The 55,817-nt window shown below is 47.5% G+C and overlaps 1 protein-coding gene across 1 annotated transcript; it reads left to right on the forward strand.

The window, feature by feature from the left end:
* Nucleotides 1–18,864: 18,864 nt before the first annotated feature.
* NOD2 (nucleotide binding oligomerization domain containing 2) lies at nucleotides 18,865–54,092 on the forward strand (the record flags this gene model as incomplete). The annotated part of the gene is made up of 11 exons (XM_080937018.1): nucleotides 18,865–19,323; nucleotides 26,637–26,742; nucleotides 29,957–31,772; nucleotides 36,435–36,518; nucleotides 36,688–36,771; nucleotides 38,685–38,768; nucleotides 40,840–40,923; nucleotides 41,355–41,438; nucleotides 50,076–50,159; nucleotides 52,196–52,279; nucleotides 54,020–54,092. 11 exons carry the CDS (start codon nucleotides 18,865–18,867, stop codon nucleotides 54,090–54,092), a joined length of 3,042 nt encoding a protein of 1,013 aa, XP_080793144.1.
* Between the last annotated feature and the right edge of the window lie 1,725 nt (nucleotides 54,093–55,817).

Raw genomic sequence — 55,817 nt, forward strand, 5'->3', positions numbered from 1 at the left:
GAATGTCTGCCGCGATTCTGAGTTCTCCTTTTGAAAACAGGAAATAGGCTGAGTGATCTTCAGAGGCCCCAGCTTATTGGTTGCTGAAAGATGTCCATAGAACCCCAAAGACAGATGTTTTCAGTACACCCTGCAGGCCACGGGGTGCAAGGCCACCTACAGAAGTACAGTGTAAGCTCACCACACAGCAGCTTTTAGCAGCTTCAGTACCTATTAGACACACAAATAAATAACTGCTGGCGTTTGGAGGCTCGATCTCGAAGTGCTTTGTTTCAGTCCTGTTCTGAGGCAATGACAGAAGGCCATGGACTGAAAAGAGTCACACACGAAAGTTTATTCAGTTCATAGCTCTGGATGCAGAACATGTACAAGCACACTGGCGGTGTCTGTAAGGGCTGTCCTGCCACATGAGACATGCCATGGTAGGAAGCGGACAGGCAGGAGGCACCCCAGTTTCACAGTTACATGAATCCCTTTATGAAGACTGTCCTCATTACAGTCAACCCTCAGAGGACCCCACCTTCCAAATCTATAGTGTTGGGGATGAGCTAGGCATATTGGGGCCCTTCATGTTTTGTTGACGGGCTGGAGAACTGAGGTTTGGAACCCTGAGCTGGGATGTAGAGCCAGCGCCTAACACAAAATGGTATCAGGTGGCCTCCAGGTTTCCATTTGGAGATAAGCCATATCCATGCTTTGTGACAGAAAGTTCCAGGGAAGACAGACAGGGATGTTACTTACGGCTAGCACTGTGAGTACCCTTATGTACTGGCTGTTTTTGTGTGTCAGCTTGACACAAGCTGAAATTATCACAGAGAAAGGAGCCTCAGTTGAGGAAATGCCTCCATGAGATCCCACTATAAGGCATTTTCTCAATTAGTGATCAAGGAGGAATGGCCCAGCCCACTGTGGGTGGTGCCATCCCTGGGCTGGTAGAGCTGGGTTCTATAAGAAAGCAGGCTGAGCAAGCCAAGGGAAGCAAGCCAGTAAGTAACATCCCTCCATGGCCTCTGCATCAGCTCCTGCTTCCTGACCTGCTTGGGTTCCAGTTCTGACTTCCTTTGGTGATGAACAGCAATGTGGAAGTGTAAGCTGAATAAACCCTTTCCTCCCCAACTTGCTTCTTGGTCATGATGATTTGTGCAGGAATAAAAACCCTGACTAAGACACCTTAGGAGCAAGAGGCTCAAGAAGGACAAGTTTCAACCTTTCTGTCCAGTCCTGGAAGGCCTCTCATGTACCATTTTAGCTGTATTCCTCTCGCCTCAGCAGACGTGGTGGTGTCTGGGACTGTGAAAGGCAGCCTGTTTCTGGCCGAGCTAAGGCTAGAAATCCTGGATACCCTGAAGGAACAGTAGTAGTTTTACCTGTTCCTGGGTATCAGGCCCCTGTCACTAGCCACAGCCTCCATAGATTTGTGGCTATCAGTCACTTAAGGGTCCCAAGCCCCTCAACATGTAGAGGGCATGACCTGTGATCACATAGGCTCAAGACAGATCTCCATTTTAATGAGGTACCTAAAGGCCTGGAGGCTTAACCAATAAGCTTCCCTTCCCAGACACTCCTCCCTGCAAAAGGTATTTAACCCCAGGCCCTCCCTGAGAAGTGGGGTACGGTTTTACTCATCCACTTTCTGCCATGATAGTAAATGCCTTAAAACCGTGGGCTGCCTCTTTTCATCGGGATGCCCTGTGAGGAGCCGAAAGAAAGCCTTCGCCTACAGAGCGGCCATCTCATCCCCTTTAAAGGCCTCTCTGTGTGCCCAGGTATGACCACCAAACCCAAACTCAAGCCATTGAGCCAAAGACTCCCCACCCCGCAGAACCAGCCACTTCCCCCCCCCCCACAGCCCCAGGCTAGACCCAGCCTATGGGCTTCCACTCAGTTCTCAGCTCTTCCACAACACCCAGCATCTCCTGGATGTCCAAGAACCTGAGAACCAGACAACCCTGGCCTTGCTGCAGGTCTGGGGACCCTCGAGCCAGTGATGGATGTCCCATGTTTCAGACTGCAATTTCCCACCCCCAGAGCAGTGTCCCAGGGCTTCTTTACAGCCCAACACCTGCCCAGTCAACTCCTGGATTGGCCTGCAGCGGCTGTGCCCAGTGGCGGAGCAGACGAGGGACCCACAACCCTACAGCGGTGGTCCTTCATGTCAGACTTTCTCCATAAACCTGAGAACAGATCCCTGACACCTGACTGTTATTTTATTCACTTTTGAGTTTTAGACACATCAGTCCATGTACACTATTCAAGTCCTTTGGCATCTTGTTTCTCTCCTTCAGTTTTTATGTACGCAGGAGTTAATAGTACATATGTGCACGTGTGCATGTGTGTCGGTTGTTGACTTTTATATTTCCCTATTGTTTCATTGTTGCTTTGTTTGAGCATGTCTCTGCTCTTCCTTTCTGTAGCTGTGATGTCTGTTTGCACTGTTTCTAGAGTGTTAGAATGATCCCGGCTGCTGATTCAATTCTTAGGCATTTAGGCGAGTCTGTGTGACTGAGAGGACCCTGCTGGGTCTTTGAGGAAGAGAGTCTCTAACTACATGGGACTAGGCCAGAACACAGCCCGGGTGGACATCTTGTATTCCCCAGCTGTGAGTGAGCTAGGCTGCACCTTTTCTATTCTTGGCCAATACTCCTTGTGCCCATTCTACAATGAGGACAGGGGTGTCACCTCCTAGCTAAAACATTGTGTCCCACAAAGGATAATTATGGTAGACGTCTTCTTACAGGCTCATTCCCCACCTGTCTCTTCTCTGCTGGAGTCCATTGCTTTGTCTTTTATCGAATTACATTAATGGCCGCAGATAGGCCATGGCTGTTCCTTTGGGTACATGTGCTTCTTAATCTCTTTTTCCTCCCGAGGCTCACATTTGCACTTAACAGACCTTGTGATGAATAGATACTGTCTACCATGCTCAACTAAATCAATCCTGTTTTTCATTGTCACAGAGGTTTCGTCCTTATTTGCATCTGCCTCAACCCAACAGGCCCGCAGGAAGCTTAAGATGAGTCAAGGTGCACACGGAACAGTTGATGGTGTCATGCTGAGCGCGTGAGGGCTTTGAGGGCTGGTGACTGACGGCATACTAAAACCCTCATAGTTCGCCTTTCTTCTCGGGGCTCTGTGCTCCATCTGTTTGCCTATTGGTCTTGTTTATGAAGATGTCAGCCAATCCTGCCTTTTCTGCACCACATCACTGTCATGCCAAGAACATACTTATCCATAAAAATTTGCTTTTGGCAAGGGCTCAAGAGAACTACCATGCATGGTGTGCCTCTGGCCTGTTAGTCCTGGCAGCAAGGGATATACCTCAATTGCCTCTGCACCATGTTGCCTGGCAGAATGCCCGGTGTGGTAAGGAGACAAGAGGTTTCAGAGAGGTGCGGTCCTCTGCCCCTCCTCTTCTTACCATGCACTTTTCCAGTTTCTTTCCCTGCCTCTGCCCAGGCTTGAAATCTATGAGATGCCACAGCAGGCTCCGCAACCTTCCCCAAACCCTATGAGCTCATCACAGCAGTTAGCAACTGCAGGGGAATAGTGTGACAGCCACTGCTTCCTCTTTTGGGGCTGGGGCCCAGTTTTTGGAAACCACCTGACATGGAGGTGTGCCCAGATTCCTCTGTTGGATGAACACAACTGGGCCAGTATGACCAGGGGACTTTGTCATCTTCTGTTGGCATTTCTCTAAAGTCCAGAACCTGATAGGAAAGGGGAACAGGCAAGGGTTATGTCATATCCACTTGGGCTGCCATAAAGGGATGCCCTTATGCTATGTGGTTTAAACAACCAAGTTTGTGTCCTGACATTCTGGGAGCTGGGACATTTCAAGATCATGGTGACCACAGATTCAGTGTTTGGTGGGAGCCCATTTCCTGGCTTGTGGATGGTTATCTCTTTGTTATAACAGCCCATGGTTAGCAGAGAGTCTCCTTTTTAAGGGACATAAGGACTTCACATCATAATCTAGTCACTTCCTAAGCTCTCTAAGAGCCACCAGATTGTGTGTTAGGACTTTAACGCCAGAGTCTGAGAGAGCATATTCATTCTGTCATAGACAAGATCATGGTGGACCAGGAAAGAACAGTCGGTATCCCCGTCCACCATAGTGGCAATACTGAGGCCAGATGAGGAGAGATGAACTCCGTTAAGTCGAGAAGGGGAGACTCTGCTGTCTTATGTCAGATGTCCTCTCTGGGCTCCAAAGTCAGAGAGCATCTCTCCCGCTCTCATCTAGACACATGTGATGTCCTACCACATTTGGAGCCAACATGAACTCCACCCTCTCTTCTGCCACTTGTCTCCCCTCTTCCTGACTTCACAGCTCCCCTCCCAGCATCCCTTGCTCTACCCCTAGCGCAGCCATGCTGAAGTATGCTGGAACATGGTGGAGGTGGAAGACTTGCCGGTCTAGGAGTTTCCTTTCTGGAAATACCCTCTTTTAGGTTCTTTCCACGTGAGGTTTTCTTTCCCTTGGCTTGCAGCTTCCTGTCTGTCTTCCTGTTGCTTCTTCAGGAGGCCTGCCCTTGACTTCACGCCATCTATCACTGGTGGCCTGTCTGTTCACTTACTGTCTTAAACACCACAATGGCAGGGAGCTGTGTTCATATCGGTAGCCTGTCCCCAGCACTCATCCCAAAGCCCACACTTAGAGGGTGCTCAGTAGGTCACCGCTGTGTGACAGCACACGGGCAGGCCACTGAATAGTGAGGGGATGCAGAAAACGAATCAAACTTCGACTCCAGCACAGGCCTGACTCAGTGTCCCCTTGGGCCAGCCACCGCCCCTCTGACTGGCAAGGAGATTAAACCAGTCTTTTCATGTGCAAATACTCTGCATTGAGTAATAATGCAGCACAGAAATTACTGCTTATTCAATCCCTAGTGCCTCAAAAGCAATGAATGAATGAATGAATGAATGAATGAATAGCTGCTTAACACAACCTCAGATAGTGAGCATGCTCAAAGACTATAATCCTGAAACTCTCTTTTGGAAAAATTACAAGGACTTAATGACCCCTGAGGAGGACCTCTCCAGGTTTGCCAGAGAAACCTGAGCTGGTGAGATGTCTTGCAAAGTGACCCTGAACCTGGTAACGGTTGCTCTCATTTTCTTGCAGCTGTGCATGGACGATGAGCCTTTTTGAAGATTTCAAAGGTTATTAATACTGCAGGACTTTACACTGGGGCTGCAGAGCAAGTGTGCCGCTGACTGCTTTCATAGCTGCTCTGAGAGACAATAGGAAGGACTAGGTGCTGCCCTCGTTTCTGCACCACGGGCTTAAAGAGCCTGCTGCCGTGCTGAACCTCCTGGTCCCCCTGAAGCCCCGGATGGACAGACTTTCAGTCTATGTCAGGATTTGCTATGGAAACAACAGAGCTTCTCTCACCAGGCCTGTTGTGTGGTGGAGACCTGATGAACGCGTGGGAGCAGGCAGGAGTGGGCTGAGGTTGGGGTGTTCTGCTTTTCCAGGCCACGCAGATGCAGGGCCACCACCTCCTGAGGAAAGTTATTCAAGGTGGAGGCCAGGGAACTGGTTTTCTTTTTTTTCCTTTTGTCTTGTTTGGTGTTCTGAAACAGGGTCTCACTGTGTAGCCCTCTGGCTGTCTTGTAACTCACTCTGTAGACCAGGCTGGCCTTGAAGTCACAGAAATCCACCTGCCTCTGCATCCTGAGTGCTGGGATTAAAGTCATGGGTCACCATGCCTGAGAGAAACCATTTTCTCAAACACTCTGTTGGGTGATGGAATACTTATTTTGTCAACATGGAATGTGTAAATGAAGATGATTCTTGAAGCCCTGAGGGACAAGGGAGAAGGGGGGGGCCTCAGTGAGGAGTCAGGGGGGAAGCTTGGGCCGAAGAGCTGGCTTTTATTTGTCAGGGTCTGATGTTTCTAGGTTGTCCTTGTTGCTGTAACAATCTAACAGAGGCCATACGGCTTGTTAATGACAGGAATGTATCTCCTGTGGTTCTGGAGGCTGAGAAGTCTTAAGGTCAAGACTTCAGGTTGTCTGCCGAGGGCCCAGTATAGACAGCTGCGCTACATGGCTATCTGGCCATCATGGGAACCCCTGGAGTCTCCATTCTTGAGGCTCTGACCTCAAGACAGAATCATCTCCTCAGCCCCTCAGAGGTTAGAATTTCAATGTGCAAACCTGAGGGGGAAGGGCTGAAGAGATGGCTCGATGATTAAGAGCACTGGTTGCTCCTTTAGGGGACCTGGGCTCAATTCCCAGCAACCACATGGCAGCTCACAAATGTCTGTAACATGTGGCGCACATACAATACTCATACAGACAAAATAAAATAAATGCACCTTAAAACAAAGCAAGCAAGCAAGCAAGCAAGCAAGCAAACAGACAAACAAGAAAACTGAGGAGGATTTAGACATTCAGATCAGGTCACAGGCACACTGATGAGCTCAGGGGTGGGTTAGGAGAGAAGGCTGGGTGGGTGTTGCCAGGAGGCTGGTTCTGATTCTGGGGTGGGAATAGAGTGAGGACAGAGGCCATTCAGGACACACTGGGCTCTCTAGGTGTGAGGCAGCTCAACAGCAAGTGCCTGACTGAACTTGTTCACCTTTGTAAGACACTCAACAGCAAGCCATGGGTCATGCCTGTGCCAGAAGGCAGAGGTCAGCAATGGCCACAGGCTCCCTCGATCCTCCAGAACCCCGGGTCGGGAAGGAGAGAAGGACGTGCAGGGAACACGGTCTGGAATAGAAGGTAAGCTGATGGTGCACATAGCTTCTCACAACTTAGACCACAAGGAGAGCCCCACGGGGACTGTGGGGTATAGCCACTGAAGGATGGGTAGGGCCTCAGTAACAGGGCTAGGAGGATAGGAGTTCACTCCTGTTCTTAGTAGCTGACCCACTGGAGGAAGCCAGTAGACTCTGGGAACCTCTGCTTCTTTTATCTTAAGAGCGAGAGCCAGAACAAGAGGCCACAAAGGACTGCCTCCGCTGATCACCATTGTTCTGCCCTAGCAGACAACACTGCCCATATTTAGGGCAGGTCTTTCCCACTCAGTTCACCAAATCTTCTCTGGGAATATTCTTGCAGACAGTCAGAAATGTGCTATGTCTATTTTCTGGATGGTTTCAATCCAATCAAGTTTATCAGCATTAACCATCACAAGGGTGGGGAAGAGAGAGGGAGGTGATAGGAGGGAGGAGAGAGGGAGGGAGGATGATCGATCGATTGAGAGAGGAGGAGAGGGGAGAAGGGAAGGAGGGAGGGAGCACTAGGGGTCACACAACAGTTATAAGGACACTATACGTATGTTGGCTGCTACTTTGAGTGTGATAAACATCCTCATCTGAAGAGTGATTTGACTTTTTGAAAGAGACTCACTAGGTTTGCTTTATTAAGAAAATGCTGCTGGAGGCATGGAGAACAGCCAGCAGTGTTTCCATAGCCTGAATGAGTAGTGGAAATCTGGATCCCAGCAACGGTGACTCCCGTTGTGTAATGCTATTCTTGAGGAGACTGGATGAGCACCTCCTCACTCAGGCAACAGCTGACAGAGCAAAGTAAGGATACCACCTGTTTTAGGGTTTCCACTGCTGTGAACAGACACCATGATCAAGGCAACTCTTATAAAGGACATTTAATTTGGGCTGGCTTACAGGTTCTGAGGTTCAGTTCATTACCATCATGGTGGGAAGCATGGTAGCATCCACATAGACATGGTGCTGGAGTTGCTGAGAGTTCTACATCTTGCTCCAAAGGCCCCGCAGAGAAGACTAACTTCCAGGCAGCTAGGAGGAGGGTCTCTCAAAGTCTATCCCCACAGTGACAACTTCCTCTAACAAGGCCACACCTCCTAATAGTGTTACTCACTGGGGCCAAGGATATTCAAACCACCACATTCTCATCCCTGGTCCCCATAGAGTCTATGGTGGGGGGCATTCCTAGCCATAGCATAGTGTAAAATACATTTACTCCAGCTTCAAAAGTCTCATAGTCCACAACAGTCTCAACAATGTTAAAAGTCCAAAGTTCAAAGTCTCTTTGGAGATTCAATATCTCAATTGTAATCCCCTAAGAAATCACACACCTCCAACAACATAGGATATACATTACCATTCCAAAATGTCATAGTGAAGAAATACTGGACCAAAGCAAGACCAAAAGTCAGCAGGGCAAACTCCAGATTCTATATCCCATGGTCTAAGTGCTCTTCAGGACTCCAACTCTTCTGTTTTGTTGACTGCTTTGTTGCTCTGATATTTCTAATATCTTGGGGTATCCATGGCAACTCCAATTTAAAAGCTTCTTGTGCCAATGTCTGGGATCCACACATGATCTTCTGGGCTCCTCCAAAGGGCTTGGGTCATTTCTATAGCTCTGCCCTCTGTAGCACTCCAGGGTCTGGTTGACTCCATTCCACAGCCACTGCTATTCTTCGTGATCATCCCATGGCACTGGCATTGCTAATTCACTGAAGTCTTCTACTGTTTTTATAGGCTCTTTTCACGGTGCCAAGCCTCATCTTCTTTGCACACAGCTTCAGCCATGGCCTTCCCTGGCCTCACATTGTGCCAATCTTCAGCTGCTCTCCATGATTCCTTCATGCCTCCAAGACCAGTATCACTTGGGTGACTCTTACACATTTCCAAGTACAGCTGCAGCATGAGGTACAACCTTGGCTATCTCTGGAACACAGCTTCTTTGTGCTCACAGAAACCACTTCCCATAAGATTTCACCTCTGTGAGACTGGTCTCTTCTTAAACACCACTAACTTCTGAGCTCCAGCTGACCAGCATCTATTGTCCCAGTAGTCCTTTCTATTCTTGATTCTAAAGCCAGAGCCACACAGCCAAAGCTGCCAGAGTCCTGCTGCTTTTCGAGGCTGGAAAATGGCGCCTTTGTTCACTACATTATCACCAGTTTTCCGTTTTCCAACTTCTTCACTGACTAAGTTTGGCTGTTCTGGAACTTGCTCTTCAGACTGACCTCGAATTCAGAGATCTTCATGCCTCTGTCTCCTGAGTTCTGGGATTAAAGGTATGTACCACCATGCCTAAACTTAAGCTTTTCTCTACTTGGAACTTGCTTTGTCCCAGGATGGCCTTGAACTAAGAGATCTCCATGCTTCTGCTCCTGAGATTAAAAATGTGTCCCACTATGCCTGGGACTAAGCTTTTCATGCCCACTATTCCCAAGTCAGTTTTGTTTTGTTTCAAGACAGGTTTCACTGTGTAGCCCTGGCTGTCATAGAATTTGTTCTGTGGACCAGGCTCCCTGGAATTCAGAGATTCCTCCTTCTTCTGCCTCCTGAATGTTGGTGTGTGCCACCTGCAAGGTGTACTTCTTGAAAGAATGGAATGTTTGACTTCTCATTAGAGCATACTGAGTCTCAAGGAGTTTCTCTCCCAGTAGCTCTGGTAAGAAGTAGCTGTATTCTGAAGACACTTGGAGGATACATCCCTGTCTTAGTCAAGGTTACTATTGCTGTGATGAAATTCTATGAGCCAAAGCAACATTGTTTGGAAATGGTTTTGTAGGGTGTAGTTTCTACTACCTTGCTTTAAGCTCTAGGTGGACCATGCTACCAACTCTGCTCAGGCTCCCTCAGATCAGCAAATATCACACGCGCACACACACACACACACACACACACACACATACACATACACACACACACACACACACACACACACACACACACACACACACACACACAAACACACTAGCTTACTTTTATATTGCTTTAGCTCAAGGACCAGGCTCTTCCAAGTCTTCCTCTGCTATCATGCCCTTCTTTTTCACTACCAGATCAGCACCCTAAATCTGCCCTCAGTTTAATCTTCTTTCTAATCTCCCCCCTGCTATCCCAGGCCCAATCAGGGAAGCAGCCAATGGTCATTCTACTCTGGATTTCACATTGCTAGTGACTCTTTCTCCCTCAGAAGCATGGCAAAACTCTTCTCCCACGTCTGCTAGTCTACCTGTGGGAAAACTGGAAGTTCCACCTATTCTGCCAAGCTCACTGGCCACTAGCATCTTTATTGATTGATCAAGAACCAATTGGGGAACTGGGCCTTTAGTATTTACACTCAGATTCCTGATCAAACCACTCCCTTACAGGGTTTAGTTAATTCACAGTTCTATATAACTTTTGATCATCAAAAGCAGCAAGGACAGGAATTCAAGCAGGGAAGAAACCTGGAGGCAGGAGCTGATGCAGAGGCCATGGAAGGGTGCTGCTTACTGGCTTGCTCACCATGGATTGCTCATCTTGTTTTCTTATAGAACCTGGGACCATCAGCCCAGGGATGGCACCACCCATGGTGAGCTGGTCTCTCCCACATTGATCACTAATTAAGAAAATGTCCTATATCTAGGTCTTATAGAGGCATTTTTTAAAATTCAGCTTTTTTTCTCTCAGATGACTCTAGCTTGTGTCAAGCTGACATGAAAGTATCCAGTGCAGTCCCAAAACTTTGCTTGTGGGTTGGGTGTAGAGTGAACATGAGTCAGGTTCTCTAGGTCTACTTGTCAGTCAGTGTTATGGTTTGAATATAAAATGCCCCATAGGCTCATGCTTTGAATGCTGGGTCCAGCTGGTGGTACTATTTGGTAAAACTATAGAGTGTAACTTCACACTTTCCCTCCTATCCACTTAGTTCCCTGACATAATGACTCTGAAGCTAATTATTTCTCAATAAATGCTTAGGCCATAAGATTTGTCTTGTTTTCTGACTAGCACATAACTCAATTATCCCTTTTATTCTAACCTGAGTCCAGCGACATAGCTGGTTTCCTGTCTCATCTTAAGTCTGTCTCCTTAGCATTCTGGGGGCAAATCTCTCACATCTATTTCCCAAAATTCTCTCTCTCCCAGATGTCCTACCTCCTATTTCCTGTGTCAGTTCATTGGCCATAGGCTTTTATTATTGACAGGTGATGCTTTTACATAGTGCACAAGAGATTCTTTCTACAGCAGAGCCTTTAGAAAGTGGGGGTCAACTGGTAGAAATGCATCACTAACAATGGGCAGGTCTTTGAAGGTTATGTCTGGCCCTGGTTCCTGTAACTCTCTGCTTCCTGGTCCAGAATGGATGGGAACAGTCTCTGCCATACACTTCTTCTGTCATGAACTAGGTTTCTACCATGCTCCCTCCCAAGCCCCTATCCCATGGTAGATGGTTCCTCCTCCTGAAATTGTGAACCCAAAGAAAATTTTCCTCCCTTGTTTCTTTCAGATATTGTGGTCACAGCAACACAAAATGTAACTAACACAGTCCACTTTCTGAGGACATCTACTATTGCTGGAAATGTAGGTCAGTGGGTGGAGTGTAGGCCAAGCATACCGGAGGCACTAGGTTCAATCCCCAGCACCATTTAAATAGGAAAAACTGGGGTGGCTGGTACACTGTACCCTTTCTCTGAACAATGTCTGAAAAGCTGGGGCTGATGAGATGGCTCAGTAGGTAAAGGGGCTTGCTGCTAAGCCTGACCTAAATTTGATCCTCAGGACCCCACATGGTGAAAAGAGAACTGAGTCCTCCAAGTTGTCCTGTGATCTCCACTCACGTGCCAGGACATATATGCATCTGCATACAGAATACCCACAGACAATAAAGAAGTGTGACAATTTAAAATCAAAACGGGTGGGTTTCAAACAGTTTCAGACAGGCGACAAGCAGCTCAGGTGGCTAACATGTCAAAGTGGACCTGGTCACCAGGTTCTCCCAGCATCCTTCAGTTCCTACCCATTACAGGATATGGCTGGAATCCCACCCTCTACCCTGAACTCTCCAGTCCAGGGGCTGGGTTTCCCCTCTCCCAGAGGTTCTTCCCTATATAATCCAGACATTTTGGTCTCTCTTTCCTTCTCTCTCTGCATTTCTTTCTCCCTGCCTATGCAAGCTCTTTCTTCTTATCTCTCTGCCCCCGCCCCCTCCCCTCACTATCTGTGTGGCAGTTTCCCTGGCCCCATTCCTTGGTATCAGTGAGACTGCTCGAGAGCTGCCCCCAAATAAACCTTCCCTACTTTTAAGCTACTGTTTTTTAAAGCTTGTATTGGGTCATCTCATTCACAGAGAAAACCTATTAAAAACAAACAAGAACAAAGCCACAGCCAATCCTTGTGCTAAGAAGTTTCTTATTACTGTCCCTCTTCGGTTCCCACCAGTATGTGTGGAACACACTGTAGACAGCCCTGAACACCACCAGGACCATTCCCTAGGGAAGAACTTACCTTTGACATGCAGCCGCCGCCACCTCAGCTGACTGGAGACACGGGTACTTAACCGGATGGAAGCAGTGTAAGGCAGTGGTTAGCACACAGCTTTTGGTGTCTGAGGCCTGGTGGTGCTTTTTCACTGTGTGGACAAGCTAATGAACCTTTCTGTGCTTCATTTTCTTCATCCATAAGTCGGGGACAAGAGTAGCACTCTACAGGTGGGGTTAAGGGAGTTACTGTGGCAGAGGCAGTACTCAGTGTAAGAATCAGGTTCAAAAGAAACTCCCCAGACAAAAGGCTAAAGGAAGTATCTATTAGCACCAAAGCACCAGAGACCCAAAGCTCGCTTCTTGTCTCCCTCAGTACCCTAGCTCTTCATAGTTCTTCTCACCCCTTACACTAAACTTCTCCAGCTCATGGGCGTCCCCCAACTTCTCATTCCCATAGAACCCCCGCAATTTTGACCATGTTCCCTTGGCTTTCTCTCTTCTTTTTCTCCCTCTCTTGGTTGTCTTTCTCTTCTTCTCTAGGTCTGTCTCCCCTGCTGACCCTTGATTTATACGAAATTTCATGTCTATGCCAATCTCTCTCTCTCTCTCTCTCTCTCTCTCTCTCTCTCTCTCTGTCTCTCTGTCTCTCTCTCTCTCTGTCTCTCTGTCTCTCTCTCTCTCTCTCTCAAATGAGACTTTGTGTTCAAGGCTTTTAGAAGTAACATTAAGAATGGGGAGTTATAAAATCGAGATGGTAATGGAAACTAAACAAAGCTTTCGAATTCTGATTAGGGTGGTGGCAGAGCCCAGCCTAGGAGGCTATGTGGGAGACAACTGTCATTACACTTTGAACTCAGCTCTCATGGGACTGACAACCAAGGGGAAAAGAGGAACTTTAAAACGCCCTAACACCACCCAGCTCAGCCTTCTGGGAATGCCTCCATTAAGGCTGTAGCTGACTAAGGGCTTACAGATCCCTGGCTTGTTCCCAGGACTCTGTGGTTCCCTTCTGATTGAAACGGGTCCCCAAGGGCAGTACATAAAGCACCACAGGCAGGCCTCTTCTTCCTTGACACCTGTCTCACCTGTCCCTAAAGGGAAATCAGGAGGGGTGTGGCCATCTTCCCAGCCTCCAGAGTGGGCGGGGTCCCTGGGTGGGTGGGGCAATGGGCGGGGCGAGATCACTGAAGGAGTCCTTGTGCCTCCCAGGAGTCACCACCGGCTGGCTGAAGAACCCCCGCGCTGCTGCTGGCGGTGAGTGCCTGCTTTCTGATTCTGTGGTCTGCGGTGATCCGGGTGGGTGGATGTGTGGAAAGGAGGGTTTTCTGTGGGGGAGGAGGGGAAGAACGAGGACTCCTGGGCGACAGAACTGAGTGTTGTGGAGATCACGACCAGCACAGGTCCCATCCTCCGGACACTGTTAATTGGCCCTGGAGCTGGCCTGGCTGAGCTTCCGAACTGTTTCTCCTGGAAGCATCCACAGAGTAAAGAGGCTGTAAAAGGAAAGGGGTGTCTCGAGGGGAGCCATGGTAGGCTTTGGTATCAGAGAAGGAAGAGGGTATAGGAACCACATTGAAGCTCCCAGGGTCATTTGAAGTCTGAGGGGAGGCTGTGATTTGGAGGTGACTGTGACAATGGAGGGAAAACTTGCAAGTGGGGAGGGACCTGGAGGGAGAAAACCCTGCTTTGGGTTTTAGCAGGAACTATTCCTGGTTCAGTTCCCCCTCCCAACCCCTGCCTCTGTGGGCCTCAGTTTCTCTTTTAGTCTTCAGAAATACTCTCTAACTCCAGCTGCTGGCGGCTTCATAATCCTTACCCCGTCTCCTGCCTGCCATTACTCATTTGTGAGTGTGGGGGTGGGGATCAAACTCTATTCCTGCCTGGAGAGACCCACACTTATGTGCCTAATCCCAGCCAAGCACTCAGCCTTCAGCTTGGTTCTCTTTTCCTTTGCTTCTCAAGCCTTTGGAGCTGCTGTTGTCTGGACAAGCTAGCTCCCAGGCCTCTGGGTAGGTCTGTCGCTGGCTGAAGCTCTGACTTCTGTGCCTTTTTCAGAGCCTGCGAGGTCCTGGCTTGGGGTGGGGGCATTGGCTTTCTGAGAATGGGATCTCACTCCGGGCTGGAATCCTGCAGGGGAAAGCCCCCTCCTCATCTCTGCCCTCTTGGTGAAGACCAGAGTCAGCTCCATTGGCCCTGTTCTGTTCGGTCTGTTGTGATGCAGCTCCAGACTGGCACCGGCTCCATCTTGCCCCCTCTCTCCCACCCAGGTCAGCATTGCAGGGTGGCCCAGTGAGCAGGAGCTTACTTCTAACAAAGTCGATTCTATAGCTGTTTGGCCAAAGTCTGCCTTGCAACCTCTACTCTCTGGTTCCCCAGCTACCTCCCTGAGCTGTGTGGAGTAAACAAACCCTCAACTCCTGCAGACCACGTCTGTGCTCTGGGCTATGGTGAATACACCCTGCCGTCTCAGATGACAGGAAGTACTGTGGGGAGAAAAACCTGGGACAAGGCTTGGGGATTCCAGAGCTAGGCAGGGTAGAAACAGGGTGGGGTGGGGTGGGTGGGGGGATGGCTAGGAGGAAAGATGTGGCAACTGAAGACTCTTGTATTGGGCTTGAGGTCACTAGAAAAGCTTTTGGCTTTCGCTTTTACCGTGATGGGAGCAGTGAGCAGGCCCTGACTTAGGGTCTGGCAGGGTTTATCTAGTTGTGAGGGTGAGATTACCTATGGAGGTTCATGGTAGATGAGGGAACCACGAGGGGGCCTATAGAGCTTATCTTGTGGTAGAGAGAGAGAGAGCCGGTGGCCTTCAGATTTGGAGTCTCTTGAAGGTTGGCTGGATACTCTGTGCTGCTGGAGAGAGGCAGAGTCCAGCATGATTGAGAGTTTCAGTGTGTGTAGGGGGGAGGGGAAGCGAGGAGGGGGGGCGGCTGTTTGGAGGGAGAGCCAGTGACTGGTTTTGAATTTGTCTTTTAGAGATGCTGGTAGGCACCACATGGTGTTGACTAGTGTCCAGTACCAGTTCAGTCACCACACAGGTGGGCACTGGGCTTGTGAGCAGAGAAGCATCAGTGATTCAGTTCTTGGTGGCAATGGGGGATGGGGAACAGGACTAGGAACCAGCCTTGGAGGCAGAATGGGTAGAAAGGAGCAGCTGGGAAGTGGAGTGGAATATCAGAGAACTCCTTCATGACTTCCAGGGTGGTGCTCCAGGGAGGAGGATGAACAGGTAGCATGGATGCCCTTGATGACAGGAAGAAAGGCAGAGAACAGAACAGCTGGAAGTCATGGCAGTGGGAGTGGGCAGGGAAGACAGAGTGGATTTGGGAATGGCAGTCCAGGTCCAGACAAGGGAGGGCAGAAATGAAGGATGAACCTGTCTGCTTGTTCTCTGATGGGAGCTGGTTCCTGGGAGAGCAACTCAGAGATGGAACAGGAGAGCAAGGCTGGTGAGTGCCCCAGGAAAGCTTAGCCTGCCAGGACTGGGGGAGCTCTGGGTCACTCTGCTCTCCCCTGCACACCTCCCTTCCTTTCCAGCCTGCAGGAGGCCTGCCTGGAACGCTGCAAAGGGACCCTCAGGAAAACCAGGCTATCTATGAGCCTGAGCTGGAAGGAGGTGCTAAGAAACAGAGCGGGGGGGGGGGGGGGGGGGCTTGGAGAGGAGGAGCTGGGGGTGGAGCTTGGGGAGGAGGAGGAGCCTTTGTAGATACCCTTGGCCCTCTCTTTCAGGAGGGAGGTGACCCCTTTGTTTGCATTGCACCTTGCGGAGCCCAAGGAAGACTCCAAGGTGGCAGTAGCCTGGTAGAGAAGGCGAAGATGGGGAAGCAGTGAGTGTGTTTAGCCTGGGGAGGGCAAGTCGGCCCAGGTAGGAAGGGGCAAGGGCAGGGTTCTGGAACTAACAAGGGCTTCCTTGGCTGCTCAGGAGGACAGTATCAAGCCCAGGACTTCTTTTCCAGCTGTGTAAGATGAGATAGGGAGTTGGCCTTCTCGGAGGCAGGGGCTGGCAGAATTGGTCTTTGGGGAGATGTCTTGCCTTGTGTGTCTGCAGGAGACTGGCAAGATGGGAATTTCCAGCTGCAGTCGAAGACAGAGTTCCAAACCACATGGCTTTCCTACCTCACCCTGCCTGTATCCACACAGCTGAGGTCATTTTCTGGGTGTGGATGGTTTGGGTATCCGGCAGACTCTTAACATATCTGGCGAGGGTTTCTGCTCTCTCTCTCAGTTGTTTCTGTCTGGATAAGCACATTTCTTGGAGACACCTCACACCACCAGGGTCTCTGAGTGACAGCCAGTGTGGCTGTACCAGGTTTTGTGCCAGGACTGCCAAGAACTAGCAAGTTCTGGGTGCTGGCCTGCCACCTCAGGCTTCCTGCTCAAGCTTTTGGGATTTCCCCTAGGGTGGGTTGGCCGGATCAGGGACTGCCTGGGCAACGACTCTGGGCTTTTGACTCACTGCTTTGCAGAAGGAAGCAGTAAGTACCTTACCCAGCATCCTAGAGGTAAAACGAGCCAGGCCATCCAAACTCAGTTCTTTTCATTCTCCATGACTTCCTGGCTGCACCCCAGGCCTCAGGCAAGAGTGCTGACCTCACCTCTGTGCTTTTCTGAGTAGGAAGGGCCGGTGGTTACTTTTCTCAGGACCCAGGCAGGGGTGAGAAGCTGAAGCAGCTGCTACCCCACCTCTGGCTGGTTTGCATAGTTGAGACTCAGTCAGCGACATGGCCGCAGCTCATGCTGCTTCTTGCTGTCATCTGCCTCTTCCCTATCCTTGGCTCCCCTGCTTGGGCTGAGCATAGGGCACAGGTGACCTGCCTGGCCAGGGAGAACTCTGAGCTCCCAATTTACAGTAGCCTGCACAGTAGAGATACCTTCTCTCCTGAGCTGTCAGTTGCTCAGGTAGCTTTCCTGCCCCGCTTTCCCCATCTGGCCAGCCCCAGGCTTCCAGCCTGCATGTTAATAATGTGGTGTTGAGTTAGAGATTGAAGATAGACCCAGAGCATTCTAACTTCAGGAGTTCCTGGCTGGGCTTGGAGTTAACATCCCCAGGGCTTCCAGGGAGCACAGTGCTTTGCAAGCTTAGGGGTGTCAGACTGAGGGCGATCTAGCCTGCAGTGCCGGCCTGCCATAGAGGAAGATACCAGTATCTAACCGGAAAGACCTGGGCCTCCCAGGCCATTTCCAACTGCCCCCACCCCTTCTACTCGAGCATCTTAGAATGTCCCAGATTTTGAAAGGAGGCCTTTCTTCCACTTCCTCCTTGCCTGTACTCTTTCGCTTTCCTTTTCCCTGGGCACAGCCCCAGTGCAGTGGCAGTTACAAACTGGCCCACTGAGATTTTCTCTGTTGTGCTGATCCCCAGCACTTGGGTCTGAACGCTGAGCTCCTGAGGATTGTGGCAGCAGGGTAGCCTGCAGTGTGTGCTGCTGAATTCATAGGAGGGAGCAGGGGCTTTTGGTCAGGGATGTGGTGTGTGTGTATGTGATATGTGTGTATATGTGGTGTGTGTGTATATGGTATGTGTGTATATGTGATGTGTGTGGTATGAGTGTGTATGTGATATGTGTGTATATGTGGTATGTGTGTGTATATGGTATGTGTGTTTATGTGATGTGTGTGTATATGTGGTATGAGTGTGTATGTGATATGTGTGTATATGTGGTATGTGTGTGTATATGGTATGTGTGTGTATGGTGTGTGTGTGTATGTGATGTGTGTGTATATGGTATGTGTGTATATGTGATGTGTGTATATGTGGTATGTGTGCGTATATGGTATGTGTGTATATGTGATGTGTGTGTATATGTGGTATGAGTGTGTATGTGATATGTGTGTATATGTGGTATGTGTGTGTATATGGTATGTGTGTATATGTGATGTGTGTGTATATGTGGTATGTGTGTGTATATGGTATGTGTGTATATGTGATGTGTGTGTATGGTGTGTGTGTGTGTTGCTATCAATGAGTAGCATACCAATGGGCTCCGAACCTACTTTGTATGCACCATGACATCCCATTTACTGGAACTGGCATCTTTAAAGCAAGCCCCAGCTCTACTCAGGGAGCAATAAAGAGTTATAGACAGAGGCAGGGCTGGGGGCCTTCGGGAATACCAAAGGTAAGAGACAAATGTTTGTGTCAGGCAAGGAGTCCCACTGCTTGGGTTCAAACCCTGGCCCTATCTTTCACAACCATAAGTACTGCAAAAATCCCCTGCCCACGTGCCTCAGTTTTCCTCTTTGTAGATGGGACTGGACACAGCACCTGCTTTCTTTGTAGATGGGAGTGGGAAAGGAAATCTTTCAGTAAGGCACTTAGGGTGAACTTAATGGATGCAGTGGGCCCAACACTGTGTGACTGAGCACGGTCTCTGGTAGAGCCCATCACCCTGCCTAGGAGCCTTCGTCTCCTGTCAGCTCTGCCTTGTGATGCTACCTAAGAGCAAGCAAGGGTATGGGAGCCCAGGGAGTCGATTTAAATGTCTGGGTGCTTTAAACTCACGGGAACTGCAGCTAGCTTCTTGATATCCCAGGACCTCATTTTGAGGACAGCTCCTGAGTCCAACTGGGCCACTTGGACTTGGTATAGGTTGCTCCCTACAGCCCCAGCCTGGCTTCTAGAAGAGTCATTTCCTGACCTCTGACCTCTCCTCTGTCTTACAGGTTGTGACATGTGCTCACAAGAAGACTTCCAGGCACAGAGGAGCCAGCTGGTGGCACTGTTGGTCTCAGGGTCTTTGGAGGGCTTTGAGAGCATCTTAGACTGGCTGCTCTCTTGGGATGTGCTCTCCAGGGAGGAGTATGAGGGCCTCAGCCTCCCTGGCCAGCCTCTCTCCCATTCTGCCAGGCGTCTGCTGGACACAGTCTGGAACAAGGGTGTTTGGGGCTGTCAGAAGCTCCTTGAAGCTGTGCAGGAAGCCCAGACCAACAGTCACACCTTTGAACTACACGGGTACTGGAACATTCACTCCCTTCATCCAACCAGAGACCTGCAGAGTCACCGGCCAGCCATTGTGCGGAGACTCTACAACCACGTAGAAACTGTGCTGGAGCTGGCGAGGGATGGGGGGTTTCTGAGCCAGTACGAATGTGAGGAGATCAGGTTGCCAATCTTCACCTCGTCTCAGAAGGTAAGCTGTGGCCTGTGCCATCAGAATCCGTGGGAACAGGATGCTTAGCCACAAAGATTGTGGCTCTTGTTGAGTCAGCCCCATGGTATAACTCGGGTGGTGGGATTTCCCGTGCACAGTTGGCCAGGGAGGTCAGAGTTGCTCTTAGATGTGCCAGCAAGTCACTTGTTGGGGACCGCAGTGCTGTGGCAGCCCAGGGCTTGCCCTTGGTAGCCAGAATGAAGCAGTTCAAGGACAGTTCGGTGTGACTGGATGTTTCCGAACATCCCAAGGACACATCCCAAGCTCTCCTGCTGTTCCTTTTCCTTTCTTCTATTCTTTTTGTTTGTTTGTTTGTTTCTGTTTGTTTGTTTGTTTGCACTGCTGAGGCTTCTTGCTCTACCTCAGCCTTAACCTCTACCCTTCATTTCTCCTCACTTTCCTCCTCTACAGGCCACTGTTAATCTCTGATGCTCAAGGTTTGGAGACGAGCTCCCTGGTCACCCATATAGCAATTAGAGATGTGTCTGGGAAGCCCTGTTGTCATGAGCCCTGGCTGCTGTCATGTCTCCTTGGGTGACTCTCTGTACTTGCAGACTTTTTATTGGTGCCTGCTTCAAATCAACAGCTCAATGGAGAATAATTCTGCATTCCATTAAATCTGAATTAAATCGTGTAGCCCACTGTGTGCCAATATAGTTTAAACTCCCACCTAGGATTTCAGATATGAAATTGCATTAGAACTAGCCCCAGAAATGCAAGGATTCAACAGAAACCACACGCACAGAAAAGAGTCGCTGAGTATCTCTGAAATATAGATTCTTCTATTTTCCTGTAAATAGTGGTCCTCAGGCTGCTTGTGAGGCATGGAAAACGGTAACATTCTACTTTCAGTCTCAGGAAATCAGTGGGCTTTGGCTTTGACTCATTCATTCATTCATTCATCCTGAGTCTATCATGCCTACTGTATGCCCGACTCTGTGCTAAAGTTTGCTGTGTTAAGAGCTTTGCATGTGATAGGCATTTGGTCAGTACTTGTTGATGAAATAAAGGAGTTGTTGGGACTCCACATCAGGGTGAGGATGGTGAGTTGGCCTTCAGGTGAGCTTGGGAAAACTCCCCCTGGGCAGATAAAATGAGCATCTCTGGGTTCAGTGTTGGGCTCATGCTGCTTAAGGAAGGTAAGTCTTCTCATTCCTGCACTCGGGGCCTGAAGGTATGCCTCAGTGTATGTGAACCTTCCATTCTATGGCATTCAAAAGCACATATTAATAAATCCTCAGTGACCCCTGTGATTGGCTGTAGGGATAGAACCAGCTCACCCACCCAAGCGAGATTGCAATTTATTACCTTTGACCTAGTGTTCAGCAGTGTATCCAGGGAGGGGTTCTTTAAAGGGTTTGAGGAAGGAAGCCAGATGCTTAGGAGATGGGAGCATTAATACCCAAATTATCTAGATTGTTCTAGAAAAGAAAATGGGATAAATTACAGGCCAAAGAACCAACCAGTGGATGCCTGTAAAGACCAGAAAGAAACAGAAAAAACACGATCTAATCTAGGTCCATTGACTGCAGCTGGACCAAGGGGACTATAGCTTACTAGAAAGAAGAAAGGCTGAGTGGCCAAAGGCTCCATTTCAAGAAAGAACAAAGTGGGGCCAGATGCCTTTAATCCAGGACTCAGTGAGTTTCAGGCCAGCTAAGACTACATAGTTAGAGCCTGTGTCAAAAGAAAAGAGAGGAAGGAAGGAAGGGAGGAAGGAAGAAAGAAAGGAAGGAAGTAGAAACAGACAGACAGAAGTACTAAGTAGAGAGAAAAAGCCAACACTAAAGATAAAGTGGTGAGCTAAGGGATGGGACAGTGGGTAACAGACCTGAGGATTTAGAGGTGACAGGGGCCCCTTTGTCTTAGTTCCCCTCAGCTCTGGCACCCTGGGATCCCTGGCTTTCTTTCCCACAGTGGCTCAGTTTCTGACTCAGTGTAGGGGCATTCATAGTATATCCAGCTAACAGGTCTCTAGCATTGACCTTTTAATTTCTTTATAGATGTGACTCTCATTGGTTGAAGGTTGGGAGCTGAAAATGTGGAAGGAAGCAGAACACAAGTTAAAGAGCCCCCTTTGCACAGCTTTCTGAGCATGTACAGGGAGGGTGCACACTTGGCACTTGACTAGCTTTCTCTCTAGTGGCACCGTTAAACCCCGCTACATTCTTCCGGTGGTGAAGAATGTGTTTGCTGAAAATGAAGAACATATTGCCTGTTTGAGAAGAGCTAGCTAGGAACTGAATCTCGGTCTGTTTCTTCCCAAGGAGTGTACACTTCCCTTTGTGTCGTAAGATGTGAGAGCCTTGTGTAGTTTTGCTCAATTGGGGATAACAGTTGTTGGGAAACCTCAGGCTGGTAACACCAACTGTGATGCCAGCTGTCGGTGTGACTCATGCAGATGCTAAAGCCAGTGGGTCTGGAGGTATCTGTGTGAGCTCTGACTTGCTTGCTTTTGTCATAGAATCAACTAAGACAGTTTTATAATGGAAAAAGTACCACTGCTACTAAAGAGCATATATATTTCCTATGTCTAGGGTAAAAACTTCCCCACATCCAGTTGAAGAAACTGCCTTATTGACACCCTAGCCTTTAGGTGTGACCGGTAGAGGCAACCAATGATCTAACTTGTCTGTTAATCATTCCTTTGCTTTTCTTTATCTGTGTCTTTTGAAAGAAATTTCCAAGAAGTATATTTAATTGAAAAGAAAAGGAAGAAGTAGCAAGCTAAACAAATATAATTGTGTCAGGAAAGAGAAATATTAACTTTCCTTCTTAGATAGAAACTCCCAGGACTAGGAATATGACCTAGCTTCTCCTTCCTCGAAAATCTGTTAGGGACCTTCTAGTAGGCCAATGACAACGTCACTGATGAGTCTGGGGAAATCCTGGGCTTGTTCAAGCTGTGGCATCTAGCAGAGCTGGTGTGAACAAATGAGAAGAATGTCACTGGGAATGTGGTTTGAGGAAGTGGAGCATGCAGCCCAGTCTGCTCTAAGCTTATTAAAGTTGATTCTGACTCCAAGGATTAGGTCAAGGGTAAGCAGTTATATGGATGACACCATTGTCCTCCCCAACATAGGCTGGTTTACTCCATTTTGGTAGACCACATATCCTCTCAAAAAATTCTGGTTTTTATATAGACACTTTAGGAGTTGAATTTTCTGAGTCTCTAAAGCGTCCCTCAGAGTTGATTGACAGTTTGACTGGGTATAAAATCCTAGTGGCACATCTATAATCCCAGCTTTCTGGAAGGCTAAGCAGGCATATAGAAAATGTAAGACCTATGTGTACTACAGAGTGAGTGACCAGAGGGTGGTCTTGTCAGTTTGGTGAGACCATGTCTCAAAGTAAAGCACTCTGGAGCTATACCTGAGTGGTAAGAGCTAGCATGCGTGGCACCCTAAGTTTTATCCCCAATACAGCAAACAATCAAATAAATATACATTCTGGCCATCATTTTCCTTTAGAATTTTCATGGCATTACTCCATTATCTTCCCTGTTTAGGGATGCCACTGAGACTTCAAAGACCATTTTCTATCTCTTTCTTAAACCTGTCAAAGTTTCCTTTAGTACATAATATACTGAAATTTGTTGTTCCTCTTCTTTTCTCTTTATGGAATTGCAGCTGCTCGAATGCTGAAGTTTCTGGATGAATTCCCCAGTTCTCTTCTGTTTGCTTTTTCTGTGTCCTGCTACTGTTGTTTTTGAAACAGGATCTTACACTGTAGCCTAGACTTCCCTGGAACTCTTATGTAGCACAGGTTGGTCTCAAATTTGGAGCAATCCTCCTTCTTTAGCCTCCCAAGTACTTAGATTACAGGCATAGTCCACCACAACTACCTTTTGATGTTTTCTTTATGGTATTTTTAACCCTGAACTCTTGAAGTTTCCATCTTCATTTTAACATCTGCAGCGCATAAAAGCTATTTTTACTGTTTATTACAGCAACTTGCTATTGTTTTAGGAAATGTAATCTTTTATGTAGACAAGATAATATTAGTAGTTATTTTTGTTGTTGTTTGTTTGTATGGTTGGTTGTTTTATTTGATTCATGTTATATACATTTTTGTGCTAGTGATAGAACCCAGAGCTTTCACATGCAAAACAATTGCTCTATCACTGTGTGACATCCTTCACTCCCTGCGTAAACCTTTGAATCTTCAAGTTACCTTCTCTTCCCTGTTAATTTGGCTCTGATCTCCCATATTGGACATTTTCTTTGGGCATAGGTAAGCCTTGGTTATCTGACTTATTACTAAAAGTCAGATTTTGAAATTTACTGAGCAAGAAGGTGAAAACTGTCTATAGTGACTTCCACTGTAGATGGTTAGAAAATGGTAGCATATATCGTAGTTTATATCTGTAGAACTTTTCTCCTGTGTTTACCAGCTTCCTCAAATAGGAATCCTTCTGCCTGTGGTAAAAACTAATTGTAGAGGTCTAGGAACCTGGAGAATGAGTAAGCTGGGTAGTGGAAAGGTAACCTTGGCAATCATTTTATACACAGTCATTTTAACTCTGGCTTTGGGGTATGGCAACCATGTTTGTTTTAGTTGTGCCTGGGCTATCCCAGTTCTGGGATCCATTTTCAGCCTTTAAGAATGCAGATCTCCAGACAACATGGCAAACAGGACAGTGAGCAGCTGGTTAGTGCTTTGGAGCTGGGAAGAAAGCCTGGTTCTCTATGTCATAAATTCTTTGACTTGTTCCTTGTCTTCATTGTCTCCTTGTATTACAGACATACTTGATGCTGCCATGCCAGAGCTCTTGGCAGACTGTAGGGTGTGTATGACATGCTTTTCAATAGGAACATTTTGGTCTTAGGACTTAGCCTTCAGGAGTCTTCTACCATCCACCCATGTGTCCATCCACCCATTGATCCATTTGTTTGTCTGTCCACCCATTCACCCACCCATTATTCATCCATCCATCAGTCCATCCATCCATCTGTCCACCCATCTATCCACTATCCATCCATCTACCCATCTATCCATCTATCCATTCATCCACCCACCCATCTTCTATCCATTCATCCATACATACATCCATACATCTATCCATCCATCCATCCATCTATCCATCTGTCCATCTATCCACCTACTCACCCATTCATCCACTTATATATCCAACCGCCCACCCATCTGTTCATACTCTGTTCATCCTTCTGTCAATCCACCCACCCATCTATCTATCCATCCGTCCATCTGTCTGTCCATTTGTCCATTTGTCCATCTGTCTGTTCATCTAGCAGGAGCCCTTTAATACTGACTCTATCATCGGGACTAAGTCAGTAAATAAAATAGAAAACCTGTTGTGATGTTCACACCTCAGCTGGGGACAGACCATAGCAGAAGAAAGCAGATTGCAGTGTTTGGAAGGTGCTGCTGCAGTGAAAGATTAATAAACAGGTGGATCTGTCTGTTGAGGGTCCCCAGGGTGTGAAGTAGTGACTTCACCTTCCTGTAAGGTTGTTAGAGCATTCTCACTGAGAAGATAGAAGCTGGGCAAAGACTTAAAGTGGGTGAGAGATTTAGCCAGCTGGCGTGGGGATTAACACTCTAGCCAGAGATGCAGTCAGAGCAAAGTCCTGAAGTAGGAGTGCACTGGGCATGCTCATTAAATGGGAGGAAGGCCAGTGCCAAGTAGAGCATTCAAGGGGAGGAGGAGGCAGTCAAGCAGTCAAGAAGAGATGCAGTCTGGGTTCACATAGTCACAGGCAAAGTTGCTTGTCTACTCTGGCTCTGGAGAGTTTACCACTGGACTCAGGCCTCTACTGTAGGGCCATGGCGGGGATGTTTTTGCTAGGGCTGTGTGATTAACCTGTAAATACTTACCTCTGACTAGGAAGCAGGCCCTCACTAATTGTGGTGTGGGGGAAAGGCTGTAGGCAGGAGCAGTGCAGAGATTGGCAGCTGTCCAGTTTCTAGGTAAGCCAAGATGTGCCCTGTGCCTTGGAGCAAGACAGCAGTGGGACTCATGTGTGTACAGAGCTCTGTAGCTTGTAGACATCAGCTCCTATGTGGCTGCTGAGCTCGGCCACATAGCTGGGCTACACCAGGAGTCTAAATGTACCAGTTGTGGAAGACGTAACAGAAAGCGAAAAAAAGCAGCATGTTCCACTATTTCTTATGTTGACCGTGTGTTAAAATGGCAGGATTTTGGATGTTGCTGTTAAGTGTGATCTATGACTAAGTACACTTATTAACACTTGTCACTGAAGCATGTAGCTGTTAGACTTCAGTGCACATAGTCTTTGCTTGTGTGCCTTTGACTCTGTTTCTGTCGGATAGCTTGATTCTGGTACTTTAAAGGTGGAGACCACAGGATGTGCTGATGATGTGCAGAGAAGGCGACCTCAGACGCTGGCTAAAGAGCTAGAAGGATGGAGGAGACTGGAGCAGAGATGAGAAAAAGCATGCGTGCCTCGGATTCCTGACCAGTGTGCGTGTGCATGTGTGTGTGCGTGTGTGTGTGCGTGTGTGTGTGCGCGTGTGTGTGTGTGTGTGCGCGCACACACACACATACTTATGACACATTTAGAAGGAAGAAAACAGGCAGCTAGGTATGCGGGTCCCACACTCAAGGCACAGTTTAGGCTGGAGAAGAAGGTGGGTTCTGTGTAGAGAGAGAGTTTAAGTATTCAGGCCATGAGCACTTGCCTTCCAGGGGTCTACAGCTTCCTATATATATATATATATATATATATATAGCTTTTGTACGTTGGTAGGTTTATGTATTTATTTGGTCTTTTTTAGCTTTTAATTTTTAGCTACTCACTCTTTCAGTGGGTTTTGGGAGGGAGCCAGGTTGGCTGTGTGTGTTTGTTTCACCAATTCAGACTACCGTCATCTTTGTTTGCTAAATGCAGCTGGTAGCGCAGTTGTTTTTCTGGGCTCTCATTGCGTTAGAAGAGGACTGTGTATCAATTGTATTGGTGGTGGGTTTTCCTTTATCCTGAATGCTTGACGCCAGAAGTGTTTCAGATAATTTTTTTGGAGGTTTAGAACATTTACATAAACAATGAATACCTTGGCAACCCGACCCACGTCTAAGGACAGAAGTCATTTATATTTCATACGCACATAGCCTGGAGGTAATTTTACACAGCGTTTCAAATTTCCACTCATGACATTGCGTCCGCACTCAAAGGGTTTTGGATTTAAGAGCATTTGGATTTGGGATCTTCAGATTAGGGGTGTCCAACTTTTAATAGAAACCTCCCCACACTGCCCCTCCTCCTTCGGCCTTCTTGAAAACAGTAATGGCCTTTTGTTGTTGCTGTCTGTAGGCAAGGAGGCTGCTCGATCTCGCCGCAGTGAAGGCAAATGGACTGGCTGCCTTCCTTCTACAGCGCGTCAGGGAATTACCAGCTTCACTGTCTCTGCCTTACGAGGGTATGTATTTGTCTCTTTTGGTTAACACAGACCCCCGGTTAAAGAGCAAAGCACACAGCAGTTAGCATCCCCCACACTCAGTTCCTGCATCCGAAGCCTAGCAGCAACCAGACAGCAGCGGCGATGGGAAGGATGAGGCTCTCCCCCTTCACGGCTCCCCAAACCACACGATGCTCTCTGGAGCCAGTGCGTATGGAGAGAGCCAGCTATGGGTACATCTTGCTGTCCAGACTGCATTCTACACCAGGCACAGATAGGGGTGGGATCTCTCGATTCATAAGACCTAGTTTCCCATGATCTGGAACTCCTAGCCAGGCAGATTTAGAAAGTACGGTCTCATTCATGGTACGCTCAGCTGAGCAGCGAGAGAGGCCCCGGGGGACATGGCTGAAATACACCAGGCAGCCTGTCATGCACTTAATGGAAATTCTCTGCCATTTACCAACAGTCCTGAGAAGTGGGTATGGCTATGTTCCATTTTACAGATGGGAAAGTTGAGGCTTGAGTGGCAAGGAACAGGAAGATGGGTCTGACTGTAGTGTCCTTCTCTACTTGAGAGAAGAAACCACCATTTGCAAAATGGTATTCCCCACCAGGTCTTGTTCTCACATAAATGAGAAGGAATGTGGTTCCATGAACTATAGCTAACAGAAAGGGTTATCATCATTTTGGTCCTGCTCTCTGTGCAGAAGCAAACCTGTGGGCAGGGTGGCTGGAGTCTGTGCTTGGTACTCAGGTGGACACTGGTTCCCACAAGAACAGATGGGAGTCTCTGTAGCCTGTGTGGCCCCTGGGGAGTATTTGCTAACAGTGCCATATCAGCATTAGATGGTTTCCTGACACAAGATGCTTCTAAAATGACAGTTAAGCAGGCAGACATGGTTGTACACACCTGTAAGTAGAGGCAGAAAGGTCAGTAGTTCGAGGCCATCTTCCATTACAATATCAAGTTGGAAGTCATGAGACCATGTCTCAAAAAAATTAAAAACCCTGTTTATTTTATTTTTTTAATGAAAATGAGAGACATTCTTTAGTTCACTTTGTCAGTTTTTGCTTTGCCTACTTTTTTGTGTGTGCGTGGCTATGTACAAGTGTGTGTGTGTGTGTGTGTGTGTGTGTGTGTGTGTCTGTGTGTTTGTATGCAAGTGTGTGTGTGTGTGTGTGTGTTTGGGTGAGTATGTTTCTGTGTGTGTTTGGGTGTGTCTGTGTTTGGGTGTGTGTGTCTCTGTGTGTGTGTCTGTGTGTGTTTATAAGTGTGTGTGTGTGTTTGGGTGTGTGTGTCTGTGTGTGTATAAATGTGTGAGTGTGTTTGTGTGTGTAAGTGTGTGTGTATAAGTGTATAAGTGTGTGTCTGTGTGTGTGTTTGAGTGAGTGTGTGTGTCTGTGTGTCTCTCTGTGTGTATAAGTGTATAACTGTGTGTGTGTGCGTGCGTGTATGTGTGTGTGTGTGCGTTCATGCATGCATGCATACATGCGTGTGAGTGTGCCAGGGCATGTACATGGAAATCAGAAGACAACCTGCAGGAGTTGGCTGTCTCCTCCATCTTAATTTTGGAGATGGAACTCAGGTCACCAGGCTTGGTAACAAGTGGTCCTACCCATTAGGCCATTGTGCCAGAACTAGGTTTGTTTTGAAGCTTTTAGTGATATTGGTGGTGGCTGGAAGCTGGCATCCTAAGTCATGGCATTGGAGGGGGACTGTGTATCTTTTATTATACGGTCAGTGCTCTTGATGGAGCCAATGAATAGAAAGAGCCCCCTCAACTTTGGGAACAAGAGGCCTTGCATACTGGTTGGGGCAGTTCACTCTATAATCCCAGGGTACTCAGGCCAGAAGATTGCAAGTGTGAGGGGAGTCTGGGCTCCACAGTAAGACCTGATATCAAAAAGAATATAAGGAGTAACACCAACCTGGGGTGCCTTCTTTCTTTGTCTCTGCTGGCACTTCAGTGGCCTAAGAGCTCTCTGACAAGAACTTGCTTGCCTCCGAGGAGTTGAGACCAAAGGGGCTGGTGCTTTCCCAGAGACCTTGAGGCCATGGTGGGGTGAAGATGTTGACCTATGATGTCCTGCCAGCCTGAGCCTCTGACCAGCACTTCCCCATTTTTTGAAAGAGGAACTCAGCTCTCACTAGGAAGTGCTTTGCATCAGCGGTAGGGCCCTGGATGCAGACAGGCAAGGGCAGGGAGGAAGAAGTATCAAAGGGTTTTGATGAGGACTTGGCACAGGCATCTGGTGATGCTGAGGTCCCAGACTTAGCCTTTCAGTCTGACTAATCCATATAAGGTAACACAGACACCCGGGAATCAGATCTGGTCGCTGCCATCCGCGGCCATCCGTGGCCACTTTTCTTGTTGTGGTGCAGACACCTGACAGAATAAACTTGAGAGGGGAAGGTTTATTTTGGCTCCCAGGTGTTAGGGCTATACATCATGGTCAGGAGGGTTGGTGGCTGGTGCATCTTGACCCAAGGAGAGGTAACAGGAGAGGCCGATTTCATTACAGCAACTGATTGTTGGGAAACAGGGAGTTCAGGTGACAGTTGGTCAGGCCATAACCTTTGAACCCTACCCGCAGTGGACCATCTATATCAGCTATGGAGGCCCGGTATCCTAAAGATTCCACCTCTACTGAGACACTGTTAGCTGGAGACCAGGCGTTCAGACACACAAGCTAGTGGGGGACATTTCTAATAAAAGCCTTAATAGTTCTTATTTCTACACGAAAGAACACTGGATGCTAGCAAGGCCTACTGGCTTGCCAAGTGGATGGTGGGCCTAAGTGTCAGACTTCAGAATTTGGAGCCCTAAAGCCCTGCTCCCTTCTGTCTTCCTTCAGAAACTGACAGTGGGCACTAAAGGATGTCTCAGTCCATCCATCAGAAATAGAAAATCAAGATACAGATCCTGTAACTCAGACTCATACCTGGTCCCTTCAGGTGTGCGTATTAAGTATGACAGTGGCCAATGTTCTTTGTGTTGGATGTTATACTGACCAGGTGACATGCACCATCCTGGGTTGACCATATCAAAGTTCTCTGCTTTGCAGGGGAAGGACCCAGGTTTAGGAAACCTCTGGGGCTGCCCCTCAAACCCTCATCTTATAAGTGGATGCCCACTAGTCCTTCCACACATTGCATCCCATGCAGGTTACTCTCTGTGCAGGTTCCATTGTGACCATGGTCTCAACCTCCTTTGCCTCTTCTGTATCCTAGCGGCCGAGTGTCAGAAGTTCATTTCTAAGCTGAGGACCATGGTTTCAGCTCAGTCTCACTTCCTCAGTACGTATGATGGGTCGGAGAATCTTTGCCTGGAGGATATATACACAGAGAACATCTTGGAGCTGCGGACAGAGGTGGGCACGGCTGGGGCCTTGCAGAAGAGCCCTGCCGTCCTGAGCCTGGAGGAGCTCTTTGGTACCCATGGCCACCTGAACAAAGACGCAGACACTATACTGGTGGTGGGCGAAGCGGGCAGTGGCAAGAGCACTCTTCTGCAACGTTTGCACTTGTTGTGGGCAACAGGGCAGAGCTTCCAGAACTTTCTCTTCGTCTTCCCATTCAGCTGCCGGCAGCTGCAATGCATGACCAAACCGCTGTCCCTGAGGACGCTGCTCTTTGAGCACTGCTGCTGGCCCGATGTTGGTCAGAATGACGTCTTCCAATTCCTCCTTGACCATCCTGACCGTGTCCTGATCACCTTTGATGGCTTGGATGAGTTCAAGTTCCGGTTCACAGACCGGGAGCGCCACTGCTCTCCGATCGACCCCACATCCGTGCAGGCTCTGCTTTTCAACCTTCTTCAGGGGAACCTGCTGAAGAACGCCTGCAAGGTGCTGACCAGCCGTCCAGATGCTGTGTCAGCACTCCTCAGGAAGTTCGTCCGGACAGAGTGCCACCTTAAGGGCTTCTCTGAAGAGGGCATCAAACTGTACCTGAGAAAGCACCACCGGGAACCTGGGGTGGCAGACCGCCTCATCCACCTGATCCAAGCCACCTCAGCCCTGCATGGTTTGTGCCACCTCCCTGTCTTCTCATGGATGGTGTCCAGATGCCACCGGGAACTGTTGTTGCAGAACAGGGGCTTCCCAACAACCAGCACGGACATGTACCTCCTGATCCTGCAGAATTTCCTGCTGCATGCCTCCCCCCCAGACTCCTTCCCCCTTGGCCTGGGACCTGGACTCCTCCGAAGCCGGCTCTCCACCCTCCTGCACCTTGGCCACCTGGCTCTCCAGGGCCTGGCCATGAGCTGCTATGTGTTCTCAGCCCAGCAGCTCCAGGCAGCACAGGTTGACGCTGATGATATTTCTCTTGGTTTCCTGGTCCGTGCCCAAAGTGTTGTGCCCGGGGGCAAGGCACCCCTGGAATTCCTGCACATTACCTTTCAGTGCTTTTTTGCCGCGTTCTACTTGGCTGTCAGTGCTGACACGTCGCCTGCCTCTCTCAAGCACCTCTTCAGCTGTGGCCGGCCGGGCAGCTCACGGCTACTCAGGCTGCTGCCCAACCTGTGTATCCAGGGCTCCAGAGTCAAGAAGGGCAGCGAAGCAGCTCTGCTGCAGAAGGCTGAGCCGCACAACCTGCAGATCACAGCAGCCTTCCTGGCGGGTCTCTTGTCCCAGCAGCATCGGGACCTGTTGGCCGAGTGCCAGGTCTCTGAGAGGGTGCTGCTCCAGCGTCAGGCACGTGCCCGCTCTTGTCTGGCCCACAGCCTCCGAGAGCACTTCCATTCCATCCCACCCGCCGTGCCTGGTGAGACCAAGAGTATGCATGCCATGCCCGGCTTCATTTGGCTCATCCGGAGCCTGTACGAAATGCAGGAGGAGCAGCTGGCCCAGGAGGCTGTACGGCGCTTGGACATCGGGCACCTGAAGTTGACATTTTGCAGAGTGGGCCCTGCAGAGTGTGCTGCCCTGGCCTTTGTGCTGCAGCACCTCCAGCGGCCCGTGGCCCTGCAGCTGGACTACAACTCTGTTGGAGATGTTGGAGTGGAGCAGCTGCTACCATGCCTTGGTGTCTGCACAGCTCTGTAGTGAGTGTGACAGGGTCTTGCTGATTGGGCAGATGCTACTGTCAAGGTTAGATGTAGGCGCAGAAGTCTGGGTTCGATTCCACGTCTGCCACCTTCCAGACAACACCAGCCAGACCCTTTCCTCTTCTGGGCCTCAGTCTCAGAACAACTAACTATAGCTGTCGTCTTGGTTTGTTTCCCTTTGCTGTGATATAACATCTGACCAAAAGCAGCTTGAAGAGGAAACGGTTTATTTCATTGTCTAGGTTACAGGCTGTCACCAGTGGAAGCAGGAAAATGAAGGAGGAGCACTGTTTACTGACTTGCTTCTTCTGGCTTGCTCAGCTAGCTCTTGGGTACACACCAGGCCCACCTGCCTAGGGATGGTATCATGGTGGGCTGGGGCCTCCTCAGTCAATGAGCAATCAAGGAAGTGACCCATAGACATGGCCACAGGCCAATCTGATGGGGTCACAGGCCAATCTGATGGAAGCAATTCCTCAGCTGAGACTCCCTTTTCCCAGGTGTGTCAAATTGACAACTACGATTGACTATCATAGCCCTACTTGAAGTTTTGTGTTAGGCAATGTGCTATACTTTCCAGAATAACCCCATCCATCCCCACAACCATGCTGGGCTCAGCAGGGCCATTAGCACCCCACGATTCTTTCCTTGAGGCTCAGAGAAGTCAAATAACTTGTCAGAATTATACAGGCGACAAGGGTGGTTTTCACAAACCATGTCTTTTTGGTCCCAGATCTCCCGGTCCCTGTCTCTAGATGTGTTTCCATTGCCCTGGGGAATCCTTGAGTTTTGTGTTTGTATTAAGGACCACTTCAAACCAGAAATAGTTGGAGCCCCATCTGAGTCTTTTAAAATCTCAAGATGGGAATTTCTCGGTTGGAGAACTCCCCATTACCCATATTGCTTTCTGCTCCATGGCTGAAAACATGAGACTCTGCTCTTTGGAACATCTGTGCCCTTGAATGTATGGGCCTCTTTCCATGTCTGGGGTCAGGCAAAGGCAGAAGGTATACCCAGATCTGGTAACCAGCATGCCCCTCCCTCCCTCCAACTTCCCTTCTCATTTGTTGTGAAACAGGGTGGACTGCTATTGATTTAGGGCCTATCACAAAGAGGAAGTTGTTCGTTACAGTTGGGATCTAGAAACAGCCTCCTGGGGCTTTGGCTCTCCTTGCAGATAACCTTAATTGAACTTAACAAAAGGCAAGATTCCTGTCTGTTCTAGGTGGCTTATCTGCTCTAAGGCAAAGCCACAACACACAGACACCTGTGTGAAACTGTGTGTTGACTTAACTAACTCTTGTATAGGGACATGGTTGCAAGTTTATAACATAATATGATGTGTTGTATATGGAGCTAATGTATAACTCCCTTGTACACAATAACTGTATCATAGAAATATAAACAGTTCCATTGGGGTCTTGAGGAAACTGGTACAGCCCTTAAGGTGGGAAATAGGGGGGAAATCTCCGGAAGGGAATGGAGAGCTGTGGATGGGGATTAGGAAGGGCTTTAGGGAAAAGCCTGAAGCAAGGGAGGATTTGCTGGCTGAGAGGAGGACCTGGGGAGGAGCTTTAGGAAGGGATGCATCTGAGGTAAGAGGCCCCTTCTCTCTGCCCCTTGCCTTTCCAGGGTTGTGCCTTCTACTGACTGAGTCTGCCTGATGTCACTTTAGGGTATCTGCCTCCCAGCACCTAGAGCCAAGAGAAGAGCGTTAATTTGGCTAGGAAAATCAGTGGACGGGGTCAGTGCCATGCACCATGTTCCTCGGAATAGAGTGCATGGGAGGGACAGTAATTGGGAGTTTGGAGCCCTGGGTGTTGAAGCTGCTCTGGTAGAAATAAGAGCGTGCACTTTCCTGGCTAATGGGTCAATACTTTTAAACCACAACCTCAGAAGATCAGATACACTGGCCTGGATGATCCTCAGAGCAAGTCATCTTTGGATTTTTATTTTTAAGTGGGACTTCAGTCCAAGCTGATCTGATCTCAAACTTAAGCTCTTTCTATTCCCACCCCACACCACCCCCACCCCTCATTGGTACCAGAGTCACAGATACGGTCTACCAAGCTCAGAGCCCATCCCTGGCATTTTAAAATGGTCTTTATTGCATGATTAAGAATGTCCATATGATTCTGTGACATGCTGATGGGTCCACAGGTGTGGGAGGCTGTGGGTCTGTCTGTTTTCAGAGAAAGGGAGTTCTGGCCTGGTTCTAATTTCTGGTGGTCAAGTAGTATCATGAAAAGATGCATGTTAAATTGGAGGTTCCTGGGCTGCAGTAATTCCTGTTCAGTAGGCTTGAGTGGTTGGGGGATCCTGGGGGGTTGGGGGAGTTGGGTAGGTTGGGAACCTGTGTGTTACAGCATCACCCTTATCCAGATGCCAGAAGTCTTGCTCTGTGAGAAGCCTGATCTGCAGGAATCAGCTTTGTCTTCTCCTGAGGAGTTGTCATGTATGGTTGCATGTGTCTCAAGGGTCTGTGTGTGGGGAGGTGACCTGTTTAAGAAGGGGCCACCGTAGAAAGTCTGTAGGTTATTGGAGGTGTGTCCCCGTCGTTCCTTTACCCTTTATCCCCTTGCTGGAGATACACACTGTCCCTTTGTCATAATGTGCTGCATTGATGCAGGTCCCAAAGCAGGAAAGCCAGCAGACAGACTGACAACTCCAAACATGTGTCAAAATGAATCTTTTTGCTTTTAAGTTTAATCACCTCAGGGATTGTTAGTAAGAGAAAGCCAAACATGGTACTTAAGACCAAGCTCTACTGTTCTTTACCTATGTACAACTAAGAAGTTGTTAGCATTGTGTGTGTGTGTGTGTGTGTGTGTGTGTGTGTATAAAACACAGCCACATAGAAGAAAGAAAACAGAAGGGAAGAATGGGCCGGCTTCTCTCCTACAGTGTGAATCTGCATCCTCCCCACCCGAAGGGTTTCCATGCCAACTGAAATCCTGGTCTCTAAGAAACCCTCCATGCAAATCAGGCTTCTTTAGACTCTGCTCTCTGCCTCTAGGGTGGTGGTTTCAGTTTTCTGTCCCCCTCCCAGAGAGAATGCACAGACCCACGGGCTTGTAGAATCGAAACAAGAGCTTTTGTAAAATGACTTCCCTCATTAGCTCTGACTCACCCTGCTTTCTTTCATCTGTCCTACTTCAGCTTTTAAATCCTGCTCAGGGTTCTCAGAATTGTCTGTTGAACTCACTAACATACAACCTGCAGCTTGAAAACCATTTCCCTGAGAGCCCAAGAAAAGCCCTGGGAGGCTGCACCGAGCTGTGCCTAAGGGCAGGTTGGCAGCCGGACTGCTCTGGCTCAACCATTTTGCAACCTCAGCAAAGTCACCCGACTTTGTGCCTCATATTCTCTCTTGAGGACACATCAGGAGGGCCTACTGCATGGACTTGAGGTGAAATTAATGATGCTACTGTTGGGGAGTTCACAGAGCAGTGCCTGGCACGTGGAATGTACTGGTGATTTCAGGCAGCTCTTACCATGTGCAGTGCTCAGGGTGGCTGTATGGGCACAGTTTGCTGAGGTGGGCATTTCTTTCTTGCAGGTGCTAGTCTAATTGTTTGAATGAGAACCCCACGCTCCCAAACACACACACACACACACACACACACACACACACACACACACACACACCAGTAGGGGCGAGGACTTGAACACTTGGTCCCCCAAATCAGCAGTGATGTTTTGGGAGGTTTAGGGGGTACAGCATTGCTGGAGGCAGGCTTTGGGAGTTTAGGCTCCTGCCATATGGAGTTCACTCTCTTTGTGCTTACCATTGGAGATGGAAGTTCTCCTGTTCCAGCCACCATGCTTACCTGATGCCAATGCCTCCCTGCCATTATAGGGACCATTCGCCAAAACAAATGCTCTTGATTCTATTACATCTTGTTGTTTGTTTTGTTTTTGGTTCGTGGTGTTTTATCACAGCAACAGAAAGCAGACTAGGACAGTTAGTGACTAGCTGGCCAAGGTCAGGACATCCAGCTGAGGGGGACTGGTACCTGAGCTGATAACCATCTATTCAGGACTGCCTACACTTGCCTGAAGGTAAAGAGTGGTGGGCATAGTTGTTAAAGCACACAGGTTTCTGATTTCACTGAGTACATAGCCCTGGGCTGCCAGCTCCGTGAAGGGGCTTGAGGAGCTGTGGTTTAGGAAAGATGACCTTGTGGTCCAGGGTCCCTAAAGGAGCTTTAGGGGCTTGGTGAGCAAAGAACAGGTCAGCGGTGCTCATTGACTTAGGCATTTTTCCGGAGTTTGAGATACTGTGTCTGTCTCGATGGTCTGCAGTCTGCATGCTCGATTCATCCTCTTCTGGCTGCTTCTGCCACAGCTCAGCTCCTCTGGGGTTATTGTCATGGTCATTATCCTGCAAAGATGGGAACTGGGTTTGCAATCAACCCATGGCTTCTCAAAGACCCCAGTGTTCTTTAGTTAGGGCTCAGGGTCCCTAGTCCCTGTCCCCTACTGCCAGCTCCCCTGGTCAGGGATTCTGAGTGGGGGGGGGCCCTCTCTATCTGCATGGGGTACTCTGCCCTTCTGGTCCCAGAAGCACAGTGAGGCTGCCATTCGGAGGTGAGAATCTGCTTGGGACTTTGTCCCATCAGTTCTACTTTTAACTGAAGCGACAATGTCTTTTTTCAGTCTCCGAGATAACAATATCTCAGATCGAGGTGCCCGCACTCTGGTCGAGTGTGCTCTTCGCTGTGAACAGCTGCAGAAGCTAGCGTGAGTCAGACCGGGCACAGCCACTGAGGCAGTGATGAGTGGGTGTTGGGGTGGGCCAGGTGTGACCCAGCAGGAGGGTGCAGGATGGCTCCTGGGAAGAGGGGAGGATTCCCTGGTTTGAAATCTCACTGGTCAGTGCTTTGTTCCCATCTTTCCTGGAACCCAGCAGTCTCTTCAACAACAAACTCACCGATGGCTGTGCCTACTCCATGGCCAAGCTCCTTGCGCACAAGCAGAACTTCTTGTCTCTGAGGTGAGCCCTGACTTAATCTGACATTCCCAGAGCTGAGTTTAGGTGATCTGGTCTGTGGCCCATGATGGCTGGTGATCCTTGACTACCCAGGAAAAGGTCTCACTTTGAGCTTATTTCTTGGATCCCATGGTATGCTCTGCTGAGGCTAAGGAGATCCTGTCTCCTGGGGTGGAGAGTCTCCAGGCCTCCCCGCTCCCAGTTCTATGATTCCACATCCTTTCTGATGCACACGGAACCTGTGTTTACTGTTCTTCCTGACACAGCTGTGGTACCCAGGTGCTGGAATGTTCCCAGAGCTTCCTCAGCTTTCATTAGGCAAGGTTTGAAATTCCATCTGACTTTCCTGCTCTCAATTTGAATTGCTTTCCTACCTGAGATTGACAGATACACCCCAAGTGCTTAATGCCTCTCTCTTTAGTCTCCTAGTCTCTTGATTTCAAGTCTCTCTCTCTCTCTCTCTCTCTCTCTCTCTCTCTCTCCCTCCCCTCCCCCCGCCTTCCTCCTCCACCCCCCCTCTGATATTCTCATCTTTTTGTGAAGAATAGTGAAGACAGAGAAGAATAATAAGAAATTTCTTATTTTCTGCCTGCTGACTGCCTTCAGGAATGAGGGATACTGCTTTAAAATTTGGCTACATAGATCATCTCAGGGCTACAAAAGCCGTGGCCACAGGTGCTACTTTGAACAAAAAGCTCTGTTTTACCACTGCCCCCTGTTTTCCCCAGTCCCATCTGGTCTAGCCATCTAGTGAAGTCTGTGGGTAGCCTGAGCTGTTGGACTCAGAACTGGAGACCTAGGTTTGTGGAGACCCATGGTGCTTTCATTGTGGCTGAAGCAGACTCTGGAGCTAGGCTGTCTGCTGGTTGCAATCTAGAAGCCCAGAGAGCTGAATCCTCTTTGCCTCGTGAGCTATTTGAATCAGATGTTTTTGTTCCCCGTCTCTTTCCTTAAAATGGGGATCGTATTTACAGCCGTGTGAAAGACTGTCAGGATGGAGTTAACGCACATAAAGAGCTGGTACAGTACAGTGCGTGCTTTATATAGTAAGCTGAGAGACTGAAGGATCGTGGGTAAATTATGTAAGCCTCCAGCTTGGGTATCCTTATGGTAGTTCAGCGCTCAGAGCAGGGATTACAGGAGTAGAAAATGCCCACAGGTGGGAGAATGAGGAGAGAGCTGTGGAGGCTGGGGACTGACCCAGTATGAAGGAGATGATGGGAGGAAGTAGTTTAGACTTTGGTGCAGCTCAGAGAGAGCTCATGAGGCCACTGGGGTGGTCTCATATCTAACTTGCCCAGCAAAGGTCTCGGGTTACTTTCTTGGTACTATATGCTCTCGGAACGAGATGGCTATGCCTACCCCGTAAGATTGTGAGCCAGGGTGGTTTCAAGTGCCTTGGAAAGATGAAATTGATTTGAGTCTGTTCTGGAAAGCTTGCCTGTGGGTGACAGCTCTGAACTGTTTAGAGACTATATCCAGCTATGCTAGAGCCTTTTCGTGGTCTTGTCCCTGCTAATTGCTGCACCCTTGTGACCCTGCCAGCCTTTCTCCTCAGTCTCCTTGGTGCTGTTGAGCACTCTGACTCCTCCTTTTCCAGGTACCTTTCAGAATGCCTAATGTCACCAGTGCCACCCCTGGTGACAGTGGGTTTGAAGTCATGGGGTGGGGGTGGGGGTGGGGAGAATGCTGGGGTATATACTGAGGATGACTGAGACCAAGAATGAGAGATGTGACAATTTCCTAGGGAAACCAGGAAACAAAGCTTCCCACTATGACTCCTGCCCAGACCTACTTGGAAAACTACACCCAAGTGACAGGAACCACTTGCAGAGCAGCGTGTCACGGCTACATCTCAGGAGAGGACAGGTGCCAACACGCTGGGCCTTCCTTGATCTTCTGTGTCTTCCTTCCAGGGTGGGGAACAATCACATTACAGCTGCTGGAGCTGAGGTGCTGGCCCAGGGGCTCAAGAGCAACACCTCGCTGCAGTTCCTGGGGTAGGTTTGGCTCAGAGATAGAGGGTACACATGAGGGATTTGGGGGCTTTCACAAATTTAGGGGCAGGCAAGCACTTCACCCAAAAAGCCCCCAGGCAGCCTTGGCTTCAGATGGAAGGGTGGGCTGGGGTGAGTGTGGGTACTGCCAGGCTGCATCTGAGCTGCCTCCCTGCTCACCTGATAAGTGGGTGATTCATGGCATTGAGGGTAGGGAGAGGGCTGTGCCTTGAACTGGTGACCCGAACCTTCTTGTCCTCAGGGATGCTCAGCACGGGGCTATCCTGGGAAGTACCTTGTGCTTCTCAAGAACACCGGGGCCGATGTGGGACACCAGATGCTGTGCTTCCAAGGGAGGGGTTGGTCGAGAACTGGAGATTGTGGGATCCAAGGTATAGGAAGAGAGGCTAACTATAGGGCCCGGATGTTTCGACCCATTGCTCTGTCAGGCTAGTTGCCTAGAGACTCAGTGTGAGCCAGGAAGGAGACTGGCACAGTCTTTCCAGTTATGTTAGCAGCAACAGAATACACAAGAAACAAAGCCTTATTCCCAAAGAGACTCCCTTCTGCCTGAGGTCTCACCTGACACAACTGGACATTTATGTCCCATTTAACTTTTATGGTTTCTCTGTGTTACCCTGGCTGTCCTGGAACTCACTATGCAGACTAGGCTGGCCTTGAACTCATAGATCCATCTGCCTCTGCCTCCTGGAATAAAGGCGTGTGCCACCAGGCCTGGCTTCCCTTTAACATCTTTTAATGACACCTGTCTGGGTCAGGGATGGCCAGGAAGTGAGATAAAACCCTAAACACTTTCATAAGATGCAAACGTCTCTGTGAGCCTGCCCCCTCCTATTGCTTCACAACATAGTATGGGCATCTTTCAGACCAGTATGAGCTTATTTTAAGAAGAGTTGCACAGCATCCTACTGGTCAGGTGGCTTTACATAATCTATTTGACAGTCACCTATTGATGTACCCGTTGGGTGTTTCCAGATTTTGTTGTTGTTATCACAGTGCCTTATCCACAGAGCAGTGTTCTCATAAAGCCTCACCCCAGTCTATACCTAATCTAACATATTGGTTACTTCTTGGCTGCTAGTACTAGAATATCTGACATAGATAAACTGAGGGAAGATATGTTTATTTTTGAATGACAGTTTCAGAGGGTTTTGGCCCCTTAAGTTTGAGCTGAACATCATGGTGGCAGGAACTTGTGGGAGAAGACAGCTGTCTTCTTTGTTACCAGCATGTGGAGGCAGGATGTAGGAAGGGACTCGGGGCAATACACGGGCCGAAGGACACACACCCCAGGTGACCTTCCATGGGCTATACTCTTACTTTACCACCTTCCACTAAAGGTGTTGTATTATGACTCCATGAAGGGATTTATTAGCTGGTCAGCTCATTACCCCTCATGCCATCGGACTGTTGCCGGAATCACTCTCACTAACCCCTTCAGGAGTGGGCTCTGTCTCTTAAGTGGCCAACCGACTTCATTGACAGAGTGCATAGAAAGTGCTAGGCCCACTCAGAACAGCTCTCTTTGTCCATCTGTATGCATCCACATTCCGGGGCAAGTCTCTGCATGGATGGGTCAGAATGTGAGGATTATTTCCAACCTCTAGTGGGTCGGAGGAGAGTCGTTCAGAAGGTAGAGGGTCCGGGCATCATAGAAACAGAGGGGAGTAAGAAGGAAAAGGAGATGAAAGGCCGGCTAGCCCAGGAAGAGTTAGCATTGTTCTGGGTAGTCTCTGAGAATAGTTATAGACTTGTAATAGGTAATGGCTACCAGGAAGCAGAGTTGGACTAAATATCAGGAAGGAATAAAATATCAGGAAGGAATAAAATCACAACTCGGTGAACTATTACTGAGGGTGAGTGTCCCTTGCTGAGGAGTATGTCCATGAACCTTTGTTAAAGACTTATGAAAACTCTGAGTGGAGTTTGGTCATCTTACCAAAAAGGTGGTGATAGGTCCACTTTGCTGGGACCCCAGAGACCTCCCTGGGGTGGGACGGGACGATGGAAGCACGTGAACACATGCCTAAGACACACCCTATTAACACCTCAGGTTCTGGGGCAACAGCGTGGGTGATAAGGGCACCCAAGCCCTGGCTGAAGTTGTGGCTGACCACCAGAACTTGAAGTGGCTCAGGTAAGTGGCAAATTGTCTGCCATGTCATCATTATGGGGGAGCTAGGTGGTTGGGACAGTTTTGAAGCTCACTGAACTTTGTATGCACTCCCTTGTGTTAGGGAACAAAATAAGGAAGAAAAGACCCATGGGTTTTGGATTTGGGGGTGAATTTGGAGGTGATTCTTCCTCCTTTTAGGGTCATGATTCCTTATTACTAAATGGAAGGCTATCAGTTGAACCCATCAGATTCTATCTTAAGGACTCATTCTAACCCATTGAAAATATCTGGCCAGTTGGGGAGGGTTTGGAGGCTGCTCCTGGACTTCAGGGGGTGCTGTAATCAATTAGTATGTTTAAGATGGAAGGCACCATTCACTCGCCCTTTATAGGTCAGCTAGTCTCTGAGGTCTCCCTCTATTCTGATTCGTTTTTACTCCATGGTATGTCCAGCCTGGTAGGAAACAACATTGGTGACGTGGGTGCCCAAGCCTTAGCATTAATGCTGGAGAAGAACTCGTCACTGGAGGAACTCTGGTGAGTTACGGGGATCGCCTCGCCTCATCCACGGAAGGCTGTGTGGGTAACACAAGGCTGGATGACTCGGTCGGCTTTGGCTTTGAGTCCCGTGAAGCCTGCAGAGCGGATATGTTGGCTTGCTGGTTCGTCTATTGCCTGCCTGTTCAGTAGACGGTGAACCTGCCCGCAGACTCTGGAATCAAGCAGGCAAATTAAAGTAATCTCCAGACTACAGGTTTCTACCTGAGAACTGAAAGCCAGAATGCTGCCAAACTCCAGAGAGACTTTTATTTTTATTTTTAAGAACTAAGGAAGGTAGTGCTGGTAGAGAGCTTAATATAGAGCCATGTGTGCACGCGTTCCATAAATGCAAAGTCATTGAAGCAGTGAGGTCACCGCTAAGACAGCAGCCAACAACTGTAACAGTAGTACCAAGAGTATTAGAGCTTGTGACGTTTAGTATTTCCAAATAGTTTCAGTTCTTTAGAACACTGGCTGGGAGAGTCGAAGGTCACCTCAGAAGGTGACAGGAGTTCGGGATCACTAAATGATGAGCCACAAAGTGTGTTTATGACACCGGAAGCAGATCCCAAGTTACTCCTTATGCAGACGCTGCCAGCATCTTCACCTCCAGGGGTAGGTACCTTTGCAGTTCCAGATAGAGTAGTGAGAGAAAACACCGAGTGATTTCTCCAGGAAACAGCAAAAGCATAGACAGGCAAAGAGTCACCACAGACACAGTGTGGAGATGTTGCATGGCAAAACTTTTCCTGGGGAGATGCAACATTTATGTCCTAGATGGGAGCCCATGAGAAACAGAAGTATGGATACCACCAAACTCCAACTTGGAGAACCATGAGTTTTATTGGGGTTACTTACAGGAATATGGGTAAGGGATTACTTACAGGAACAGAAATGACTTGAAGACAGCTGCATCACCAAAACCCACCCCAGCATGGTGACAGCTCACAATGCTTGGAATGTGCACACTTCATAGCTTGCAGGCAGCTCAAGAGGCTGGAAAGTGTCCTTTCCAGGTGCCTCACTGGTCTAACCCTCTTCCAGGCAACTAGACTGGTCTTGAGACTTCTATACAGATTGTCTTATCTGAGAGGAACTCACAGCTTTTGTTGTTTTTACTCTAGTGGGAGTGGGAGGATGGGGGAGAGAGACTGTGAATCTGGTCAATTTTAGGAACTTCCTGAAGCTATCTTGAGTTGTTTACCTTTCTTTTTGAGGAGCTTTCCTGTAGTATGGAATGTTTTAATCCCAGAAGAAACTGTTGCACAACACTCCTGGTTTTGGCTCTTACCTTCTTTTTGCAATGGTCTTTGATCCTTGAAGGAGGTCACTATATGTATGTCCACCTTTAGCTAAGAAGCAGGCCACCACGCTACAGTAACAGTCACTTGTTCTTTGAAGCATCACCAGTGGATATGAGTGGAGGTTGACAAACAGGGTCTGTAGGTGTAGCACACGTGATTAGAGGGCAGTTAGACATGCATATCACATCTACCTAGAAAGACCAAGGAAGCCTTTTCTCAATGGGACCTATGACTTTCTCAGCCATACTGGCTTACATCACCAGACATGATTTCCCTTGTGCAGAGTAGGTCTAAAAAGCTGTTGGTGTTACCCATGACAGCCAAGCCACTATTGCACATGCAGGTGTATCTTGCCTAGTGTGTCGGCATTTCAGTGCACAGGATCCATGGCCAAGCAAGAATGTTGGTGACAGTTCTCCACCTGTGATGGTCCTATAATGCTCTTTTGGCACCATGAAAGCCAGCCAGCAGAGTGGAGGGTTTCAGTTCAGTCCCAGCTTAATTTCTCCATGTTCTGTCAAACATGCACATGTGGTGTCTTCAGCAACAGGGTCTAACTGTCTACTTCTGGCAATGATCAACACTAGCAATATGTTTTTATTTAAGGGGCCTCAGGGTTTTCCTGGCCAACAACTCATAGGGAGATAGCCCATCTCTGGCAATGGGATTTTTATTCAATAACATTATGTCTTCTGAGAGTCTTCTTCCCTTCCCCTCCCCGTTTCTCTTCCTTTTCCCCTTCCCTTACTTTTCCCTCCCCCCTTCCCTTCCCTTCTTTTCCTTTCCCTTTTCTTCCTTTCCCTTTTTTCCCTTTCCCTTTCTTTCCCTTTCCTTTTACTTTTCCTTCCTTCCTTTCTTGTAACTTATATGGGGTACCCTTTGGATTTAATTTGCTTATCTGCTAGTTTATTTACTGGGTGATGCTCAGTGGCTTTAAAGAACATGGGTCCTAGGACAGCCTGTATGGCATTGGCACTGGGGCTCATAGACACTATGTTTTGCTGTTAAGTACACATGCCACCTTTTTAGAGTTTTGTTTTGTCCCACACCAGAAAGTAGCTTGTTCAGGAGGCCTTCAATCCAGCCCTTAACTGGGTGAGTGTTTTTAATCACTGAGATAGAACCGTTATAAATATCACCCTTGCAGTCGCTGTTCTAGTGTTGGGTGCTTAGCTTTTCCTTCTTTTAATGACTGACACCAAAAATTTTTGAGAGCCATTCATTCAGGCTGTTTTTGCCATAGTCACCGGCTATAACTTTTTGAACTCTTGGTGATTTCCAACAGGAAGGAACATTTGAGATAGTGGGGCACATCTATTCAGCCTGTCCTACAAGGATCTAAGCCTGCTCAAAAGCCTTGTGAGCCTTTTTGTCCGGATTGAATATAACAGGCTTTATTGAGGACAGACAGTATAGGCAAGATAGGGTGGGAAAATCTGCCAAGAGTTCCCAGGATGCCTGCAGCTTCTATGCATCCATGGGCACATTTATTTCTTCTCCCGCCTTACCAATGCCTCTTACATGCTAGTCTAAGTCACAGAGATCTGCCAAAGGCTTTCCTGTTTATGAAGACCTCACCAACAGGCTCAGCAAAGCTGTTAAAGCTCCACAACAGCCTCGAGAGTCCGACTGTATCAACTTTTTCTTTAATTCCTCTGGGAACACAATTCTGTCTGTCCCACTGAGTGGGGGCTCAAACATAGCCACTCTTATTCCTAGTTCCCACAATAATGTTTGTTCCTCCTCTGTGGTCATCTAGTTCCAGATGTTTATGGGCACTTCAGACATTGATAACAATTGATCTTATGGCTTTAATAAATCATTCTCCCCTGGAGACTGACTTCCATCATGACATCTCGGGTTGCACAGCCTTTGTTTTAATGGAGGGATTGGAAGTTATATGACTCAGTGTTTCTGCCTCCACAGCAGACTGACATTGTTCATTCCCATGTCCCATGGCCTCACAAGCCAGGCTGAGACAGGCTCTTTCTTGCTTATTTAAAACCCTTCCCCAATTCCACCAGTGCGAGTGTTGAATGTTTTCTGATCACAGTAGTTTTTGCATTGGACTGTTAGTAATGTCCCCCCCCCCCCAATTTTTTTTCAAGTTTTTTTTTTCCTTTTCTGAAGGTTGGACTTAGAGGGTATCTTTTATCACTTTTATCTTTTCTATCATAACCCCTTGTTTATGTCATTAAGTTGTCAAATCAGAGGCCAATATGGAGGATGCCAGACACATCTCCCTTTTTTAAAAAATGTTATTTATTGGATATTCTCTGCATTTACATTTTTGATGTTATCCCCGTCTCCTAATCCCATCCCCCCTCCCCCTCCCATTGCCCCCATGAAGGTGCTTCCTCTCCAAACCACCCTTTCCCACCTCAGCACCTTGGCATTCCCCTACACTGAGAAAATGAGCCTTTGCTGGACCAAAGGCTTCGCTTCCCATTGATGTCAGAAAATCCTATCCTCTGCTGCATATGTACCTGGGGCCTTGGGACTCTCCATGAAAACTTATTGGTTGGTGTTTTAGTCCCTGGGAGCTGTGGTAGATTTGGTTAGTTGATAATTTTGTTCTCCTCATTAGGTTGCAGAACCTTTTACTTCCTTTAGTCCTTTCTCTAGCTCCTTCATTGGGGTTCTCGTGTTCAGTCTGATGGTTAGCTGCAAGCAACCTCCTCTGTATCAGTATGGCTCTGGCAGAGCCTCTGAAAAGGCATCCATATCAGGTTCCTGTCAGTAAGCACTACTTGGCATCAGCAATAGTGCTTGGGTTTAGTGGCTGTATATGGGATGGGTCCCCAGGTGAGCCAGTCTCTGGATGATCTACTCTCTAATCCCTGCTCCTCTATTTGTCCCCCCATGAGCATTTTGTTCTCCCTTCTAAGAAGGGCTGAGGCATCCACCCTCTGGACTTCCTTCTCTTTGAGTTTCATAAGTTCTGTGAATTGTTCTTTGATATTCAGAGCTTTTTGGGCTAGTATCTGCTTATAAGTGAGTACATACCATGAGTGTTCTTTTGTGACTGGGTTACCTCACTCAGGATAATAGCTTCAAGTTTCATCCATTTGCCTAGGAATTTCATGAAGTCATTGTTTTTAATAGCTGAGTAGTACTCCATTGTATATATGTACCACAATTTCTGTATCCATTCCTCTGTTGAAGGACATCTGGGTTCTTTCCAGCTTCTGGTTCTTCAATAAGGATGCTATGAACATGGTGGAACATGTTTAAAGCTTCTTTTGGATATATGTCCAGGAGTAGTATAGCTGGGTCCTCAGGTAGTACTATGTCAATTTTCTGAGCAACTGCCAGACTGATTTCCAGAGTGGTTGTACCAGTTTACATTCCCACCAACAGTGGAGGAGTGTTCCTCCTTCTCCACATCCTCACCAAAATCTTCTGTCACCTGAGTTTTTGATCTTAGCCATTCTGACTGCTTTGAGGTGGAATCTTATGGTGGTTTTGATTTGCATTTTCCTGATGACTAGGGATTTTAAGCATTTTAAAGGTGCTTCTCAGCCATTCAATATTCCTTAGATGAGAATTCTTTGTTTAGCTTTGTACCTCATTTTCTAATAGGATTATTTGATTCTCTAGAGTATATCCTGTGCATCCTATCAGATCACCATGGACTAAGGCTGGTCTTCAATAACAACAAAGACAACAAAAAGCCCACATACACATGGAAGCTAAACAATGCTTTACTTAATGACAGCTTGGTCAAGGAAGAAATAAAGAAATCAAACACTTTTTAGAATTTAATGAAAATGAAGGCACAACAGATTCATACTTATGTGATACAATGGAAGCAGTTCTAAGAGGAAAGTCATAGCTCTGAGCACCTCCAAAAAGAAACTGGAGAGAGCATATACTAACAGCTTGACAGCACACCTGAAAGCTCTAGAACAGAAAGAAGCAGATACACCCAAGAGGAGTAGATGGCAGGAAATAATCAAACTCAGAGCTGAAGTCAACCAAACAAAACAAAAAAGATCTATACAAAGAATCAACAAAACCAAGAGCTGGTTCTTTGAGAAAATCAAGATTGATAAACTGGTAGCCAGACTAACTAGAGGGCATAGAGAGAGTATCCACATCAAAAATGAAAGGGAGACATAACAACAGAAACTGAGGAAATTTAAGAAATTATCAGATCTTACTACAAAATCCTATACTCAACAAAACTGGAAAATCTAGAGGGAATGGACAATCTTCTAGACAGATACCAGGTACCAAGGTTAAATCAGGATCAGATAAACCATCTAAACAGCCCCATAGCCCGTAAAGAAGTAGAAGCAGTCATCAAAAGCCTCCCAGCCCCCCCCCCCAAAAAAAAGCCCAGGATCAGATGGGTTTAGTGCAGAATTCTATCAGACCTTCATAGGAGACCTAATACCAATACTCTCCAAACTATTCCACAAAATAGAAACAAAGGGAACACTAGCCAACTCATTCTTTGAAGCCACAATTATGCTCTTTCCTGAACTACACAAAGATCCTACAAAGAAAGAGAACTTTAGACGAATTTCCCTCATGAACATTGATGCAAAAATACTCAATAAAATTCTTGCAAGCCGAACCCAAGAACACATCAAAATGATCATTCATCGTGATCAAGTAGGCTTCATCCCAGGGATGCAAGGATGGTTAAATATATGGAAATTTGTAAACATAATCCACTATATAAACAAACTCAAAGAAATAAAAAACCACATGATCTTCTCTTTAGATGCTAAGAAAGCATTCGACAAAATTCAACACCCCTTCAAGTTAAAAAGTCTTGGAAAGAGCAGGAATTCAAGGCTCATAGTTGAACATAGTAAAAGTAATATACAGCAAACCAGTAGCCAACATCAAACTAAATAGTGAGAAACCTGAAGCAATCCCACATCTCCCCTTTTAATTGTAATTGCTCCTTTCCACAACCAAGTTTCTGTTTTACATAAACAAGCTCCTGATTGGCCATCATCTCGGTCTTGAATGCATTGCTAACCATACACAACAGAGGCCAGGCAACCTCTGCTGCTGCTTGTCAGTCATATTGACTCTAGTATGGTCATTTGAAAGACTGCAACAGTTCCTCTAAACCTTTAACTGTTTTCAGGGTACTTCCATATTCACATGGTGGACCCCACTCAGCAAGCAGACATGTCAACCCATATCATACAGACGAAGACTGCCTTCCCAGGATTCTTCCCACAGACATCCCTGATTGTGATGGCCTAGCCTTAGTTGCTCCTTACCCACAGCAAGAACCATGCAAGCACTGCCAAGAAAGGATAATTTTATTAGATGTGGATACCCCACCCTTCTCAGGCTTCTTAGCAACAGCATCAGCTGCATGTCTTGCTGCCCATAGCTAGGGCCTTGCATTTGTTCCTCCCCAACTCACCTTTGGTTCTGTTGTGTCCCTGTTCAGGTGTCAATAATGTGACACAACTTTTCCTGGGGAGACGCAACACACAAAGTCTACTCACCCCAAATAGGGAGCCCACAACAGACCAAAGTATGAATACCACCACTGGTAAACCCTGAGTTGTTTTGGGGTGACTTGCAGGTATATGGGTGAGGGGTTACTTGCATAAGCAGAAACGACTCAAAGACAGCTACATCACCAAAGCTCACCCCAGCATGGGTGACAACTTTCATAGCTTGGAACCTGGAGCACACTGTACAGTCTGCAGGGAGTTCAGTGGGTTGAAGAATGTCCTTTTAAAGTCACTGAATTGATCTGAACTTGTTTTAGGCAGCTTGGTTGGTTTCTACTTCTTCCAGGCAACTGGTCTGGTCTCAGAACCATCTTCGTAGTTGGACATATCTGAGAGTCTTTTTTACTTTGCTCTTCTGGGACAGACTCTCAGATTTTATTGTTTACTGTAGCATGGAGGGACCTAGTGAATCTGGTCAGTTTCAGGGACTTCCTGAAGCGATTTTGAATTGTTTACCTTCTTGCTTAAGGAGCTTCCCTGCAGATAATATGTGTCAATCTCAGAGGAAACTTACCCAACTGGAGGGGCCTTGAATCTGAGGAAGCAGCATTTGTTATATGTTGATGAGGAATTATCCCCATCTCTTCTTGGTAGAGAAGCACCTCATTGTGAGCTATTGCTTATAATGATGATTGATTGCTGTCCCACCCTGGCTATAGCAGAGAGTAGGAAATGCCGTGTTTGTTCTAAGTACATAGCTTTCCATAACAAAACAAGGTGTTTTTAATATTAAAATAGAGGAAAAGGGACATGGGTATTGGATAGCTGGGAATAAAGAAACTTTAGATAAAGTAGATTTAGCAGAATTAATATGAGCAAAGATTGATCCACAGATTGGTACTAGGAACTAGGAGGGGTTCTGGTAGCTCCACCCAGCAACAATGGCATCAGTGTTTACAGACAAGAAGAGGAAAGAACTAGTTGACCACAGCTCTCCACTTGCCTCATTTGGATGTGGTGTAATGAGTTGCCGGCCTGTGACCTGCTGAAGTGTGGCTGTTGTGATTGTCTGAATCCTAGCTACTTGCAAGAATATATTCTCATTAGATTCTGCTTCGTTTGCATGCTAAATTCAGTTACAATTTGCTGCAAGGAACTCAAAAATATGGAGGCAAACTCAGGCCAAATTTAGTGTAAATTAATTATACCGCATAATAGAAAGCCTAGGAGGCTTTTTTTTCCATCTGTGAGGCTTAAGCCAGCAAAGGTTGATTTTCTTGTGTCTGCAGTTTAGAGCTGGAGTGGTGTCTACTGCAGGTTACCAGGTTCTCACCTGTCTCCATCTCCTCCTGTCCCATCATGCTTAGCGTGTGTCTTCATCTCATGATCAAGGTAGCTGCTCCATCTACAGCAGTTACTTTTATATTTCACGATTCCTTCTCTGTATGGTACAAGGGCAAGAGACAGGCAAAGCATTAGACTCTTTCAGAAGCATTAGTGGAAGCTCCCATCTGTCAGCTTTCCTTGGGTACCTATGGTGTGGCGTGTGCCACTTGGCCAATTTTGGTTGCAGAGGAAAGCAGGAAATACTATCTTTTTCATGAAGTACATAGCTTCTCACACCAAAAAGAAGTTTCGTGTTGATCTAGAAAAGAAAGACACATTCATAATCTAGGAAAGAAAGAGTATTCATAGCTGTTCACAATGGGGATTTTTATACATGGAACCACGGGGCTCCTCTGCAAGGCTGTCCCTGGAATTGAGAGCCCTCAACCCTCTTATTAACTCTTATTTTTTCCATGTTGGGATTCTCTAAAAGAGGAGGTCAACCCTTTCTAACATCCTTCTCCACAGTCAATGTCCCAAGGAAAATTTGACCTCTTCTCTATTCTTGGCAGCCTAGAGGAAAACCATATCTGTGATGAGGGAGTCTATTCTCTTGCAGAAGGACTGAAGAGAAATTCAACTTTGAAATTCTTGAAGTAAGTAAACCCTGTGATGGTCCAGTAATGCTCAGCGTGGGGAAGGGTTTAAGGTTCTGGCTAGTGTCTGGCTTGCCTTGATCTGGGCACGTGAGGATGCCAGTATCCATTGCTTACTGGTATCTAGGTGGCTCTGGGAAACACTGCATGAAGAAAGATTTGGTGGGGCAGGAAAGGAAGGTGACTGTGGAGGGTGGCTCTGGGGTCTGTTATCACTAAGGAGATTAGAACTCCTGCAACTGGAGCCTTTGGGAGTTGGCAGAACATGGTAACACTTACCCCATCCAAGAGTGGAGGTGCGGGATCCTTCTCAAGTACACGCCCTTTTCAAGAGGTGTGTCTGTGGGGTTGTCATTTCTCCCAAACCTCCAGCTTACTTTCACGTGGCTGAGCTTGTTTCAAGAGTCTAGAGCAACAAAATTGTCATTATGAAGTAGCAAGGAAAATAATTTTATGGATGGAGGTCAGCACAGCATGAGGGACCTCTTTAAAGGGTTGCAGCATTGTGAAGGTTGAGGACTGCTGCTGTAGAGAGTGGTAGATCTCAGCAAGAAACTTCCAGAATTGGAAATGCAAGTGAGGGATCATGGATGAGCAGACTGATGAATGTATCTGCTGTGTGACTTACAGGTATCCTCCTTTCTCCAAGGGCCACTGATGTCAGGCAGATAGGCTATTTGGTTGCCCATCTCCAGTAGTATCTCTTGGTGTGTTAAGTGGTTTGAGTGCTGGTGTTTACTTATGTGTGCGTTCAGACATTGATGGGAGACATGTTGGCATACTCATCTATGCATTCATATAGGAAGTGTTCCTAGTACAGTTCTTATGTCAGGTGGCTAGGACAGAGCGGGCTTACATTCTCCCATGTCTCATATTCCAATGCTGGCGACAGATGGCAAACAAAAGGCTCACTTCTAGTTGGGAGGTGGGCGTGCCACGGGTGTGTGTGGTTGTCATTTGGACAAGGCCTAAGAAGATGGTGTTTGAACTCAGGCTGGAAAGGCTCCTGTTACACTGGGAAGCATATTGTGCATGGAACAGCAAGTGCTGTTGGACTGCCTCACTTGGTCTGAAAGGAGGCCAGGCAGTGGTGGAGGTGGCGAGTGTCCTGTGTCACCTGTTGCCAGACAGACTGACTTATTCAGCATCCTGAGTAGTAATAATTACCCCATACTGATATCCTCATGATATCTATATCTATATATCTATATTTATATCTCTCTACAATGTGAAGTGTTAAAGGGAGGGAAACAGGATGGAAATGGGGGAGGGGAGAGGACGGGGAGAGAGAGCGAGCGAGATCTCCTACCTCTTTCCTTTTCCAGTATCTTCTCTGCCAAGTGTTGGTTGGAGTCCAGGCTTCACAGGCAGGCAGCCTCTCTCCTTGGACAGAAACCTTAGTTGCCTTAAGTGTAAAGGGATAGTAACTGGTCTCCTCATGGGTTCTGGGCATGCACTGATATAAGTAGGTAGAGAGCTGGCACACAGGAAAAGCTTAGCTCACACTGGTGTTGTTCTTAGCATTGCCTTGATGGTGGATGTACAACGGACCAGTGTTGGGGATGAAGGCAGATGGGGCAGTAGTTCTTAGAAGGCAAAGGGCAAAAGTTTCCACTATGGGTCAGCTCCTGTACCTGCCTCTGTCTCTGACCTATGTCTCTGAACATCACTGTTTATGAGTTACTTCCTGTCAGTGAGGTTGCTGGGCCAAGAGTTCTTGCTATGTAATTTTCTGTTCATTTTTTACTCTCTGTGAAGCAGTTCCTTCCTTATTCAGACAAATTTGCTGAAGATAGAACAGCAAATAGTAGGGTTGGATTCAAACTCTTGGAAGCCTGGCAATGAACTGTGGATCCTCAGCCCTTATGCCTTTCCCAGTGTGTCTAGTTTGGTGGGAGGGAGAGAGGCTCTCTTTACAGAAGCATTGACCCTCATAGATTGTCCTGCAGGGCTGGTGCAGCAGGCATCCTGGAACCAGACGGGCTCAGTAGAAAACTTAGTCTTATAGTGGTTCATCTTGTCTACTTCTCTTCCAGACTGTCCAACAATGGCATTACCTACCGGGGCGCAGAAGCTCTCCTGCAGGCCCTCAACAGGAACAGCACCATTCTGGAAGTTTGGTAAGGCCCCTCAGGAAAATATCTTGGCCTTTCAGAGCCTTATATATATATATATCTGGGAAGTGAGATGAGAGGAGAGAGGGCTGGTGGAATTTTGAAGATCAGTTTTGACCAACATTTGTTATTATTCTCCACACAGTAGGTTTAGATCTGTAAAGGAAATCTGTATCTCCAAGTAGGGCCAGTTCTGCTCCAAATAGTAGTATTGGGTGTATTGCTGGTGTTTAACTGATCCCAGTACTCACGAGGCTTAGACAGGAGAAATTTGAGTTCTAGGTCAGCCTCCGTTACAGTGAAACTCTGAGAGAAGGGGAGGGGGGAAGAGGGGAGAAGAGAGGGGGCAGCAAAGTCAGAATAAGGATTTGGTTAGAAGAATTCCTCCCACCCTTCTGGCCATATGTCTGCTTCCATCTCTTGAGGATGCTGTGTGAGACCCTCAGCACCTCTGAATTCTGGAGGTCACACAAGGTGGGAACTACAATATCCATGGTCACATCCATAGCATTAAAAGCCACAGTCCTTTGAAAAGGCATCCAAATTCAACCTGATTTAGGCTCCTTGTTTCTCATGTGGAAAGCAGAGAGGCTTAACACATCGTGAGTGAAAGCTACTACTCTAAGGTTCTGTGTTTTAGATCAGGTAGGTATAAGGGTCCATGCCTGTGATCCTAGTACTTGGGAGGCTGGAGTCTGGGCAAGCTCCTGCCTCAAAACAAAACAAGCAAGTTTTTCAGTATTTTCTCAAAAGTTCTATCAACTCTAGGGCCCTATTTTCTCTGCCCCCCCTGCTTCTCCACCCTCCCCCACCTCAGATAGAACCTCATATGGCCCAGACTGGCTTCAAACTCATTGTGTAGCTAAGAATAAACTCCTAATTCTTCTGCCTTTACCTTCAAAGTACTGGGATCATAGTGTGTACCGCCATGCCTGGCTTGGAGTCCCATTCCCAGTGTCGGACATTTAATTAGGGGAGAGGAAATGTTGGTCCTTCTTAGGTGGGCAAACTCTTAGATGTGGCTGTAGACCGACAAGGTCTTTTACCCAGAACAGGTCCCATTTGGGCTTGTGTTTCATACAATAGCAACTCAGATCTCAAAGAGTGAAATTAAAACCAAAGCTTCTGAAATCGCTTGAGCTGGAGACAGTCCACTTCCTGTGCAGTCCACTTCCTGTGTAGTCTACTTCCCGTGGAGTCCACTTCCTGTGCAGTCTCATTGCTGGTGAGGTCAAGTAGTCTAGCATTTGATACTGCTTTGTTTGTTTGTTTATATTGTTGTTGTTTGTGTTTTTAAAGCACTGCATAGTCCTAAGAAATACTTCCTTCTGTCTTCAAGGAGTAGACCAGTCTCAGGCTGATACCTAAGGGCTCTGATGTGCCTTGCTGATTGTTGATGAAGCTGGGTAGGCAAAGACTTAACTCACTTCATCCTTAACAGATGTGATTATTGCCTGAACAACAGTAGCTGGCTTGCTCAGTATTGTGGACTGTGGCCAGTCATAGAGCTTTGCTCATTGTGTGGGATGGTCACGAACAGCCTTTAGTGGCTGATGGTAAAAACAGAATCATCAAAACAGAACCCCCTTCCATCTGCTGAGCCTGAGGTTGGAACTGAGCATCAGTTCCCCCCCCCCCCTCATTCCCCCAGCCCCTAGCCAGGCATAGGTTTAAAGATGGCTACTTTCCTTACAAGCCTTCACTCACTCCTCTCTACTCAGAACTCACTTCCTTTCATCCCCACAGGCTTCGAGGGAACACATTCTCTCTGGAGGAAATCCAAACACTCAGCTCCAGTGATGCCAGACTCCTGCTGTGACGTCTCAGCTTGGGAGTGGGCCAGGGAGGCCTGGACTCTGGAGGCTGAATGACATCAGGCAATGTTCCTGTACTACCCAGGGCTGGATTTTGTTTTTCTGGGTACAGTATAGTCACTTCCTGCTATCAGAGAAAGGCACCCCAGTGCCATCCGGAATTGACTTTTCCCAAGGAGGCACGATGGTTGGTCTTGTTAACTGAACGGATGTAGACTCATGAGAGGAGAGGACCACGTTTCTGTGTCTAGAGAGACTCATCATGTAGGATTAGCCACTGAAAGGGGAAAGGACCTCATTGCATATGGGAACACAATCCTCTGGGTACTACCCTGTGGGAGAAAGTTGAAGGAGGAGGAAGATAGCATATACCTGCATGTGTGAGCCCTTCTTCTGAGTGAAGACATCTATGGCTGCTGCCCTCACATTTGAACAGCAGATGCCAGGATCTTTGGCCTTTCAACTCGGACCCACCACCAGTGATGTTTTAGGGAGTTTCAGACCTAGAACTTGATGATGGAACGCTGAAGTGTCTGCTGGGCAGCTACCAGGTTCTCTGGCCTCCCAGATGACCACTGTTGAACTATCCCGTCCAGATGGTGTAAGTGAATCTGAGAAATTCTCTTTCTTCCTTCTTCCCTCTCTCTCATCCTGTTGGGTCTGTTTTTCAGGAGAACTCTGGCTAATGGACATGTTTTTACTCTTTTGTTCTTCTCTAGAGTCCAAGCACAGGATGAGCTCAAGAAGATCCCTCCATTACTATGTTGCTGGCCTCTGGCTGAATGGCCAGGGCTCTGATGGGGGTCAGTGGGACCCATAGACCTTAACTGGGCTCCTGTTGCTGTGGAGACCTAGATCTACATACAAGACAACTCCCTCCTCTTTTCTGAAAGAGTATTAGGAAGCAGCTCTGGTCAAGTCTGGACCCCCACTCACCCTGCATGAAGCCCACCAGGACATCAACTCAGACAACCAACATAATACCCTGCTTTCCTTTCTTAACACAATCAACAGCCATTTGCCCCCAGGATGTTCTAAATTTACAAGAAAAAAAATGTGACCACACTCCAGCTGGGATCACACTTGGCCTTTGGTTTCTACTAACATCAATTACTCAGTAGCTGAGCCTTTGGACTTGGTTCCTCCCTCAACTGCAGCTCTTTAGAATTAATCTGGGCCAGAATTTCAAACAACCCCGCCAGGCCCTGAACTCTGACAACAGACTTCTGAACATATTCATGAAAGAGTCCCATTTTATTTATGACAGAATGCTTTAGGACATAGTGTTGGGGTTGGAAGTTTGCAGGGGACAAAACCAAGACCTTTTATCTGAGCAAGATCTTTTTGTGTTGTTTTTTTTTTTAAATGCCACCTTTGTAATTTTTAAATTATGCAAATTTTACTACCTTCCATTTTATTTTGTGTGAAGTCCGGTTAATATTTATAAATGGCATTGTTTTATTTTAAGTTGGTGCTTTTACAAAAAAATTCGATCATGGACTTCCTGCTATAAATAATCACAGAGGTGAAAGCTATTGAATTATCGAAGCTGTGTTCATTGTGATGAAACAGTTAAAAATATCCCCCAAACTTGTCAAATCTTTAAAGTACCACGCTCTACATGAGGGGGGGACAATGTTGTTTTCTACTCGGCAATTTATTGCCTAATGCAAAAAAGCAATTCTTAGAAGTAGCTGGCAGTCCAAACACATTTGGCTTCAACTCAGCAG

This window comes from Micromys minutus (genome assembly GCF_963924665.1).
Source record: "Micromys minutus genome assembly, chromosome: 24".
In the NCBI taxonomy this organism is placed as follows: domain Eukaryota; kingdom Metazoa; phylum Chordata; class Mammalia; order Rodentia; family Muridae; genus Micromys; species Micromys minutus.